The sequence below is a fragment of the Bidens hawaiensis genome, unplaced genomic scaffold (assembly GCF_021521415.1).
Source record: "Bidens hawaiensis isolate Kalapana, Puna unplaced genomic scaffold, B.hawaiensis_p1.1 tig00014412_1, whole genome shotgun sequence".
NCBI classification, from domain to species: domain Eukaryota; kingdom Viridiplantae; phylum Streptophyta; class Magnoliopsida; order Asterales; family Asteraceae; genus Bidens; species Bidens hawaiensis.
The window spans coordinates 543,618-615,706 of NW_027492252.1; the positions used below are offsets into that span (position 1 = coordinate 543,618).

At 37.2% G+C, this 72,089-nt stretch overlaps 1 protein-coding gene, 1 long non-coding RNA gene and 1 pseudogene across 2 annotated transcripts; 1 reads left to right on the forward strand and 2 right to left on the reverse strand.

Moving 5' to 3' along the window:
- The first annotated feature begins 7,365 nt into the window (after positions 1–7,365).
- Positions 7,366–11,338, forward strand: LOC143546687 (putative LRR receptor-like serine/threonine-protein kinase At4g37250; annotated as a pseudogene).
- A 2,647-nt stretch (positions 11,339–13,985) lies between these two features.
- On the reverse strand, positions 13,986–15,108 carry LOC143546683 (uncharacterized). Its single transcript, XR_013137634.1, has 3 exons — positions 14,983–15,108; positions 14,307–14,400; positions 13,986–14,208 (listed from the first exon to the last, which is right to left on the reverse strand). It is a non-coding gene; the product is annotated as an uncharacterized LOC143546683 (long non-coding RNA).
- Positions 15,109–25,557: 10,449 nt separating this feature from the next.
- On the reverse strand, positions 25,558–29,793 carry LOC143546690 (uncharacterized). The gene is made up of 4 exons (XM_077038301.1): positions 29,397–29,793; positions 29,085–29,231; positions 28,438–28,989; positions 25,558–25,571 (listed from the first exon to the last, which is right to left on the reverse strand). The coding sequence occupies exons 1-4, from the start codon at positions 29,791–29,793 to the stop codon at positions 25,558–25,560; spliced, it is 1,110 nt and encodes a 369-aa protein (XP_076894416.1).
- Between the last annotated feature and the right edge of the window lie 42,296 nt (positions 29,794–72,089).

A 72,089-nucleotide genomic window follows, 5' to 3' on the forward strand; every position in this document is an offset into this window, starting at 1 on the left:
TGACTCGCTAGTCAAGGGTGACGATGGAATCCTTAGACTTGGTAATAGGATTTGGGTACCAATCGTTGGAGGCTTGCGTGAGAAAATTTTGAATGAAGCTCACAAATCTAAATACATGATGCATCCCGGAGCGACAAAATGTACCATAATCTCAAGTCTAATTATTGGTGGAACAGTATGAAAAGGGATGTCGCTTCGCATGTGGCGAAATGTTTAACATGTTTGAAAGTCAAGGCTGAACACCAAAAGCCTTCGGGATTGCTTCAGCAACCCGAACTTCCCGTATGGAAGGGGGAGTTAATCACAAAGGATCTCATTACCAAACTCCCTAAAACGAATCGACAACACAATGCAATTTGGGTTATTGTGGATCGATTGACGAAATCCGCACACTTCATACCCATCAATGAGTCATACTCTATGGATAAATTAGCGCGAATTTATGTGAACAACATAGTTGATTTGCATGGAGTACCGCTATCTATAATCTCTGATCGAGACAGTCGTTTTACGTCTCACTTTTGGAAGAGCTTCCAACAAGCGTTAGGTACAAATCTTAACCTTAGCACCGCCTATCATCCGCAAACTGATGGGCAAAGCGAAAGGACAATAAAAACGTTGGAAGACATGCTTCGGGCTTGTGTAATTGACTTAGGTGGAAGTTGGGATGACCATTTACCCCTAATGGAATTCTCATATAATAATAGCTATCACACAAGTATTCAAGCCGCACCATTCGAGGCGTTATATGGTCGAAAGTGTAGGACGTCCGTGTGTTGGTCTGAAACCGGAGACAGTCAATTATCTGGACCCGAGATAGTCCAAGAAACCACCGACAAAATTCTTCAAATCCGAGAACTGACTTAAGACGGAACGTGATCTCCAAAAGAGTTATGCCGATATCCGTCGTAAGCCGTTAGAGTTTAATGTCGGTGACAAGGTTATCTTAAAAGTCTCGCCTTGGAGAGGCGTTCTTCGCTTCGGTAAGAAAGGAAAGTTAAGTCCTTGATTTGCTGGACCTTTCGAGGTACTTGAACGAATCGGTACTGTTGCATACCGATTGCGATTACCCGAGGAAATACAAGGGATATACGATGTATTTCACGTTTCGAATATGCGTAAATGTTTAACTGATGAATCTTTAGATATGCCATTAAAAGACGCCGAAATAAATGAAAAATTAAAATTCGTAGAACATCCAATTCAAATAGAAGATTTGAAAACAAAGAAATTAAAGAGAAGAACATTAAAAATTGTGAAAGTAAAATGGGACTCGCGTAGAGGGCCTAGATATACATGGGAACTCGAATCAGAAATGAGAAAGAAATACCCCAATTTGTTCTTGTAAAGCAATCTCGAGTACGAGATTTATTTCAAGGTGGGGAGGAAGTAACATCGAGAAAATTTGGAGTTCAAAATGTAAACTTTCCAAAGTCTAGGGACTAAAATTGCCAAATTCCAAACCTGAGGGTTAAAAATAAAAAATTTGATTTCATGACCCATCGCGCTACGCGATGGATCAGAAAAGAGACCCATCGCGTATCGCGATGGGGTGTCTGACAGCGAGACGCGTGGCCTGCCACGTGGCCACACGTGGCACGTCGTCCGACACGTGTCAACACGTGGCACACCGTCTGCCACGTGGCGACACTTGGCAGACCTACGTTGTGACTGCGCAAGGCTACGTCGCGCTACGCGACGGGTGCCCAGGACGCCGTCACGTACCGCGATGGGATCTCAGATTTTGCCTATAAATAGCAAGTCCGGGATCTCCATTTGACACACCAAATTCAGCTGATATACTCTCTCTCTAACATCTCTCTACAATCCTATAATCACACCCTCGATCCACCTCGATAGGCGTGCCCCGATTCCTCGATTTGCGTGCCAACGTTTCCTCGAAGTTCGTGCCACCCTCCACCCACATACCGAGAAGGCGTTTGTTATCATGGCAATAAGTCCCGAGAAGCGTGTCAACGAGTGTTGAAAATTGGCGTTCATTGATTTGCGTGTCGAGAAAAGAGTTGATCGAGAAGTAAAGCGGCGTTGGAGTGCTGCTCGAATCGTTAGGGTTTTCATAAGCCTTTATAGATAAGACTTAACGCCAATGAATATAATAATAAAATATTATTATAAAGGCTTAAACCTTAAGTCAAGGTTATACTCGATACCTCGATAAAAGAAAAGAAAACATAACAAAGAAAGAATAAAAATATGTTTTGATAGATAAATATATATATATATATATATATGTGTGTGTGTGTGTGCAAATATATATATTCTTTGTTATGGAAATATTATTTAAGTAATAATGAGTATTCTTAAATAATAAAAGAAAAGAATACGTTTCTTTGAGAAGAAGAAACGTCGGGTTTCTATAAATAAACTAAAGGTTTTTAAGTAAAAAGAGATCTATGAACTAAAGGTTTATCGAGGTAGAGTTATAAAATAAGACTAAAGGTCTTAAGCCGGATTGTATGTCCGACTAACAAATTGTTATACTCGTACTGTAGGTGCGAGATAGCAAGGGAAAGAACCTCGGACGGTGTTGAAGCCGATCCCAAAGCGATAAGGTGAATACGCCCCCAAACTTTTACAAACTCATTTTCAAACGAGTCAAGATTAGCACTTGGAGTGTCGAAGTGCTATATTTAAATCCGATGGCTCGGATCTTTTGTTTGAAACTTTAAAAATGTAAATGGTGGTTTTGTAATGATAAAACAAATAATCTTTGAACTTAAAACGGGAATCTTTTATAATTCCGTCTTTTATAATATTACAACTTTGATCCACAAGTTATAAAGTCTTCCGCTAACTAAACTTAACTCTGATTTATATACAAATGTGGTATAAACTGTTCGATTGCACTCCTAGGCCTAAAAAATTGGGTGTGACAGTTTTTAAGACTTATTTTCAATCTCCAGTATAGTTCTTTGAAATTGAAATGGTAGCATATGAATCAATTATTCGAGACCGAATATTTATCCCTGCTTATTTTATTTCAAAACATTTTAGAAATTAAAATATTAGTTTCAAAAAAGGTTCTTTGTATGAATTTTGAAACAGATTTATATACTTTAATATTTTTATTTATTTTTTTCATTTTCATAAAATGGCACAATAATCTTCAAATACATAAAATACTGAATTTAGTCGTTGATCACTTGATCCTTTCATATAAAAAGCGCGTTCATGACATAATATCGGTCCCTAAATTGAATAGATTTAGGAATATTAACAACTAATTTTCAGTCTCTAATATATTTTTCCGAATTAGAGACTGAAGATCAGTCGCTTTACATTTGCACCCTATTACTTATTTGAAACTGAATTTTAGTCGCTAATAAGTTTTCCTCATAAAATTTATATTCATCCTACATATTTGTAACTGAAATTCAGTCTCAAATAAGGAGCTAGAATATTAGCGACTGATTCCCAGTTGCTAACATCAATATCATAGAAATCAGTCCTCAATGTTATCGGGGACTGATTTATCAGTCCCCAATACTATGTATTCAAGACAGATATATCATTCCCTAATATTTTAGTCTCGAATGGTCATTTTTTGTAGTGTAAAAATGTTACAATGTGGATGCAGTTGCTAAGGAAATATCCCATGAAAACGTGGTAAAGCTAGTGCATATGCACATCATTCGTATAAGAATGTCTCTCGATCTGGCTTTTGATTATGCATGAGACAACCTCTATGTGAGTATACCTACCTACTTATCTTATAACTTTACCTGCTTATACTGCATACTTATACTGGATACTTTATACACAATATCAACAATACTTGGATTCACAATCACATTTAACATCTTTTGAAATCGTCCATTTCTACTTTCTTTCAGGTGAGAAGTGCTCAATACTGGCACAAAAAGCACCACACCTATACTGAATAAACCACATATGCAGGTTTTTTTAGAGAACATATTATTGGATTAGTATACCTTTTATTTCATTATGTAATCATTCAGTAAACTTTGTGATGTTGAACCTTCTGGAGCATATATGTAATGCAAAATCGGCCTGTTTCATGTTTTTAACGTGTCCCGCCGTAGCGTGCGGGTATGCACACATGTAATGCAAAATCGACCTATTTCATGTTTTTAACGTGTTCTGCAGCAACGCGCGGGTACGCATACTAGTTATTTATTATTTATGAAAAGGGTTTTAGTATGGCGGTATTGGCCCTTTTCTACCTTAAGGGGTGAGAGTTCGATCCCCACAATAAGTGTGGTGTTAGATGGATTTAATAGGTATAGAAGTGTAGTCTTGGAGTAGTTAAAAACAATTATTATTTATAATATAGGACATTAGCATGTGTCTCAACAGCTAACCAAAAACTTTTTGACTGACCAAAAAGGTTCTTAGACTTCAAGAATCTAACGAGCCCCGATTTGCCAAGCTCGTACCATTTCAACATAAAAAAATATATCATTAAATAAGGGAATAATCACATATATACTTAGTGTGTTATTGAATATTGCTTAAAAGTTAAGTAATTTATGTGTCACTTAAATGTAGCAGAAAAATAGTGATTACATTGAAACATAAGGTAATCGGGTAACAAGCTAGTTGCTACTAGGGATGATCAAAATCGGGACCGGTACCAAGAAATCGGTACCGATTTGGTACCGTCGGTACCAAATCGGTACCAAAGTTTTAAGTTTCGGGATCGGTACGGTACCGGTACCGGCACGGTACGGTACGGCACTGGTATTTCCCGATTTTTTACCTCCGGTACCGGTATAATCCCAGTACCGGTACCGAACCAAATATTTCGGTACCGGTACCGGTACCAAGAATTAGGGATTTTCGGGATCGGGACTGGTCGGTACCGGTCCGGTACCATGCTCATCCCTAGTTGCTACCCCTTTTTGAATTGTAAAACCTAGTCTTTTAAAAAACTATATTGGTTGATCTTGGAGACATAACACTACTACGCATGACCCGTTTAACTCCACTAAGTAACTCTGCGGTTTCATGCGCCAAGAACCCAAAAGTATGTGTCAAAAACAAAAAAGAATAAATACATGTTGATTGTCAAGATTTAGTTGAACAAATATGCTTAAAATTAAAACATATGATTGAGGATTCTATGCTAGTATGCTGATAAAAATTTAAAAAATTGGTTGAAGACGTTGCATTAAGAACTGAAAAAAATAAACTTGATAAAAATATACAACAGCGCGCTGCACCATTTAAAAAAAGGGCCATGATCAAAATATGTTTTCGGTGGTGAATATCGTGGAGATTGATGGTGAGAGGAAACATAGATTGCAAAAAGACCCTTGATTAGATTCTTCTATTAAAATAAAAAAAAAGAAAAGAAAAACGTGTGTTCATTTATTAGTAAAAAGGTTTTATAAAAACGGCAAATAATTGAACCCACTTTCATTTGCGTTAATGAATTAGAAATTGAATAAAATAAATGTGTTTGAATTTTTAAACTTTCTTTATATAAATTTCATACAATTTTCATATGTTTTGTTCAAATATTCATATTTTCATATAAATTTGATAGGTTTTGATACATATAACAAGTAGATTTGATAGGTTTTAACCAGATTTGTAAGAGAAATTTAATATATTATTTAAGATAAACTAAATACATGTCTTTTTATACCTTTTGATATAAACTTCATTGAAAATCTAGTTGTACCCAAAATAACATACTTGCTGATATAAAGGACCAAAATAACTTCGTTTCAATATATTGCGATCAAAACGAAGAAAAAAAGAAGCGCAGACTTTTCAAAAGTATAAGATGTTACACATTATTAAAAAGAAACTAAATTATATGTTAATCAAAATAAATAAAAATAATCCAAATAACCTAAACGGTCGCTTTTTTGTTAATTTGAAGCGCTATCATAGTGATTGGCTAACCCAAACATCAAAATTATTCATAAAAGGTAAACGCATTTGTCATTATAAGTATTTCTAAAAAACAATCAATTTAACAAAAACTCGACAACCAATCCTTTTAAACAGTAAAGAAATACATAAAATGTACATTTTCACATGAAACCACAATATGTTAAACTAAACTTTGGCCTACTTGAATCGGCCTAAATTAACATTTCACAAGAAGGCGATAAACCAAAATCACACACTTATCAATTATTATCCAAAAATGTGTTAAAATCCAAGTGATATGAAAGCAAGGTACAAGAGCATAGTAAACAAAAAGACCATGGCCCCCAAGGTAACTCCAAAGCTGTACCATTCAACCTGAAAAAAGATAAACGATATCAACCCAGTCTGGTACCCAACGATCCCAAAACTATTGATATGCATACACCAACTAAATATTAAAGCCGTGCAGATCACCATCTCAGTCCCCACCCCCTATCCCAATCATCTAAATTCATGGGGTCAATTTTGTCATTTCCTTCTTGTCTTTCAACAAAACTTCCAAACCTTCAACTTTCTCCACTTTCTTCTCGAGGAACATAATTTGTATTGTTCACATGCTAACGTCTAGTTTAGGATTTTAGTCCGTTTCTGGTTGAACCTATGAACACGTTTAGATTAAGAGGTTGGTCTCGAGCCAAAATTTGAAGGGTATTTGTTGCTAAAAGTTAAATGTTGGTTATTTGTATCAAATTTTGAATTAATAGAGAAATGAGTGTCAAGTTCTGTAATTTAAGCGTAATTGTTTCTTTTATAGACATTTGTATATTTGTGTTTGTTAATGTACATTTGTAATGTTAAAGAGTATTAATATGTAAAGAAAAATGTGTTTCTTTTGGGTAAAATGGACCATGATAGTTGTTAGTTACGGAAACATGAATAATGTTCGAGTTCATATGTTTGTCATAATTTACGAGTCCTCATCATGTTTGGATTTACCTAAAGTACTCGGTTATGTGTTATGTTTATTAACTAACTGATAACTAATTTCATTTTATTAAAAAAAATTACAGATGTTTAAAATAATTAACTTATTTTATAAAATGTAAAGTATAAACAGTATTGTTTTTCAATAATAATAATAATAATAATAATAAATGTTACATCATATTAAAAAAAGTCAAATGTGTGACAAAGGTCCTGACTCCTGAAATACATCTGATACTATCTTTAGTAGTGTCACTTAGTGAAGATGCCAATTCCCCTTTTCTCGCCATTATCAATTACTTGTGATGCTAAATTTAGCACAAATGTCTCCTTTTGAGCCTTTCTTTTTAAGGCATAAAATAAAAGATTAACATGGCTGATTGTGCAAAAAAATTATTTACATGATAAGCAAATACATCTTGATATTAACTATAAAAACATTCCGTTAACAGTTGTTTTATGTCGAGAAACAGAGCAGTGTCCTAATATTTATAATTTTTTAAACCCAAATTAATAATATAATAAAATCTTTTTTAATTAATAAACACAATAGATTTGTCGATAAACTGATGTCGACACCAGTCTCAAGATTCATGGATTGCATCTCGATAATGAACAACCTTGGTTTATTATATCAAAAGGTCTGAACAGAGAGCATATTGGTATTTATAATTTGGTCTTGACGTGAGCTGTGACTCTGTCACAATATTATTTATTGTTTTACTTTTAACTCCTACCCACATGGCTTCTGCTTGTCATAAATCTCACTTAATATTCTACCATCCCTCTCTCTAAAACCAAAAACACACATCATGCATTCATACTCACAAACACCATGAACACCATCATGATCAACCTACATTTCACCCTTCCCATTATTATTATTATTATTATTATTAATATTGTGTTTTTTCTCAATCAATCTTTCGGGTTAACCACGGATGGAGTGCTATTACTTTCCTTCAAATACTCGGTTTTAAACGACCCCTTAGGCGTTTTAAATAACTGGAATTACTCAGACGACTCGCCCTGCTCATGGAACGGCGTCGTCTGTGGTAATTCCCGTTATCAGTTGGACCGCGTCACTGCAGTCCAACTGCCTAACTCAAAACTCATAGCCTCGATTCCCGCAACTCTCGGCCTGATTCAACACCTTACGAAACTCGACTTGTCGAATAATTCGATCAACGGGTCGATCCCGTTATCATTATACAACGCTACCGGGTTGAAATTTATCGACTTTTCGAATAATCGAATCTCGGGAGAGCTTCGGGAGCTTGTTAGAAGATGGAGAGGGCTTCAAGTTCTTAACATTTCCGGTAACGCAATAACCGGAAAGCTGCCGGAGAATCTTGGTCGTCTTACTAACTTAACGGTGGTTTGTTTAAAGAATAATTATTTTCATGGGAATCTTCCTGCTGGGTTTGATTCCATCAAATTTTTAGATCTGTCAGCAAATTTGATCAACGGGTCATTACCTCGAGATTTTGGAAGCGATAAACTTGTTTATTTTAACGTATCACATAATAATATCTCCGGCGAGATTCCGCTGGAGTTCACTAACAAAATACCCACAAATGCGACTATTGATTTGTCGTATAATAACCTCACCGGTCCCATCCCGGAGTCCAGTGTTTTCTTTAATCAAGATGAGCAATCTTTTACCGGAAACTCAAAGCTTTGCGGCCAGCCGTTGGATAATTTGTGCTTAATCCCATCATCGGCTTCCATACCACCCAACGTCTCAGCACCGGCAACATCTCCTCCGGCGATAGCTGCAATACCCAAAACCGCTAACTCGTCTGGTTCAGGCAATTCGTCGAACACCTCGAGTGCATCCTCAAAAACCGGGTTTAAAACCACCACACTGGTTGGAATAGTGGTCGGAGACATCGCCGGGATTGCAATTCTGGCCACGATCTTCATCTACATACTGAAAAGACGACGAAAAGTTGCATCGGATAATAATAATAATAATAATAATAATAATAATAAAGAGTTTGACTGGGCGTCATCCTCGGAAGATCAAGAACATAAATGGCTACGTCTACGTCCATGTCCATGTTTGACTTCAAAAAAAGTCAACGAACAGGAAGACTCGTCAAACGAAAGTACAACCTCAGAAAGCGAGGTTGCACCTGCAGTGTCGGAAAATATTAAACCCGAGAGTTCAATTAAAGGGGAGTTGGTGACGGTTGATGGTGGCGGGAAAGAGTTGGAGCTAGAGACGCTGCTTAAAGCTTCGGCGTATATTTTGGGTGCAACCGGTTCGAGTATAATATACAAGGCGGTGTTGGAGGACGGGTCGGCGTTGGCGGTCAGGAGAATCGGGGAGAGCGGGTTGGAGCGGTTTAGGGATTTTGAAAACCAAGTTCGGGTCATTGCCAAACTGGTTCACCCGAACTTGGTTCGGATCCGGGGGTTTTATTGGGGTGCGGATGAGAAGCTTGTTATTTACGACTACTTTCCTCATGGCAGTCTAGCCAACGCACGTTATCGTAAGTTTACCTTTATTTTCTCCTGGCTTTTTATTATTTGGTTTGGTTTTAATCCGAAGTCTATTTGTTAATACTTTTTCCGGTTTCACAAACTTTAAATTCAATTCATCTCGAATAACTTGAATAAACCGGCTAACGTATAATGATTATTTTGATGTATATCGTTTAACTCAACTTAGTTTTAATTTTAATTATTACTTGGTCTCTTAACAAATAATGATAAAAATATATTTTAAGAATGATATTTTCTTTTAGTAAGAGTTATTTGGTCGAAATTGAAAACAAACTAAATTTAAATTTGGTTTTGCACTTCCAGGATATGGTTTGGTTTAAAGTTTTGATCTAAAATTCTCCGGACGGAATACATCGAAAACCAAACCTATGAAGAGCCCTAGTGTTCTCTTGAAATTTAGATATATATAAATAATAACAAGTTTTTATTGTAATTAGTTAAAAAAAAGTTAAATTAATAATGCTAGTAGCCTAGTATTGATACAAACTATAAATACATAAATCATTATAATTAGTAAAATAAATGAATAAATATCTTATTAGTATACGCGTTTAATCCATTATAATTAAAAATTTAGAACACGATTAATTGTTAACCTTATTCTTTTTAAAGTGTTCAAGTTAGCATTCTTAGGTGCACAATAGCATGCAATCTTTTAGTGATTTTATCTGCTAAAAAGGAAAGCAGAAAACTGGATCCAAGGGTGGATGTTTATCTTAATTTGATATTTCTTTTATTAAAAGCATTTGGGAGTTGGGACAATTATTCTATTAATAAATTACCCGATATAGTACTTTTAGATCAAGAAGCATATGCATCACATGCGCAGTGTAGCCATTTGATATTGTTACCGACTAAAGTGAGCTGACGGTGGGTTGGTTAACCTTTGTAGTATTAAAGCACCAAGTGGTACCCACAAGTCAACTCTTATGTACCATTTAATTTGTTACCTATATCGTATGGTAGCAATAGACATGTCCTAAAGATCTTAATGTCACAAAATTGCACTTCATGGTGGTCACTCTAATTGAGTGTGACACATCTCTCCCCTTGTCTTGTATTTATTTGCCTTTTAATCATTTAACACTTTCCACTTGTACATCATGCAGGAAAAAGTTGGATCTTCACCTTGTCCCTTACCTTGGAGGTAAGGCTCAAGATAGCCAAAGGCACGGCTCGCGGGCTAATGTACATACATGACAAAAAACAAGTACACGGGAACCTTAAGCCTAGTAACATCCTATTAGACTCCGATATGGAGCCTAAGATAGGAGATTTTGGGCTTGAAAGACTAGTGGTGGGTGAAAGTAGTTGTAAAGTTGGAGGTTCGTCTAGAAATTTCGGTAGCAAGAGATCAACCGCGTCTCGAGACAGCTTCCAGGATGTCACCGGTTCAAATCCTAGCCCAAGTCCTAGTGCAATGGGATGCATATCACCATATTATGCCCCTGAATCCCTTAGAAGCATAAAGCCTACTACAAAGTGGGACGTGTTTTCTTATGGTGTTGTTTTGCTAGAACTTTTGACGGGGAAGGTTATCGTGTCAGACGAGTTTGGGCCCGCTAGCATGACGTGGAGTTCCACATTGACGGAGGAAGAGAAAATTAAGGTGGCACGAATGGCTGACGTGGCAATTCGCGGTGACATGGAAGGGAAAGAGGAGGCTTTATTTACATTGTTGAAATTAGCTTATAATTGTATATCTCCTGTTCCTCAAAAGAGACCACACATGAAGGAGGTCCTTCACACACTCGACAAGTTCCCTTGTGCTTCTTCTTCGTGGTCACATATAAATTATTAGGTGGAATTAATAATTGGAATTTTCGAGGGAGACGTGTATTTATGATGAAAATGAAAGGTAGGTGATGTATGTTTATTTTAAGATAGTCTTGATTGCAATTTGTTTAGAAGTAGGGCTTCTTTGTCTCATGATTTGTTATTTTTTAACATTGAATTTCCCATAATTCTCTCACTTGGCCACTAATATTTCGTTTTTTCAACATATTTCACCTAATGTTTTTATTTATTTATGAGTGGAATTAAAAGGAAGTGTGTGTGTATGTATATGTATATGTGTGGATGTATATGTAATGTATGTGTGTGTGATAACAGAGCCTTCTACAACTTGTTGAAAAAAAATCATTGTGTATTGTATTTACACGTTGATATTGTTAGACTAAATCTTTTAGTGAATAAAGTATTTAAATATTATGTATCACAGCTCAATTAAAACAATGTTTTAAATACTTGTATCGGTTTAACAGGTTATACTATTTTTAACCAAATTCAATATAAATAAAATACCAGTTTTTAAAACATTGATTAAAATATAACGATTATTTGATACTGATTCATTTAACATTCTTCGAACATTAAACTAAAACAAGATTATATGTGCACCTAATTCGATAAGAAAAATAAATTGTACCATTATATTCTAATAAAATTTCAACATTAAATTCACAATCCAAATATCGTCGCCCCTCTCAAGTCCCACGATCATTTGTGGACCAGTTGAAATAAGACAAAATAAAAGGACAATATTCATCAATATAAACGTAACTCCCATCCCCAATCCATAAATAAGAAAGTAATTTGACGATGCTATATTTCAAACTCAAATGTTTTATGGCTTATTTTCTTCACCTCTCTCCCTTTTTCTAATCACTCGAGATAATTTATTTTATTCAAAGACAAAATGGCTAATGGTATAGAAACAAATCAACTTTTAAACTTTTGTTATGGGGATACCTAAACCTTTTATCAAAAACCTGATCAGGACCTTTACTCTTTTTGAAAGACAAATGAACCAGAGACACTATCTTCTAAACAATAAACGAGTCAGGTATGAATAATGGTTTCAAGAGTCAAGGCTAATCATGTATAGTTTAAGGGCACTGATCCACTATATGGCTACAAACCTCTCATTTTTAGCATCTGCTAGTTGTATATCTTATACATGAATTTAATATATAAATTTGAAAGGTTATCAACCATTTGAAATTATGTAAATAATATTCACATTCACAAATTACATATAGAAAATATCCAGTGGTTCCCATATATATGTATCGAATACGTAGCATGACACTTTATTAATTTTTTTCCTCAGCAATTATGAAATTTCAAATGAATTATATGTTGAATACAAATCTCACCTAAATTTCATATCAATCACGAATCTGATTTATATCTAAAAACTAGTAAAAGGGTCAAGGGTTTGAATAAAGGTCGGACCCTTGAAACATTTTTTACCCTTTAAAGTGAATTTCATGATCCTTAATTCAACCCATATTATATACCTTGTTTTAAATAAGGATTTTACAGATTAGATTACCGGGTTTCAAGGGTCAGACCCTTATGTTGCTCACCTCTATAAAAAGTATTATTTTCTTCTAGAAAAATGAAAATAAAATTTTATATTTTTTTATATTCTAAAAAAAGTAAACTTGTACACGTGTTTGTTTTTCTTGATATTGATATATAATATTTACGTGTGATGTCGCCTAAGATAGTCTACGGTGAATGCCATGTCACCCAGGTTGTTTATGTGGTATGGATTCTTTTTTAATAGCGTGTGAAGCTATCCCTAATACCTGAGTGAGTATTCATGATACGAGATATTAACCATTCATACTGATTTTGACTCATACTGATTTTAAAGCCCTAAGCCTGACTCACCCATGACTATCATCAAGGAGGAAACCCATAACTTTCGAAAACCACATTAAATCAAGTTTCTAACATGATATCTTAAGATTTCAAGCTTTAATCATTACCCCATACCATTAGATCATATTGCGAACTACATGTGGTAGAGCAGGTATACTATGTTTTCAACATTAATCCTATGAAGTCCATTTTCCCATTCATAAAATTAATTGTCAAATATAATATGAGAACATCGACTGATAGATTACAATAAAGTATTGTTTATAAATATATCATATCTATTTATTTAGCATGAACCTTTTAAATTACTCATAAATTTTCTTCGGGTTGAGTAATTGTTATTTGATTATTGTTACTAAATTTCTTTTAAACATCCCAAACAAATCTTACGTTTTTATCGGCAAATACTATACACATTAATTTTTCTTTGGTGGCGCGCCACTTGATATTGCTAGCTCAATAAAAGAAGACTAAGATTTTAATTTGTGATTTCTAGTTTGATCTTAATGGCGTCCGGGTTTCACCATCAATAGGTCTTTGGTCGAGTGGGTTCTCCTCGAAATTGGAGATAACTTTAAGGAATTTAAGGGCTTTATACGGCTGGGCTTGGTCAGCTAGTGGGAGCCTTTTGCCATTAGGCCACCAGTACGAAGTACCTAGGTAATTCTTCATTTGTTGGCCGTTAAAATAAAAAATTATGCAATTCATTCCTTAAAAAAAGCACTTCGGGGTAACTCTATGTTTTATACGTCTAACTTTTAAGTGCATGTTTGGCATGAGATATAAAAATCAAGGAGTGTTAATAATAGTTAACTAGTATTTATGCCCACGCGCGTTGCGGCGCAAAAAGAAACTGTCATGAATTTTAGTAAGATTTGGGCGATCATATAAAAGCTTATTATAAAAAGATATGGATACGAACAGTTGTCTGGGGTTGTGACGGATCAACCATAGTTAACAACAAAGATTTGCAGTTATTAGTTACAGAATTTACATAGTTACAAAAGAATAGCACTGCGCTATTTACCAAAAAAATAAAATACTGCCATGTATAAATAGTATTGCAAACAACATTTATGAATAATAATCTAAAGTAATCCAAAAACCTTATATCTTCCATCATATTTATATGGCATTGCCTCCATCCCACCACTTGCACCAGATCAGCCCTCACAACTACAAGATACGTAATCAATTTTAAAAATAAACTTAAAATCCATATTCACTACTATACATGAAAAAAGGTAAAAAAAACAGTATATGTCATGTTTTACCTTTAAATCTCTGCCCAACCGAGGTCAGATGCTTAGCATCACCAAGATCATCAGACTAATGTATTGCCAATGCCAACAGAATAATAAACCCAACCTACAGAGCAAAAGTATAAACACTTAGCATGAGTATACAACAGTTAATATAAGCATGTAACAAATGGTCAAAAATGATTAAACTATCCGTTATCTCATCTGTTAGAACAATACCTGAATATATAATGTACAAAATGTACTAATTAACATCTTCACTCTTATAATGTAAAACAGAATTTTGTATCTTATAAGGACTTTGAGATGCTATGTAACAAAGATATATGTATGGACAGCAAACCCAGTTAACAACGAATTTCTCCTTTGCAAGAGTCGGTGGGGCAGTTAAGAAAGCAAGAAACCCATTTTTGCTTCCATAGACGATAATTTTTTTATTGTAGTTTATTTAAATTTAACAAACCACAATGAATTTCTTGAAAATTACTTGGTACCGAGATAAATAACATTTAAAATGTCTTTTGATTCTTCAGCTACACCAATTGGTTTATTCATCTCCTGTATGAACATTTAAAGAAACACAAAGCATGAATTCATAATCACTTTAGAGATATTAAATATTGACATAATACAATTAATTGTAACTTTAATCAAATGACTGATATAAGAAATTAATTTATCCACTTACTATGCCCAATTATTCGAATTCCAATTGCAAACTGAAGTGCCCTAGCTTTCCCACCATCAGGGTTGTATTCGTAAGTCATGATCCCAATTGAAAACAGCAACACATCAGAAACTATATGAAATCAACAACCAATATTCTTGTATTCATATAACTCAAACCACCCTAATTTAACCAAATCCAATAAGAACTGAATATCTATCAAAGATATATGATTAAAGGTTTTACACTCATGATTGAACCCCTAATTTCCCAAATCATATAAGTAGTAATCGATAAGAATAGTATTCTGTGTGCTCAACACTTTATATTCCTTCAAACAAAAGATTAAATTAGATTCAAACATAGGAAAATCAATGACGAACATACCCATCCACCAATTTACTTTGTAAAGTAGAAAAAAAACATAGTAAAACATAGTAGTTAATATGAGGTAACCGCAATCTACCTTTTAATATATATATAAATAATGACGTAACCTCTTCTGGCTTCAAGTAAAACCATGATGCAAACCATTTTTGTTAGAAAACTACTAGTTATGCCATGATTAAGAGTTGATGCCTCGTAAGCAGCAATTTTTTATTGCATCATCGTCACATTCTTAGTAAAAAATATTTGCAATAGATAATGTTCGTTAATGTTTTTTCAATGATTACATTTCAAGACACATATGAGTTTTATTGTAATAATATCTATGCCCTTATAAATCTCCATAATGCCTCAGGGACATGGGCGGGGTAGGGGCTTTATCCGCTCATGTAATGCCACATTACATATGACCATGCGTAATGGTTAATGTCCCTTAAGGTGCATTTTCTGTCATATCATCTTATCATCACATTTTTAGTCAAAAACATGTGTTGGATAATGCCCCTCAATACCCTCTCAATCATTACACTTCAAGACACACATGAACTTTACAATAAAAACATCCAAGCTCTTATAACGTCTCATAATGCCTGGAAGATGATGTAAAAGCTTTCTCCGTTCTTATAATATCCCACTACACATGACTTTAGAAGACATAAGATTTTGACACATGATGACTCTTAAGCCAAATTACAACTATTACTTTTTAGGTCTACTTGATATTTTATGTCTTGTCATTGTCACCTCTAATTGAAAAAAACAATTTATTAACTTAATTAATGTTTACCAACCTTAAATTGACGTCTCAACGGAAGGATTGCATTAGAAAAGACCAGCTAGAAAAATACAAAATTACTTCAACTAAAAACAAGCCCATCTGTTGATTATATGCACACGTAAGGCCCAAATCCAAGAATGTAAAAATTAAGTAAATAACCCAATCGCATTTATCAATGATCCAATCCAAGTATTTCGGTTTGAGGTAGGGCTGTAAGCTAGAGGTGCACAAATCGGTTTTTTAAATACCCAGGTTCGGGTATAGAACCGGGTTTAGGTATGACCGGGTATTGGTAAGTATCGGGTCGGGTTCGGGTCGGGTATTGTCTCTAAAAACCATACCCTAGGCATCGGGTTCGGATATAGAACCAGGTATTCTAAAACCGGGTATTTGAATACCCTATTATCGGGTATTGAAAATACCCTTCTCGGGGTTTTTTTTCGGGTATTTTTCGGGTATAGATTGGATTTTTTAAAAGTTTGCACTTTTTAAGGGTAATTTTTGGGTATTTTTAAGGTATTCTTCGGCTATACATCGGGTATTTGAAATACTCGGTTTCGGGTATTGGAAAAACCCGATTCAGGTATGGAACCGGTTCGGGTTTTAGTGCCAAAATGCATACCCTATCCGTACCCTACGGGTATGGTCGGGTACGTGTTCGGGTATTAAAAAAACCGGTTCCGGGTTCGGGTTCGGGTCCGGTTCCGGGTTCAGGTTTCTTGTGCACCTCTACTGTAAGCTAACCACGACCGGCGAACACTGGTCCACCCGGCTGTCTGTTTGATGGAAAGTTCGTTTATGTTCGTCCGTTTAATAAACAACGCGAGCACGAACGGCAAAAATTTGTTCGGTAAGCGTAACGGACGAACACGAACAATGCCGTGTTTGTTCAATAGTATTCGTGAGCGTCTGTCCGGTAACGTCCGTCGGCTAAAGTTAGTTTAATAGTTTTGTGGATGTTGAAATTCCTTAAAGAATGAAGAATTTGAAGTTTATTTCTCGTGAAACAGTAGAAGTTTGTGGATTTTGAACTACAAAATTTTTTTATATGATTATGTTTTTGGTTAGTATGTTAAGTGTTAAGCATTTTTTTGATATCATGTGGTGTAATTATTAGTGTTTATGTTAAGTATTTTGTTGTGTTTATGTTTGTTTGCCCATTAACTTTCATTAGTGTCAATTGGTGTTTACTTCTCCATTAGTGCCTGTTAGCGTCCGTTTACAATACTAACGAAGGGACACGAACAAACTCAATTCATGACCAAACACATTCATGAGTTTTCGCTCGACAGGGTGTTCGTGAACCGTCCGTTTAACGGAGAAACACGGAGAAGGTTTCTTCCGGTTTGATTCGGTTCGCCTACAGCCCTTGTTTGTGGATTTTGAACTACAATTTTTTTTTTATGATTATGTTTTTGGTTAGTATGTTAAGTGTTAAGCATTTTTTTGATATCATGTGGTGTAATTATTAGTGTTTATGTTAAGTATTTTGTTGTGTTTATGTTTGTTTGCCCATTAACTTTCATTAGTGTCAATTGGTGTTTACTTGTCCATTAGTGCCTGTTAGCGTCCGTTTACAATACTAACGAAGGGACACGAACAAACTCAATTCATGACCAAACACAGTCATGAATTTTCGCTCGGCAGGTTGTTCGTGAACCGTTCGTTTAACGGAGAAACACGGAGAAGGTTTCTTTCGGTTTGATTCGGTTCACTTACAGCCCTTGTTTGAGGTTTCGATAAAAAAATCCTCATAATATATTTTTAATCATATAACTATCTTTAGTTTTTGCTTTTTATAACAAAACTAGAGTTTTACTCGGCGCGTTGCGCTGTGCTAGTCGGTAAAACTCGAGGATGGTAAGACCCCAACATTGTCAGTCCCGGGTGTTACGGCGGTAAGTCTAAACGAATTTGGTCGGTTTCAGTTTTTAGTTACAAGCGTTATGGTGATGGAACTGAAACCATAAATAAAACAAAAACAAGTGGCAAAATGAGTGGACCAATGAGGTAACATCCATCGGTAAAACTCTATCATTGGTAAAAAACGTTGTCAATCCCGACCATTGAGGCGGTGAATCTATGTAAATTCGGTTGGTTTGCGACACTTTCGTTATGATACCGGTACTAAAAGGAAAACAATCAAAAACAAAATTGACATTCAGTCGGTTTTTTCTCCTTTATTACGGTAACAAAACTAAAACCAAGGGAAAAAGTTTACGCGAACTAAAACAAAAAAATTACGGTTTCGTAACTAAAACAAAAAAATTGGCATCCATTCAGCTTTTATTACGTTCGTTACGCTACAAAGACTAAAAAACAAAAATAAATATAAAAGAAGCAAAATGCCGATAACCAACAGGGTGTCGCACAGTGGTCCAATGGCGGTTTTGCGGCACCAAAGTTCTCATTTGTTATTATTAGTAATTAGTAATAGTAAAAGTAATAGTAATTCAATCAAAATATAACAACTCAAAGCAAGGTTTTAGAAAATCAAATCGTCTTATAGCTAGGATCGCAAATCAATTTGTCAACGCAGAGCGGATCTAATTGTATAAGTATCATGAATTTCTTTTGTGTAATACTAATCGATAGACCTCATTAGTAAGTGCTACAATATCTCATGATTTGGAAGTCTTGATTATGACCCGAATCTATTAGTATCGAAAATTTCCTTTTCCAAGTAAACTCCCTGGTTTACAAAATAGCAAACAAGTGTTATTGTGGTGGAAATAAAAAGGGTGCTGCTAAACATACTCCCCTTATTCCATTTTTACTAAATATACTTCCCCATGAACTTATTACATAAATTATAATTAGCTCTTGACATTATTTATATACATATTAGTCCCACAATATTACTTTCATTTGATAACCTCCACTACATATATCAAATTAAAAACTATCAATTTTTTTAATATTAATATTACAAAAATTTATAATATCTTTTTTTAATTTTAATAGTATATATATATATTTATAATATCCTTATTTTACCACTTTATCTTTTACAAAATAAACCAAAACCCTAAAGCCTAAACCCGAAACCCTAAACCCAAAACCCTAAACCCGAAACCCGAAACCGAACCCTAAACCCTAAACCGAACCCTAAACGCTAAAACCGAAACCCTAAAACCAAAACCCTAAACCCGAAACCCAAAACCGAACCCTAAACCCTAAACCCCAAAATCGAAACCCTAAACCCTAAACCCGAAACCGAAACCCAAAACCCTAAACTCAAAATCATAAAAAGAAAACGCAACTTGTAAAAAAAATAATATTAAATCCTTACTTTTGTGCTAATTTGGTAATTATATGATTTCAAGGGTTAATATGAAAGTTGGTTTTTCCAAAGGGGGGGAGGAAGGGGTATGACAAGCAACCATGGGGGATACATTTAGCCTAACCCAAATAAAAAACGTTAATATGAAAATATCTAAAACAATGTGGTTGAATCTGAAAAACATATGTTATTTCTTTGTAACAGTATTATAATTTGAGATCACATAACGATTTTATCATAGTTCCAATTTTAAGTCCACGGAACTTTATTTTCACAATCGTTACTACATACGTGTTTCACTAATCATTTGTTTAGTCATACATTAATCATGTTCATTGTACATGAGTCCAGGGCCATCTTCAAGACTTGAGTGCACGAGTACAAAAAAAATTGACCATTACATAAAAACAAAATTCCAAAAGAATTGATGAAAATTGTATTATTTCATAAATAGGCCTAAACTTTATTAGATTGTTTAATTTTTAACAGATTTGTTCCGATTTTATGACACTTGTTGTTTTCTTTTCAGACATTTTAAGCTTAATTCACTAATTAAGGTTAATTTTTTATTCCTTATGTACATATACTTTTCTTTTAATAAATATTTCATGCCTTTAAATAAGAATGTGCACTAGACCCGGCTGAGCCTTTATGTAATCTAGGACGGCCTTACATGGATACTTTTTGAGATTAAATTTGTTAGAAGAAATATATGCATAGCAAGACATCTTAGAAACAAAAGTTATTATTGATGGGCACTTGTCTTGACGGAATAATTAATGTAACGTAGACAATATTATTAATCGCCATGAAGTCAATTAATTGAGCAACTCTAGTGAATAATTTTGTGGCATAATGTTGGAAGATACTTTTAATCGCTCATTTATTCAAAAATGTTTCAGTATGTTAGATAATAACTGGAATAAAATCAATAGTTGAACAACTGTAACTCTGTAAGAAACTTTACTGGACTGCTAGTGGATATCAAGTTGCTAGATTTTGTTTGAGTTAGTTTCTTTACGGGTTTGGAACTGGGCTTAGCGTAGGTTTGATTTAAATCTCGTATTGACCCAATCTGAGTATGATGGATGGAGTGATGGAGTGTGTTCCTGTGGAGTGTGGACATTGTTAAACCATATTAAGATTCTACATAACTAAGGTTATATTAAATAAACTAGTTTGAACGCTATGGGGTTTATTTATGTTTTTGTATTTAATCGTTTTGCTAGTTATATTTTATGATGAATTGTTTTATTTTTTAACGTAATTTTGTTTTGATTTAATACATATATATTTTAGTTTATTACGTTCATTGTATTTTTTAACGTTTGGCAGGGTCGGCTCAACGGTGTATGAGGCCTAAAGCTAACTATAATGTTGGGGCATATTTCAAAAACTATTTTATATAAACTATCATCCTTTACCCGAGCTTTAGACCAACAATAAAGAATTTTTTTGGCTTCTCTTTTTGTTTGTTTAATCTTTTAGAGCGACACAATTCTTACTTTCAAGTTCTAAAAAATTGGGAACAATAATCCAAATTCACAAAAAACGAGATCAAAACACGAAGAATTAGGGCTTATTAGTGTACCTTACAGCTTCAAAATAGGTTCAATAAAACCAGACGACAAGCCTTCAAATCAAACTAATTGAATTATGAATTAGGGTTCCAACAGAAACAAGAGGAATCAAATTAATCGACTATTGAACTCGGTATCAAGCCGCCTTTGAAGAATTGATGTTCCAGCTTCCTACCTTCAGTTAACCGTTTTGAAAGCTGATTGAAGAGATCTCGATTTCGATTTTCATATTCATAAATTCAGAACTTATGCCTTTCAAAATAAAAAATAATAAAAAAACACTGAATTTCCACCTGTATTGCCGCTTCAATTCCTTGCGTTTTCCATTATTGTTTTTGGTTAAGGCCTCTTCCTTGTTGCTTCTGGCCCATCAATAAATAATCAGTTACCAATTTAAAAAAGCCCACTTCTGAATATGAAAGCCCATACTACATAACCCTTGGTTTAGTTGGAGGCCTTCTAAGACTGGAGGCCCAAAGCCAATGCCTTACTTGATTGGCTCACGGGCCGGGCCTGACGTTTGGGTTATTTCAATTGAGATGTATAGATTTTTCAGTTTTTAACGAGCGAACACGAACATGTTGATTTTTTTTAAATGAAAAAACATGAACACAAATATTTGTTATGAAAAAGAGGCGGTTGATATAAGTGCCGATAATGGTTGATGCATGAGAGGGGAGGTTGATGTGCTAAAAATAGTCAAATAATAATACGCTAATCTAGACACTAAGTAATAAATTCTAGACTCTTAAACTTAACTAAAACTATTAACCGGCAAGTGTACCGGTCGTAACTAGTACAGTAGTAAGTTCAGATATCGAACCCACAGGCTCTCTAAATTACGTAAATTAACTAATTATACTCAACTAACTGACACGACTATTTATTTATTATTATTAAAGGGGGGTTTAAAATAATAAAATATTAAACTAATAAATTAACTAATTAAGAAAAGACAATTAATAAAACACAAGACAAGCAAGTTTGACTGATTTAGATGATGACATTTAGTTTCTCTTGTGATTTATGTTTGACATTTAGTTTCTTAACCGGCTCCCCGAATAACAAAACTTCAGACTCCTCAATATCTCTTTCGGGGTTAAAATCTCTCTCATCCACATCAGCTAAACTCACCAAATCTTCACCGAATTCATCCCTAAACTCATCCTCCCAAGAGGGAATACACTCCTCTATCTTATTCTGCTACCCGACATCCTCAAACTCGATCGTCGGCCCATTAAATTGTATTTGATTCATTAAGCCTAGTCGGAAAGCATCCATTTATATTTGAAAGTTGTGCATTTGCATTAATGTTATGGTTGACATGTAAGAAATCTATTAATATCTCTTCTGGATGTGGTATGTGATCCATCATTGCACCAGATGAGTCTTTACAACCGATAACATTCTCCATCTTATAAAACACCACGCAGAATTTGGACTCGTAGTAACACTCCGTTGTGATCACTGTAAAGATAAACTTAAACAGACTAGGATCACGAGCGCCAAATATTAGTAAAATAAAAAAATATAGACAGAATTACAAATTTTGTCATTTAAAAAAAGCCAATTTACGGTTCGTGTCCTTTTTTTAGTTTCTTTGCACGCGGTGTACTTTAAACATTTTTTTCCTACACATTATGTCCTTTACGCTAACTGGTTTAGAAAAACTCAGTTAAATACTCTCACGGGAGGCGCATGTGAGGGCATTTTTGTCTTTTCGTCTATACGAAATAAAAAATATAAAATTCTTTCTCTCTCTCGTATCAAACTCTACTCTCTCTCTCCCTGCTTCTCTTTCTTTCTTAATCACTCACCACCACCACCAACTCACCACCACCAGCCACCCCCACACCTGCCCCCATCCAACCTCCGGCAACCACTACCTTTCACCGCCATATCCACCTCCCCTTTCACCAAATCCGCTACCACCATCGTTCACCGCTAAATCAAACACAAGTCAGATGTTAATTTCATGATTTTCGCCATATCCACCTCCCCTTTAACCCATATCTTGTTTACCCAGATCCAATAACAATAAATTCTTTCTTCTTCAACTTTTACCCTCAAAAATCTCAAACCCAGATCCACAAACCCAGATCCAGTTAACCCCGCCGCCGCCGGAATCCAGTTTTCCGGCCAAACTCCGACACCCGAACCCGACCCATCCTCTTCCAAAGCACCGACACCCGAACCCGACCCAGTCAACTCTCCATTAAACCTCCCAGATGTAGCGAACAAGAAGGATAGTTGCTGTTAATTAGGGTTTCGTCTTCCTCGCCGGAGAAGATGACCGGAGATGGTGCCGGATTTAAGAAGAAAGGGAGTTTATAGTGGTGGGGGTCGGGTGGAGACTGTAACAGGCGATGGTGGTCAGTGGAGGCGGCCGTTCGGTCAGTTGGTGGGTTAGGTGAATTGGGTTTTCGGATACGGGTTTTGGAAAAGGATGGGCCGGGTTCGGATACGGGTTTGCGTTTATGAACGGAAAATGTGGCGGCGGTTTGTGAGATGGATAGGAGGTGGTGGTGGTGGTTGGAGATGGGTTATTGACGGCGGTGGTGGGGAGTGGGAGGTTGGATATTAGGGAGGAGAGTAGGTGGGGGTATGGAGAGGAGGTAGTGATGGTGGGTTGAATGGAATCTACAACGAGGTGGGTGGGGATATGGTGGCCGGAGTTTATGGTGATGGTGGTGGCGTATAGAGAAAGAAGAGAGAAAGGATGGGAATGTATTATATATATTTTCTTTTTTTTTAAATTTAAGGATACATTAGATTTACAATAAAGTACACCGCCTATAAAGAAACTACAAAATGACACGAACTGTAAATTGGCTTTTTTTAAAGGACAAAATTTGTAATTCTGTCAAAAATATAATAAAGAAAAACTAAACTAATTTAAAGCAATTAAAATAAACTATATTATCCTAACTCCAACGACTCAAACAGACTCGAAAAACAAAAATAAAAATAAAATATAAACTACTTAGACTCCTAAGACTCAAAAACAAAAACAAAACAAACAGAGCAAGTCTAATCAAAGCTAATGAACACAATTGCCAAGAGTCTCCGGCAGCGGCACCAAAACTTGATGTGCAAAAAGTAGTCAAATAAAAACATGCTAATCTAGACACTAAATAAATTCTAGACTCTTAAACTTAACTAAAACTACTAACCGGCAATTGTACCGGCCGACTTCGTACAGTTTAGTAAATCCGGACATCGAACCCACAGACTCTTTAAATTACGTAAATTAACTAATTAGACTCAACTAACTGACATGACTATTTATTTATTATTATTAAAGGGGGTTTTAAAATAAATAAATATTAAACTAATAAACTAACTAATTAAGAAAAGACAGTTAATAAAACACAAGACAAGCACGTTTGACTGATTTAGATGATAATGAAAAAACACCTAGGCGAGAATCCCTAAAGTTTCAGTTATCAAATAGTTGGGAAAATAATAGTTATAGAACCGGGATCATAAAATAGATACTTAAAAGAAAACCCAAACAGGACCCCTGACCCTTCTCAAGAAGACAGCTATGTGTTTCCAATAAGTTTTAAGTCACGTCAGTTTTATAAGTTAAACTCCCTTACGCTTATCTAGTTAATTATGATAGAGTACATCTATAGTGAAATCCTACCTAACAGCGCGGAAATCAAAGGTAATTTGACAAACTTAATTGACTCGATAGACAATATTAATTAATCAAACCTAGACGAACTCCTTACGAAAAACTAAATCTAGCAATCTTAATCAAAAAATATCTAGCAATAACCTATCACCTTACAACTTTCTAGGTTAGCAACACACTTTTATTTGTTTAACTAATAATATTATTTCTATGATCTTATTCGAATTCAATCATAAACTAGTCAAGAACACACAATAAATGACCTAACAAAATCCTATCATACGAAACAATCACCAAGGATTATGTGGAATAAATAAACTAGAACAACCAAAACCAAGTGCACATACGCATCAATCAAGTAAAATTAAATAGTTTACTGAATCATAAAACCATAACAAAAATAAACAATCCAACTAAAATCAAAACATCAACGATGGTTCATCATAAGCCTAGGCAGTCTACAATGTTTAGCCTAGCATCTTAAAATCAAATAAAACAATGATAAAAGAAATCATGGTGAAAAACAGTAGAAATGAAAGATTAAAGGCGACGAAACCCGTAGTCTTCGTTCTTGAACAAGTAGTGATTCACCGGGTAATTCCTTGCCTTCAAAACCGCAAAATATTGCAATCCTAAGCTCCAAGAAACCCCAAATTCGGCTCTGGTTTGTAGGGTATTTTTCAGGTTAAGGTTAAGGGTGTATTTATAGTGAAACATGACCCAATATTGAACAAAAATGAGTAAACTATCTGGAATATGATGGTGGTCGCGCCCCGAGATCATGAATGCCCTTTGGTCGCGCGGCGCGGTGATATCAATATTGGGGGCCGATCTGACCGGCCAGTTCTCCTTCCGGTTCATTTCCTGATGCGTTCCGGCTTCTCGTATTGACTATTTTGACTCGTTTTTCGCCCCTTTTTTACCACGATCAACTCTCGGAACCTACAAAACACAATAATGTTAGTAGTATAAAAATCTTAACTAAAACGAATAAAAACTAATTAAATATTAAACAAAATATACAAGGGAAACATATATATTTAACATTATATCAGAGGTTGACGATGGTAGGTGGTAATCAGTAGTTAACCGGTGATGAAGAGGAAAGACCGACGACGGAAAATATGTATAGGGGAAAAAATAAATTAGGATTTGGTGATAAAAGAGTTTCACAAAATGAGATGTTATAAACCGTTTAAGGGCTATCAAGGTTTGGTGAGACTCATTACCTGCGAAAGTTATCGTTTGATGATGAAAGGGCAACTAAGAGTAACAAATATGATATTTTGGTAGACATTCATATAGATAGATTAAAAAAATGATTACAAACTTAAACATGGTACAATTTAATTAATTTTTTAAAAGCTAATTTAAATCACTAAGACCATGTGTAGTCAAAATGTTCCACATGTGGATATTTTGCGTCATGTGACGTTCGGTCACTTTAATATTTTTTTTGGTTTATTCATTAAATAATTAAATATTAACTTAAAAAAACTACATTAAAATATAAAAATATACATTAAACTTAAAAAAACTATATTAAAATAAAAAATATACATTAAATTTTAAAATAAAAATTACAATAATAATAAGAAGAATAAATGTTGTATTTTTCAAAAATTTTATTTTGCCGAATTGCTTTTAGAGATTGGATTCTCGGATGGTCTTTGGATAACCCGTTTGTTAAAACCTCGATGTCGTTGTCCAATTCCTTCCTTTTAAAGACTTCGACGACGTCCAAATTACTTGAAGACGTTGAGCTCCAAGGTCTTGTATACCTTTGAGTTAAATGTTCATTTATTTGAAATGACTTTCTATTTCGGCATTCGAATCCGTTGATGCCGACGACGTGACCCCTTCCCTTGCTTCTTCTACCGACGGTCGATGGATCTCGGAAACATCCGCATAAGCATTCTCGTCTTTATTATCACTTAAGTTGAAGTTTCAAGCATCGAACCTTGGCGTTTCTGAAGCAACCGAAGACGATGTGTAAGGCCCCGTTACCGGTGCCCTACTTTGGACGTTGGATTTACTCATAAACACAGTTCCAAATATCAGAGTTAATTAAAACTTTACACGGAATATAAAACTTTCATAAAACATTACATATCAAATCATGAACACGTCTTAAAACATTCTTTGTCTTTTAATATTAAAACATTAAACATAAAACAACTTGCGTCTTCAGATGCCAGACTCTTATTTTTTTGCCATGTTTCCCTGCTCAAGCCAGCTGTCTCATCCTACTCACCTGCGTGCATACTAAAAGTCAGCTACGCTGAGTGAGTTCTAGTTAATCATACATCATACAATACATACACTTACCTTCAATCATGCATCCGAAGATACATAATAATTACTTTACTAATTTACTTTCATTTCATACTTTCACACATACGTACATACTTTATTACTTTCATACTTTATATTTACTGTCCATTCTATCTCAGATATTATTAGGGTCTGATCCCTTCCTTTTCTATCTCGGATATTATTAGGGTCTGATCCCTCTTTCCTTTGTCTATCTCAGATATTATTAGGGTCTGATCCCTTTTTTGTCTATCTCAGATATTAGTAGGGTCTGATCCCTCTATACTTCTCTATCTCAGATATTATTAGGGTCTGATTCCTTTCTTCTCTATCTCAGATATTATTAGGGTCTGATCTCTTACTTCTTCATCTTTGTACATTCTGTCTTTACATACTCATAACATACACATTCATATATTGTACATATAGCTATCATACACATTCATCCATTACATACATAACTCCCTTGTTAATACGTGCAATATCCGAAGATCGTTCACGTACCGACAAACTTTCGTTCACATTCAAGATATACATATTTAACATATAAGTCATACATGGCATACACTTACCATTTAAGGTAGGTGTATTAACTATCACATCGAGTATGCACACAGCCCCGAAAACATAACAAGGAAATGGGGCTAGAAACTCACCTGAATGCGGTTACGTTCACCGTTAATAGTTATTCCTTTCTTGAGCTGTGCACGGCTAATTGTATAATAATTACATGTATCAATTAACTATTATTACTCATATTGTATTTCTATCTTCATATAACCCACAACGAACGAGGGTCCGGGGGAAGCGCCCCTGGCAGCAGGGTTCTAGGGGCGGCAGCCCCTAGCGGGGTCCAAGGGGCAGAGCCCCTGGCAGGGGTTAAGCTGGGGTTAAACTTCTTCTAACTTCTGGCGTTTTTGGAATCTCCCGTTTAGTTATAGCTTCTATCTTTGTAGGATCTACTTGTATGCCCTTTGCATTGACCACATGTCCAAGAAATTGTACTTCGTGGAGCCAAAATTTACATTTGGAGAATTTAGCATACAATTTCTCATTTCTAAGTAGTTCAAGTAAAATCCTTAGGTGAACTTTGTGATCCTCTTTTGATTTAGAATAAATAAGTATATCGTCGATGAATACTATTACAAATTTATCTAAATAGGGTTTACAAATTCTATTCATCATATCCATGAATGCTGTTGGAGCATTAGTAAGTCCAAACGGCATAATCGTGAACTCATAATGTCCATACCTTGTTCTGAAAGCTGTTTTGGGTATATCTTCTTCTTGCACCTTTAGTTGATGATAGCTGAACGTAAATTAATCTTCGAAAAGAAACTCGCTCCTTGTGGTTGATCAAAGAGATCATCTATTCTTGGTAGCGGGTATCAATTTTTAATCGTGGCTTTGTTCAAGGCTCGGTAATCGATGCACATTCTCATTGATCCGTCTTTCTTCTTTACGAACAATATTGGAGCTCCCCATGGTGAAGAACTAGGTCGAATGAATCCCTTCTCTAAAAGTTCATCCAACTGTTTCTTTAACTCTTGCATTTCCGTTGGTGCCAATCTGTATGGCGATTTAGCAATTGGAGCTGTACCCGGTAACAGATCAATTCTAAACTCAACTTCTCTATCTGGAGGGATTCTTGGTAGTTCCTCTGGAAATACATCTACATACTCCTTAACTACCGGCACATCATCGATCTGATTCTTCTTTGGCTCTTTGATCACACATGCCATGAATCCTAAACATCCTTTTCTTAGGCATTTGTTAGCTTTAATCATAGAGATTATACTAACGTGACCAGCACTTTTGTCTCCTTCAATTTGAATCCTTTCTCCTATTGGTGTATGAATTTCTATAATCTTTTTGTGACAAATGATACGAGCTTGATTATCAACTAACCAATCCACACCGAGCACTACATCAAATCCTGCTAGTGCCATTGGCAGTATGCGTACATGAGTGATATGCCCTGCCAAGGTGATTTCACCATCTTCTAATGCTTCAGATATCTTGACTAGTTCTCCGTTTGTCGTTTCAACTACGTAGGTTTGGTCTAACTTTACTAAGGATTTATTTAGTAGACTACTGAATCAAATAAAACCCTAGCATACATATTATTTACATGAAACGTACCGGTAATAACGTCCGGTATCTCTGCTGCTTCACGAGTGTTAAGAACGAAAGCTCGTGCATTTCCTTTCCTTGCACCCCCGTCAGTCTTGGTGCCACTTCCACCGACTTGGTTCAACTTTGGACATACTGTTTTGACGTGCCCCTTCTCTTCACAACAAAAACATGTATTGTCTTTATTCTTGGTGTAGCATTCCTCGGTTGAATGACCAGAAATGTTGCAATATTTGCAAAATTTCTCAAATCAGCATTTTCCTAAATGCCTTCGTTTGCAAGTCTTGCATTCAGGGATTGAAGGTTGAAACACCTTCTTACCTGATTTCTTATCAGATTTCTTAGATTCACTCTTTGTTTTTAAACTCTCTTCCACTTTCTTAGTTATCTTCTTCTTTCCTTTTTCCTTCAGTGTTCTCATCATTTCTTCAATTAGGACTCCAGCTACCTCTGTCGCTATATCCATTGTGGTTGGCATTGCTGCCTTAACCACATCCCTGATCTTACTATTTAAACCCCAAATGTATTGATTGATTTTCTCTGACTCGGGTGTTACCAACCGAGGTACCAACCTTGAGTATGCAAAGAATTTGGAGTTGTAATCTTTTAGATCAGAACCTTCCATTTTCATATTTAGAAATCTTTCCTTCATCTGCTCTTGTTCATATTTAGGGCAAAATTTTCGGGTAATCATGCCACTAAATTCTTTCCATTCCATTGAGTAAGCATTCGTGCTTTCCTTAGCTTGAATGATAGTCCCACCATTCCGATGCTTCATCTTTAAATAAGTTGGAAGCATACAACACTTTATCCTCGTTAACGCATTTACTAATGGCTAACACTTTCTCAATCTTCTCTATCCAGCGCAGTGTCGCTACTGCACCTTCGTTACCACTAAATTCGGTCGGTTTACATCCTTGGAATGCACGGTATGTACATCCTTGATGTTTAGCCTTCTTTTTCTTCGGCTTTTCTTCTTCAGAGTCACTATCAGCATTAGAGCTGGCATACTCTTCTTCCTCTCTTTCTAACTTGTTGTACAATTCCTTGTTCGAAGATTCTTGTTCTTTTATAGCTTTGAGCATGATTGGTAAGGCTTAAGCAATTCCTTTAGTAATTAGATGTTGCATCTCCTCCTTTTCGAACAAATTGACCTTCGTTTAGAGGGGTAGCATCGGTTTCAAGATTAACAACTGTTTTCTTTAATCTCCCTCTCGTGTTCCTCGAGGGTCCACTGTTAACTTCGATATTCGAGTTCCCTTTCTTCGACATTCTATAGACGAGAAAAAGAGGTAGTTGTTATTTACTCTGCCTAAACATTTAACAAATACACCTATCTTATCCGTAATTATTTTGGTTAAAGCCTAGATACTTAACAAATATCTAATTCGCTAAAACTTGTGGCTATGATACCAACCTGTCACACCCGGCCATAGGGGCCTAGACGTATGACTTATAGTTGGTATCGGTTTGAAAATATATCAGAGTTTATTTTGTTGCAGCGGAAAATTCTTTTGACAAAATATATCTTTATATAAACAAGGATTTAAATACCCTTAATAATATAAAACATTTATTTTAACATAATCATGTTTTATAAGGAGTTTAACAAAATGAGCCCACATATACTTCTATATCTCCAATAAGCTGTCTCCTTGTTACTCTAATGTCTTTATCACTTACTACTGATTACCTGAAAATGTTTAAAATATTAAGTCAGCTAAAAGCTGGTGAATAACATTAACAGACACAAAGTATTTTATGTTGGCAAGAATTTAAAACCTGTTCAATCGTAATTTGTATTAGTATATCTGCATACTCAGCGGGGCTGTTACTCCTGAGTGTACAACCACGGAGCACACTAGTCTTTTTTTACTCAGATTGACCGTAGTTTTACGTATTCCTACAACTGAGTCTCTTTACTAGCCATGTTACGGCCTTTCATCCGTAACACGTGTATAAACTTGGATCCAACTATGCGTGCTCTTATGGCCTGAATGCTATGTCGTTAGACTACCTTTACGCATCAAACGTTTTGAAAACCATTCAAGCCATGTGTTTTGATTTTTAAATCATATGTAAAATGCTTAACGCCTTCGCGCTAGTTTTAGAATCAATGTACTCACCTTTATTATGATCAAAATGTCTTTACTGATTTATGTTGCGCGTGTTATCTCGAACCTGTAGTTACGAGAATATCTTTGTATGAATATCTAGATCAACTGATCTATCTTTAGACCTTTAGTCTAATTTGTAGCTTTAAACCTTGATAAGCATTTATTTTGATATAAAAGTCATTTTTTTCAAAATGCTATTTTAGTTCGCATAACGTTTAGTGTGGCATGTTTTGGCCTAATAGGTTCGAACACTCTCATCAAGCTCTCCAGGAAAGTAAACGGGTCCCACGGTTGATTGTGATTTATACGAATTACTTTCCTTAGACAAGAAACTCGACTACCGGTATCGTCACCCTTACAATTACTACATGCCCGTCACACTTTTCTTTTTAATTATTTTTAAATATCTTTTATATAAAAGTTAATGTTTCTTTGTTTATAAGAAAATAAATTAACAATAACCTTTACATGTAAAGCTTTATATTTCTTAATAATATAGAAACGTTTATTTATTTATTTTTTAAGCCTTTATATATTAAAAAAAGTTTAAATATATTTATAAACTTGCCAAGGTTTAGGCTATACCCTCGACTAAAATCTAAGCTATTAATTAAAATATCTTAAACATAACTCTTACCTTAAAATTGGTATAACGCTTAAGGATGAACGATGACTACTTCGACTATATGTAGGGTGTCGGGGGTATGAAACGTCGAAACTCTATAGTGGCGTCGGGACTCCAACTCGGTGGCACAAACTTCGAGAAAGTGAGAGTGGTTTGGTGTTCGGGATGTCACAAATGAGCAACATATGACCACTATTTATAGTTGAAACTCACACCCTCGGTCGGACCGTCTCTTGCCACCTTTCATTCTTATGATGACACGTGTCCTTCATGTTGACATGTGGTGACACATGTCATTCCATATGATTAATCATTGGACACGTGTCGATTTTATGCAATTAGTCATCGGATATGTGTCGCTTCTTGAGAGTTTTATATATTTATTTTAGCTAAATGACTAAATGGTCTCTCAACTTCCTAAATTGAAAAAATTGGTATGAAAACTTTAGGGATGTTACATCTTGTTAGGCCTAAAACTTCCGGTGTTGGCGGGCTTCACGGGGCACCACTTAGGATGAAAACTCAATCGTTTCCAACAGTTCATGTAATGGAAGTTCCCCGACTTTTGCTGAAACTCTATCAACGCCCTTTCAATGATATCTGCGTCAGAGACATCGCTACCCCACGTGTCAACATCCGAGAGTGAATCGAATGGTAACCCATGCATTTGGAGTTTATATCGGTCCATTTTGACATTACAGAATCTTTTTTACGACGCGAGTCCCCACCAAGTTCATGGAACAAATCTTTAATTTTGTTCCAAAGTACGTCTATTTCTTGATAGTTCGCTAAAAAAATAAAAATATTACAAGTTTAATGTTTATTCTAAAAAATTTTAAGAAAAACACATATTTTTTAAAAACTTACAAAATTCGGATCTTCCGATACCGCGCACCACGCCCGAGCAAGTAAGTCACACTCGTCGGTTTCCACGGTATAGTTATCTTTTTAGTCCGTGGTTCGGTTGTGGAGTATTTGGGCCGGGATTGTTTATGTTGCCTTGTCGCGCGTATTGACCAAAACCGAGTATTTGATTATTGAACGGAAACATATTGGTTGGTAATTGAAAATATATATTTTGAATAAAGAGATTGTTGTAGAGATTAAGTGGAGAAAGCGTTTAAAAATAAGTTGGATTGTATTATCTGTAGGATGTATTGTTGGAATTTGTTTGAAAAAAAAAGTAAATAAATTTTTTTGTCAAACGGTCACAACAAATAACGGTCAAAAAAGTTTGAAAATGTGTGCCATTTCAGCGTTTTGTAGAAAACGCCAAGCCAAACCGCCAAGGGAGGGGGTGCCCCCGACGTTTTCACCCCCAAAACACAACAAATTGAGTGACTACGGATGGTTTAACATGCCACTAATCCATCTGATCATCTCTAATTACTTAATTAATTAAAGCAAGAAAATTCTGATAAGTATCCAATTGCAACTTTGACTCATTTCCTCAAAGCATCCTATATGTTAGAGTTCAAGTGTGAACTAATTATGTGAGGTTTAAGAACTTAAAAGTCTTGATGTAACAATACTTTTTAGTTTTTTTTCCATATGTATTATAATAAAAGCTAGCAGTAGTTAACATGCTCATATTGGTCAAAAAGGGAATCAATTCTGTAAATGATCGGATATAATGTATGTTACATGACTAGATTTAATTTTTAGCGGGTTGTTTCTTGGGGCATTCGAAGCTAAGATGCCCCATTTCCTTGCAGTTACAGTAAGCCATCAATTTCTTCCAACAATCGGTCGTCGCATGTCCTAGTTTGTGTAAGGCCCCGGTCTCGTTGCCCTATTTGGAAGTTGTATTTACTCATAAACGCAGTTCTAAATATTAGGGTTAGTTAAAAACTTTTCGCAGAATATAAAAACATCAAACATTCATTATAAAATATTAAAATTATAACTTTTAACTTTCAAATTATCTTAACATAAAACATCATAACTATTCTTCACTAGATGCCAGTCAGCTTAGTCCATGCCATGTGCCCCATTAAGCCAGCTCCTTCATCCTATTTGCATGCGTGCATACTAAAAGTCAGCTACGCCGAGTGAGTTATAGTTAATCAGGCACCATACATTACCTTCACATACATACTTATACATATTCGAAGACACATATTAATTTCTTAACTTGCTTATATTTCATACATACATACATACGTACATACGTACATACATACATACATACATACATACATACATACATACATACATACATACACACACACACACACACACACACACATACATACATACATACACACATACATACATACATACATACTTACATACATACATACATACATACATACATACATACACACACACACACACATACATACATACATACATACATACATACATACATACATACATACATACATACATACATACATACATACATACATACATACATACATACATACATACATACATACATACATACATACATACATACATACATACACGTACATTCATACTTTAAACTTTCATACTTTCATTCTTTCATACTTTCATACTTTCTTTCTTTCATACATTCATACTTTTCATACTTTCATATTTTATCTTACTTTACATACTTCTACATTTTAAAGAGCATTACGCCCTACTTCATCGAGTATTATTAGGGCCCGGTTCCCTCTTGTCTCGGATATTATTAGGGTCCGGTTCCCTCTTACCTCGAATATTATTAGGGTACGGTTCCCTCTTGCCTCAAATATTATTAGGGTCTGGTTCCCTCTTGCCTCAAATATTATTAGGTTCCGGTTCCCTTTTCTACCATACAACCATACCTCACCTTTCTTTATCTTTATAATTATAACTTTCATACATACTTTCAATCTTTGCATTTTCATACGTACATCATTCATACTTCATATATCATACTAATACATATCATACACTTACCACTTATGGTAAGTGTATTAACTAATCACATTGAGTATGCACACAGCCTCGAAAACATAACAAGAAATGGGGCTAGAAACTCACCTAGGTCTTTTTTCTTTATGAATTTATAGTAATTCCTTTCTTTAACTGGGCTCGGCTAACTATATAACAATTACACATATCAATCAACTAACCCTACCCGTATCATTAAGGTTTTATCAGAAACTTTTAAGTCTGGGCTATTCTAATAAAATCCTCGGTTCTATTCGAATGGCAAATCCCATTCTAATAACAGATTCTATTCGAATGGGTTTTCTATTCGAATGCTAGATTCTATTCGAATGCTAGATTCTATTCGAATGGACTTTCTATTCGAATGGTAGATTCTATTCCAATGGACTTTCTAATCGAATGGACTTTCTATTCGAATGGACTTTCTATTCGAATCGACTTTCTATTGGAATCGAATCACACATTCTATTCGATCACTTCCCCATTCGATTTGATTTTGTTCCTTTGATTCAGGTCTCCTAAGGACCTGATTCGAATATGGTTATAGTTTCATCACTTTCCAGCCTTTCCTTTCGACTAGGCTTGCCCATTTTGCATAAGGAACATGCCTTGGTCTATAACTACCTTGTTTCCTTGCGTTAACATGGTCCAAACGTCTCACGTTTTTCCCGTCTCATTCCAAACAACTTTTTATGTTCAAGTTTACATTTTTCTCTATAGTAAGGTCCAATTTACTATCCTACTAAGTTTCATGCAAAACCGACTTCGTTTACCCGTTCTTTTCACAAACCAAACACCACTCGTTTTACACGAAACGAACCAACTAACCCATTTATTCACAAGTTCATTACTTTATCAATAATTGTGACCCGTTCTATCATCCTACCAATTTTCATGCAAATCCGTACATGAAAAGTAAACCTTTTTAACAAAAACGTACCTGTGAGGTTTATGTTTAAAGTCACTCGAATAGACCAAAACCACATCAAACGAGCTCCGAATTGAGTGATTCAAGTGGCCATGGAACCATCTCGCCCCGATCTACAAAATCATATGCTCCTCGTTGCCGGAAAACACTGCAAAAGTGGTCGGAGGAGCTGAACAGTCGGTGGAAATATTCATTTTTGAGCTTCTATGGTTTTGCTGATAAAAACCAAACTTCCCGATCTATGATCGAAGATCTAATCAGTGGGAATCTTAAATTATATGCCATGACCACTCAGTTAACATTTAAGACCGATCCGATGGTTAGATCTTCAAGAATCGTTGTGTCTTTGTGGGCTATTTTCTCAAAAACGGGAATTGGAGAAGTGTGTGTTTTTTAAGGTGTAAGCTATGGTGTAGAGATGGATGGAAATGGAAAGAATTAGGGTTTAAGGGGTAATTATACTCCCTTAAGCCCATGAACCTTAGGCCCATATATTCTTTTTAGTCCATATTTAATTTGATCTTTAAAGCCTACTTAACCTTCCATCTTTATTATTTTATTATTTCTTCAACTAACTCAAGTAAACTTTTCTATTATAATTAATTAATATATTAAATATCATTTCTAGAAATTTCGAGATGTTACCGTTTGTGACATGAGTCACAAACGGTCGATGCAGAGGTAGCGAAGTGGCAACGACCTTTATGGTATTTCTAGCAAATCTTGCATTGGGTGTAGTTGGAGTTGGATTCACCTTTTCGTTGCTCAACACTTTTTCCCTTGAATCGGGTGCTCCCTATCTTCTTGTTTTCATTTGTTGACACCACATTCTTATCTTCCTTTTTGTTCCGGATGACGCCGTTCGTCAGATATCCAACCAATTCCATGGCAGAATCGGCAGTTTGTCACTTTGCTGGATTCTGGCGTTACCAGCAGAGGCACAAGCCTACAATATTCTTGAAATTTGGTATTGTATTTACGAAGATTGGTTCTAGTCACCTTGTGATTAAGGAATTTTGATTGGAACATATCGGTCTCGTGCATTGGGCAAAATTTCTGCTACTAATTCTATGAACACTTCCCATTGTAGTTGGTACAATGGTTCCCTTCCCTTGCTCATGATCAGGGAGTTCTAGCACTCCAATGTTCTCCCTTGAACATTTGCACAACATTTTTGATCTTTTCTCGTTTGGCGTATCTGCTGATTATTACAATGGACTCCATATCTTATAGCCACCTAAGCGTAGCAATGGCACCCTTGTCGCCATAGAATTCTTTGGGGCTAATGTTCTTGAATCACGGTCATTTTTCTCATGGTGAGATGGTTCATGGTGAGTTTTAGATTTGATATATTTTTGGGTTTGAACAGTGTGTTGGGATTTTCTTGATTCACTTTTTTGATCGGATTCATCCATCACGGCTTGCGTGATCATATCTTGGATTCTATTGATTAGTTTCTCGGGAATTTGTTGAGCAAGTTCAGTATGTGCACGGTTGATTCTATTGATATTTTTCTTTGTTTATATTTTCGAAGTATCGAGTATACCCTAGACTAGGTTCTAAGCCCATATTAATATCATAATAATATAATAATATTTTACTCGGGCAGAATCCCTACCTTGATTAGCTTAATAATCACCTAGACTCTCGGCAGCACTTTCGCACTTTCACGTTTATTGAGGTATTCTTGATTAACTCTTCTTAGAACGCAAAACTAGGTGACATATGGTGGTCGCCGGGTTATGCACATACTTCGAGGCATAATTCCGGTTGTTAAAAACTTCGAGGAATCGTCGGTTGAGGGCACGAAAATCGAGGTAACAATTTTTGGGCGGGGCACCGATTTTGAGGTAAAGAGTTAGTATTTTAGAGAGAGAGAGATGAATAGATGATTTTGGTGTGCTGAAATGAGAGGGATGGCTGCCCTATTTATAGAGGATGTCCAGCTGACCCATCGCGGTACGCGATGGGTCGTGCAATGGATCCATCGCGTATCACGATGGAACTGTGGACATTTTATTATTATTATACTCCATCGCGGTACGCGATGGAGTTTTGGACGTCCATCGTATATTGTGGTGCCGCCCAGTAGCCGTGCGTCATCATCATATAGCTTGGCCACGTGGTGCCACGTGGCTTGACAAACGTCGCAGCTTGTCAGACTACGTCATCGCGGTACGCGATGACGTATTGGTAATGGGTGATTGTGTATCGCGACACCGCCCAACCTGGGATTTTGTGACATACCCATCGCGGTACGCGATGGGTTGTTTTTTGATCCATCGCGTATCGCGATGGGTCAAGAAAATAGAGTTTTCAATTTTGGTCCCTTAACTTTGATATCTTGTCACTTCTTGGTCTTGCTTCCACTTTTTCTATCTTACTTATACCCATGTGAATGAGTTCCACTTCCTTCCTACTTTCCATGTGGGATGGACTTTATCTATCTTACTTATACCCATGTGAATGAGTTCCACTTCCTTCCTTCTTTCAATGTGGGATGGATTCCTTCCCCCCATTTCCTTAAATGGATCTTTCAACTTAATATAATATATATCTATTATTTCTTTACCGTATTTATTAAAATATTTTTCGGTACTTCTATTTTTTAAAAATTGACATTTTTAACCCAAATAAATATGGTATTTTTTTGAGATGTTACAACACGTCCACAGTCGCGGAAGCGACCATGGGATTGACTGTCAGACGTCCAACAAATTATTATATCTCACATGCTCGTATATACATAGAATACTTATTCAAGCTAAGTCTTCACCCCTTTGCTCTACAACATTTACATACACACTTCAAGGTTAATCTCTTGAAGTACTCATGTCGAATCAAGCTTCAATTATCAAGAGAAATGTAACTCCCAAAATTCTCAATTCAAATTTGACAACATAGGAAAGATGAGGGACTCAAAATATTCGCAAAAAAATATGTGATGAAGAAATGAAATAAGGAAGTGGGTTTATCCCACATTGGTGAAATAAGAAATTAAAGTTGTCCCACATTCGAGAAAGAAAAAGTGGAATTGTACCACATGGGTATGAAAAGAAAAAGAATTTGTCCCACATTGATAAAAGAAGAAACTTGTGAGCTTCTTATAGGGAGATTGGATCCAATATATTATTTTTATATGACAAGACACACTTAGTGGTCTTAGCGAGGGTGAAAGCACCAAATGCGCTCTCGCACGGGCACAGGCACGGGCGATGGACGCAATGTAGCACACTTTACACTTCGCACACTCGCATCACCGCGAGCCGCCTTAGTATCTTTGAAAGTAAAATGACCAAAAATGGACATTTGAATTTTTGAACCCATCGTGCTTGATGACGGGCAAGAAACAAGCCCATCGCAATTGGCAATGAAACTTCTCAAAACTAGAGATTGGGATGTGTCGCACTACGCGATTGACCAACCCAGAAGTCAGCCGTGATACGACGTAACCTCCACGTCGAGATAACACGTGTTCCACCACGTGGCACACATGGAAGGCCATGTGTCAACACGATGTCCCTCATCACGCTACGCGATGACCCTTTAAAATGGTTATCGTGATATGCGATGAAACATAAAATTCGCCTATAAAAGGGGGATCACGGCACATCCCTTATCACACAAAAAACACACTTCTCACACACATAGTTAGCCTCAGGAATCGTGCTAAACCTCATAATGTGTGCCAAGCTCCAAATATCCGATGGTTTAAGCCTCAGTACGCGACATAGAGTAGAAGTGCTGCTCGTTCAAGCTTAGGCATTTAACTGCAAGTACCCGTGTAAGGAAGGGGTTCCGTTTAAATTATTATATTATTATATATGGGTTAGACTTTAGTCGAGGGTATAGCCCAAACCTTGGTTAATTATAAGTTAAATATAGCTTTGCATAAAGCAATGTATAGACAAAATAATGTTTCTTTATAATTAAGAAACATAAAGTTTTATATATAAAAGGTATAGTTAAAATAATGTTTCTTCATGATTAGGAAACATAATTACATACAATAGATTATAGTCGGAATAGCATTTCTCCATGATTAAGAAACATAAAGTTTTACATACAAGGAATATAGCCAAAGATATATTTCCTTGTGGCTAAGAAACGTAAAACTTTATATGCAAAGGTTATGGTCAAATTAATCTATCTTCTGGACGAAAAAGCATAAACAAAAGAAGTTTCTTTGTGAAAAAGAATCATAGCATGCAAGTGACAAATAAACAAAGGGTCTAAAGGTCCAAATATTTTATAAAAGCAAAAGCTATATCAATGTTGAAGCTATTCAAAATAGACTACAGGTCTGAAACTAGATCGTTGATCTAGTACTTACAAAAGGTTATTCTCGTATTATATGTCCGAGGTAACGCTCAAGCATAAATTAGTGAACTGGACTGATCATAACAAAGGTGAATACGCTTATAGTTTTCAAACTTTTTAAATGAGTCATTAATACAAAATTTTAGGTGGGATTATATATACCTAAAACTCTAGTATCTGTTCGCGTCAGGATAGATATACTTATTTTTGGTTCATTACATATGTGGGCAGAGGGTAGGCATAATCCACTAGCATGGTACAAGTTCCTTCTCATTGAACCAATCTACAGGGCTATGATGGCTTGATTAATGTGATATAATTGGTACACCGGTCTAGAGGGTTATTTATTATTTCGAGTCTGAACTGAAGATTTACATAAATGACTTAACTTGGTTATTTCCTATGCCATGATTGGCCGGATCATAAGGGAATAACTAGGTTCATATAAAAATATTTTTGAGTCAACATGTTTGTTTTAGTCAAAAATCGGCTAAGGATATTGTAACCAAATTAGTTATGTGAGGTTTAGTGTTAAGGTGACAATAATGAATATATTAACAAAATGAAGATGAACACCGTGATTTGTTGCGAGGAAAAACCCTTTAATCTTAATCAGATCAAAGAAAAAACCCCCGGGTGATGACAACTCGTCTATCACCAATTTATTAATATTAAAATCGGGTTACAATGGGTGGAGTTTATGATCAATGATTACAAGAATATCTAAGTGTGTGAACAAGCTGCTAGAGAGAGTTCTCGTCCAAGTGTTTGTGAGTATCAGCTTTATGTGAATGAACGTGTAAAAGGTGACCTAACTTTGATCATATCTCGGTATATAACAAACAAAAATAACAACTAACTACTAGGTCTTATTAATTCGCCATCTCTCCACTCACTTCCATCGTGCCATTGACCACGTGCTTTAGAAGTCCAGTAGCCAAATAGGTGGTGGACTAAGTCTTGGAGCCGTTGCATTTGATAAATATCAACCTACATACAAGAAAAACCGTTAATAATACCAAGTACCGAGTATCCTTGATCCTGACAGAACCCTGGAGCTCTTCAGAAGGATAACTGATCCAGACTGGTCACCAAGAATAACATATCCTCAATACTTAATTATTTGTGGTTCAACAATTTCCCCCAATTTGGCGGTTGATGATAATTTCACAGCTGTCAAATTTCGTTCAAAATTCAAAAAAGGCTGTCAAATTGATAAGATGAAAGGACATAAGTAGGGGTTAGATAAAAAATAATTAACCAACATAGGGACTAAAGATAAATAATTTACTCCCTTTTAATTTGCCTCATTCCGGAAGCTTCTCATCTTCTATATTTCTTAGCCCAGGTAATCCTTTATCCCCATCTCTCTTTTATATTCCATTGTATTTGATGCCTATCGATAGTTGTTTTTCGAACTAGTCCGGAGATATGAAAAGTCAAGGGTTACTGCAAAATCCTTCGTCGAAAATTTGCAAATTCACAGATCCCGAGATTGACCAAATAGCATCCTCTTTCCCTTCCAATACCGTACTTAGACCCTATGATTCATCAACCCCAAGTGACATATCCTCAAAGGTATGGGTCTGTTTTCCGGCCTGTCTTTCCTGCTCGGTTACTCGTACCCATTCTAGGAGTTTACCCAGAGGTTCTTCGCCATTACCGGCATTAGCTACATTTAGGTTATGCCGATGATATGGCGAGCATTGTTGACCCTTGAAGAAATCATAGCCGATCATGACCTCGAGTTTGGACTCTTTGAATTGTCATACATATACTCTTTGTACACCCATGGTTCTACTCGTTTCCTGCTTAAATCCAAACATCACCAACCTATTCCGCTCGACAAAGTTACACAAAACGATTCACTAGAAGAATCAGTTTTTCTTTGTCAAGCGAGATTCCATTCCAAATGGAAATACCCTTCCTACCAAGTGGATTAGGCGGGGTAGGGTTTCTGTTTTTATTATTGCTTTCTGCTCAAGGTTGAAGTATTGATTTGTTTCTTTCTTTTGTATAGTTGAAAACTTCGCACATTTGGCAAATCTTCCAGGAACCAAAGAGAGAGTAGACACCTTCCTCGCATTTAGCCCAACAATCCGGACTTTCAAGATCAGGATCCCTGATTCTGACTCAGAAGCTGAACAGTTAGACATCTCACCTCAAAGCAATATGTCAAGTAAGTATAAATCATAAAGATAAGTATTCTAATTTTACAAAATAAAAAAGGAAAACTTATCTGTTTTGTTGTATTTTGAAGATATGACCAAGTCTGCCAACAAGCCTGTTGCCCAATTCTCTTTGGATGACCTAGACCACTTGATCTCCGCGAAGACGGTCAAGAAAGAATCCTCCAAATCCATCCATGCTCCTAGCCCTCACACAGTGACTACCAAAGCTAAGGCTCAGTCAGGGAAGAAGAGGAAACTACCCGAGCCGCAAGCTGAAGTCCAGGATGTTGAAAAGAATCTTCAAGAAGACGTTACTCAGGCTGTTGTTCAGGTAAGGATCCTTTATTCTTCTTGCCAGTCTTGTCATATACTTTTTGTTGATCCCAAACTTGTGACTTATAGGGCATCCAAGGTTTCCATTCCTACTACGATTTAGTCATCAAGGATATTGAGGATACCTGACGAGAATGAGGACTCTTGCTACTGCCAAGGATAAGCAGGTTGCTAAGCTCACCAAGGAGAAAAAACAGGCTGACTCCCAAGTCCATGCTATGGAGACGAAGATGAAGGAGGGGATCAAGGCAACAACTGACGAAGCCAAGCTGTCTGCGTCAAAGCTTATCTTGCAAGAAAGGATCCAGGTCATGTCTGAGGCGAATGATCCTTCATTAGACAGAGCTAACTGGGAGGTGGACGAATGGAAGAAATCACTGGCTATACTGGGAGCAGGAGAGGATGAGGAAGATGCCGGTGAAGGAAGCAAGGCTGCAGATGAGGGTGAAGTCGGAACGAGCGGTGTGAAGGATGCAGGTGCCCATGCCTTTTATTTCATGTAGTTGGTTGAATTGTTAGTAACAACTTACTTTAACCCGGATGGATGGTCCATGTTTAAATGGTGAAGTTCGGGTTAGCTTTTGGTAATCTTAAACAATATCTTTTGGCTAGCTATTTGCTATTATTTATTATTCTAAAAGTAAGTTTAATATAGTCTTAGCTTTATTGAAAGTTTTAGGAAATATCTTTGAGTAATAAGTTTTAGGATCGAATATCTTTGCAAAAATTAACCACGATCTTAAATCCTTAATTAATAGAGTTTACAAAGATCTTCAGCAAAGTAAATGTAAATTGATAAACCGAAATCATACCATAAAGTCTAATTAGACCTGAGTTACCATGAGTATTGATTATTCATCGATCCTTGTAAGAAAAGTTAAGGATCCTTAATCCATAAACGTCGATCCATCTGCGATCTTTATAATTGAAATCAAGATACCTATTGAAAATAACTTATGAAATTAATTGGGATTAAACCCAACAGGCTGGGGACGAGCCCATAAAACAAACTGGGGATAAACCCTTGCAACTGGGGACAAGCACGTATAACTGGGGACAAGCCCGTGAACTGGGGACAAGCCTGAAAACTAGGACAAGCATGAACTGTTGTTAAACTGGGGACAAGCCCAAATTGTTGTTAAACTGGGGACAAGCCCAAACTGGGGACTGGCCCAAGGATACAGATGTTAACGGGGATTTTCCCAAGCGTAAGTGATGTGAAAATGCCAAAACCTTAGCTAACATGAAAGTGTTAGAAACCTTTGTCTTGAGATAAATTGAAAATGTTATAAACCGGTGGTATGGTACGTCTACCATAAATCGTAGGATCTTCCATATAGCCGAACACAACGAAATTGTCAGCCACATATAGTAAATTGTTCCCGCTGACCCGGACTATACGTTGGATAACGTGCGCTCCAGGCGAGAATGTAGAAACTATAATTTATAAGAAAGGTGAAAGCCTTTAAACCTTAGAATATATGACCATCGGGGGTCACATCTTAATCGTGGGCTAAGCCAAAGGAAACAATAGTGTACCTTAAGCTTGAGGAAGAGGTGGCCAACCTCTTGGACCTTGAACCTCTTATTGAAGTCTGCATTGTTACTTAAAACCTGGAAAAAATAAACGTGAAGAATATATTATTATTAGGTTAAAAATAAGAATAAGAAATGAGCAAGTGATTAGATAGATATTACCAATTTAAGGATACTTTATCCTTTAAGGATACTCTATCCTCGGAGGATATTTGATCAAGTGATGATGATCTTCTTCAAGTTGTTGATGATGATCTTGTTACTTAATTCTGCTTGGCCATTAGCTTGAGGATGAACCGGTATGGAGGTAATGATCTTAATGCCCCAACTATCACAAAAGTTAGTGGTTCTTTTCCCGATAAACTGGGAACCGTTATCACAAACAATTTCAGATGGGATACCAACAATATCCATTCCCCATTTAGAGAAGGATATAACTTCCCTTTCTCGGACTTGTACGAATGCTTTTGATTCAATCCATTTAGAGAAGTATTCTGTCATAGCAAGCATAAAGACCTTTCCACCTGGTGCCTTTTGTAACTTGCCAACAATATCCATTCCCCATTTCATGAAAGGCCATGAATAGGATATATACATTGGTTCTACTGGCTGATGAAGGATGTTTGCATGCCTTTTACAAGCATCACACTTCTTTGAGTACTCCATTGCATCCTTCTTCATTGTTGGCTAGAAGTACCCAGTCCTAAGTATCCTGGAGAACAATGCTCTTCCTCATGTGTGGTTGCCGCAATCGCCTTCGTGGAAGTCTTGATGTACCTCTCGTATTTCAGGATCCTCAATGAATCTTAAATAGGGACCTGCAAGAGATTTTCTATATACAATATCTTGTAAAATAATGAATTGTGATACCTTCAATCTGAAAGCTTTAGGATTTTTCCCTGTAGGAATTTCTCCATCTTGAAGGAAATTCTTATTTGGAAGGATCCAAGATCATGCTACTTGAGAGGATGAAGGATCCTTAAGTTTTCCTGTGCAATCCACTGTTTCCCCCATAGCTTCCGGTTTTCCAATTGCCCGAGACAATATATGAATGATAGGTATCTTTACATTATCCGGGATCTTCAATGAAGATGCTAAATTTGCTAAGGCATCTGCCGCAACATTTTCTTTTCTTGGTACTTGTAAGATACTAAACAACTAGAATGATTTTGCTAATTCCTTCACAATTTCTAAATACTTGATCATATTCTCACCTTTCACGGTATAAGAGCCGTTAAAGTGGTTAGTTATAAGTAATGAATCTATATAAACTTGAAGATACCTGATCCTCATCTGTTTGGCTAAAAGTAAACTTGCGATAAGTGCTTCGTATTTTGCCTCATTATTGGTGGCTTGAAATGCACATGCAATGCACTGGGGTATTATGTCCCCCTGTGGCGATTTCAGTAGGATACCCAATCCTGTTCATCTTACGTTGGATGCTCCATCTGCAAAGAGGATCCAAGGATCCTTGGTTTCTTCTAGTTTCTGAACCTCTAGTTCAGCTTCCTTCCGCATGTCACTACTGAAATCAGCCACAAAGTCTGCAAGAACTTGTGATTTAATGGTTGTTTTGGGCTCATACTGAATGTCATATACACTCAGCTTCACAACCTACTTGGCCATCCTTCCTGACAATTATGGTTTTCTAAGCATATTCTTAACAGGGTAATTAGTTCTCAAAATAACAGTATGTGTTTCAAAGTAATGTATCAATTTAGTGGAAGCCATAATAAGTGCAATAATTAATTTTTCTAGGTGAGAATACCTGGATTACGCATCTAAAAGACTTTTACTTACATAATAAACTGGATGCTGTTCACATTCGTGATCCTTTACTAGGACGACACTTACTGCATTTCCTGAAACAACTAGGTACAAATATAAGGATTCTCCATCCACAGGCTTCATCAAAGCTGGGGTTGAGGATAGGTAATCCTTTAAGGCTTTAAGTGCAGCCTCATGCTTCTCCGTCCACTCGAACTTCTTATTTTTCCTAAGAATGTCGTAGAAATCTTTGCATTTCTCGGAGGATCTGGAAATGAATATGTTGAGAGCAGCTATTCTTCCCGTCAGCATTCACAGAAGACTTCAAATTGATGATGGCTTCTATCTGTTCGGGGCTCGCTTCTATTCCTCATTTGGTCACCATGTATCCGAGGAACTTCCCAGCTTTGACACTAAAATGACATTTTGATGGATTCAGTTTCATATTGTACTATCCAAGATGTTGAAAGCTTCTTCAAGAACTTTGAGGTGATCCACTGCCCTTTTTGATTTCACCACCATGTCATCTATGTAGACCTCCATACTCTTACCTAACTGATCCTTGAACATCATGTTGACTAATCTTTGATATGTTGCCCCTGCATTTCTTAATCCGAATGGCATAGCAATATAACAGAATATACCAGTAGGAGTCATGAATGTTGTATCCTCTTGATCAGATAGTTACATCTAAATTTATTGAAATCCAGAGGAAGCATCCATTAAGGTAAGCATCTCATGTCCTGCCGTTTCATCCACCATGGAGTCTATATGTGGTAACGGGAATGAATCCTTGGAGCATGCCTTGTTTAAATCAGTAAAATCGACACAAACCCTCCACTTTCCATTATTTTTAGAAACAACAACCACATTAGCTAACCATCGAGGATACTTAACCTCTCTGATCATACCGGCCTTAAGAAGTTTTTCAACTTCTTCTTGTATGATTGTGTTCCTCTCAGGGGCAAATTTCCTTCGCTTCTGATGGACGGGTTTAATAGATAAATCAAGGCCTAACTTATGAGTAATTACCTCCTTAGAAATACCTGTCACGTTTGAATGTCTGAAGGCAAACATGGACTTTCTTCGCTTTAGGAAGGATACTATATCCTCCTCTATCTCACTGGGGATACTAGATTCTAGGAACATTTTCACATCTGGATCCTCGGGATCCAAGGATACTTCCTTTACGTCTCGCTCCCGAGCTTCCAGCACGTCCCTAGGATGCTGATGTGGTTGCTATGCTATCGTCTGTTTGGCTGTCGGATTCATAGATGAAGAATAATAATTCTTGGCTTCCACCTAATCACCATCTATCCTTACTACTCCCCAAGGAGTCGGTAGTTTGATGCACTGATGGTAAGTAGAGGCTACTGCCTTCATCCCATGTAGCCAAGTCCTGCCTAAAATAACATTGCAACAAGATAAGTTATCAATAACATAGAATTTCTAGTAAGAATTTAACCATTCGATGTATATTGGTAGTTTGATGTCCCCTAATGTTTTCTTGGTTTCGCCACTGAAACCAACTAGCACCGATGTCCTTGGGATGATCTCCGAGTCCGGTATGTTCATTTTCTAGAGGACATCGTGTTGAATGATATTGACTGAGCTTCCACCACCGACTAGGATCCTGCGTACATAACGGTTAGCGATAAAAAAAGTTACAATCAAACCGTCATGATGTGGATCATGTATGCTTGATTTATCTTCTTCATCAAAGAAGATCCTTTTGTCAGTCATCAAAGTGGTGGATATGACTGGTCGTTCCCCGTTCTCTATCTTGGTTTCTTTGGCGTGCCTTTTTGCTGAAGAGAAAGAAGTGTCACATATATCTGAGCCACCGGAGATGAAGTTGATCACTTGAGCATCTGGTGGGGGCGGAGTTGCTTTTTGAGGAACCTCTTCAGGATCCTGGATCCTGGACTTTTTTCTTCCCAAGAGCTCCTTAAAGTGGCCCTTGCTCAGGAGGTACCCAATTTCCCTTCTTAAGCCAATACAATCATTAGTCAAATGGCCGAAGTCCTCATGGAATGCACACCATTTGAACTTGTCTTTGAAAGATGTTGTTTTCTCGTTCTTTTGGAGGCCACCTTGCCTTCTCACCTAGATCATTCATGGCACAAATTAAACCATGTGTATCTACTGAGAAGCAATATTCTGAGATGCTCGGGTAGTCTTCATTGTCATCATCTCCTTCTTCTACAACTCAGACATTCTGATTGTTGAATTTGGAGTACGGATTCGAGTTGTTGTTTCTGAACGTGGATCCGTTATTCTTGTCAAGGGATTCTTGCTTCGTTTGAGCCCTAATCATTCTTGGATCCTTTTATCATCTTCCAGCCGTATGAACCTCAGTTCTCTGTTCCTTACTTCATCTAAAGACCTGCAAGGAGTTATCACAAGATCATCATAAAAGGGGGAGCCCCTCTGAAGTCCCATATTGAATGCTTCAACAGCAGTAGCCATATCAAGATTAGGGATTTCCAGAGCTTCCTTGCCAAACCTTTTAACAAAATCCCTAAGGGATTCATCATAAGGATGGATATCTCGGTATAAATCACTAGTTAACTTTTCAAATTTCCTACTATAAGAAAACTGATTGTTAAACAAGTTAACTAAATAAGAAAATGAAGTAACAGAGTAAGGAGGAAGACTTAGCAACCATTTGAGTGCAGATCCTGTTAGTGTGGATCCAAAACCCTTGCATTAACAAGCCTCCTTAAGTTTTTTAAGGATTGGATTGATCTCCATTCTCTCCCTGTATTGAGCTACGTGTTCTTCGGGATCAGTTGTTCCATCATACGTCTTCATGTTGGGAGTCTGAAATCTTTTTGGTATTTCAGCATCACAAATAGGTGGAGCGAATCTGGACATCTTGTGGCTCCCCTCTGGAATCTCAGGGATCGGTCGGACCACCCCTGGCACGTTGGATATCATATCCCTCAGCTTATGCAATTCCTTGGCCATAGCTTGGTTGATACCTGCACCATGCATAGGACCAAGATTAGCATATAAGGATATAGGATTAGATGCGTTACCTCTTTGTTGCATGAATGTTGGCATCCCAGAATAATAGATTTGGTATGAAGCGTCTGATATAGGAGTTGGTCCACCGAAAGCTATGGTGTGCAGGGGATTATATCTCCTTCATGGACCTCGAAGGACCGTTGATGTTGAACCCCTAAGGATCCTTGATCCTGGAAGAATGATCCTTGAGACTGAGAATTGTAGGATCCTTGGTGATACACCCCAGAGGACCCTGGTTGAAGGATCGATGATCCTCCCTGGATCATGGAGGATCCTTGAACCTGCTGACCCATCAATCCTAGATTAAGAATTGAAGATCCTTGCTGAAAGATCGATGATCCTTGAATCTGCTGACCCATGGACCTCTGATCTAGGATGGACGATCCTGAGTGAAAGATCGAGGATCCTTGAGTTTGTTGACTCATGGATCCCTGCTGAAGGATAGATGACCTTGCGTGAGCTGAGACAAGGATCCCGGAGTGGTGAAATCCAGCATCCTAGGCACCAAAGGAGTCTGATCCTCCGCTGGCCTCGTAGTCCTCTTGAGGTCTTCTATCTCCCGAAAGATCCTCTGGTTAGTCTTGTTTCGTTGCTCCATGTATGCTTTAACCTGTGAAAACATATCAAAAACATCATTGTTAATATTAACCACCGAAGTGGCAGCAGCGGTTTTCGAGCCCTGGAAGACTGGTAGTTGCGTCTTGTTTACAGCAGCAGCAGCCCTTGGTGCTCCGGTGATTGGAGGAGGCATCGGTGGAAAAGTTCTTGATGAGAGAGGAACCAGAGATGGCATGGTTGATGAAGCAAATGTTGATTGAGAGGCCATTGGTGGTGATATGGGTATGCAAGGTTGAATATCGATAGGAATAATATGGATTATAGCACTAATTGCCCCACGGTGGGCGTCAAATTGTTTTGATAAAAAATCGACTAAGGATATTGTAACCAAATTAGTTTTGTGAGGTTTAGTGCTAAGGTGACAATAATGAATATATGAATAAAATGGAGATGAACACCGTGATTTTTTGCGAGGAAAAACCCTTTAATCTTAATCAGATCAAAGGAAAAAAAACCCCGGGTGATGACTGTTAAGCCATAATATTTATGCTGAGGATCCTCCATCCTTGAATAATTTATGGATCAATTATCCTGGGCATATGCTCCAGGTTATAAGGATCAAGTATCCTTGGTATTATTTGTTTACTAATAATTGTATTTGAGTGGTGAAGTGTTTGATAGATATAACGGCTGGACAACTTGGTCATCCTATTTTTGTGCTACGAGACGACTCCCGCACGTGATCAAAAGATGTGGAACGGCTAGTGGGAAGAGTGGCGTGATTACAAGAGATATAGTTATTTGTGATTTTTGTATATAAACGAGTTATGATCAACTAGGTTTACACACTCACTTACTAGCTTACATTCGTGTACACTAGCTCAGAATTCTCTGTAACCACACACACTTAGATTTATTGTATTCTTTGATCATAAACTCCACCCATTGTAACCCGATTTGGATATTAATAAAGTGATGATAGACGATTTGTCATCACCCGGGGTTTTTTTTCCTTTGATCTAATCAATATCAAGGGTTTTTTCCTCACAACAAATCACGATGTTCATCCATATTTCGTTTACACAATCAGCATTATTATCATAGCACTATACCTCACAATTACGGATTTGGTTATATAATCCTTAGTTGATTTTTGACCAAAATAATTTGGCGCCCACCGTGGGGCAATTGGTGCTATAATCCAGAAAATACCCAATCAATTTTCAACCTTTTCTATCAATACCACTCTCAATGGCCTCTCAACAATCTTCTGCTTCATCAACCATGCCATCATCCGTTTCTCACTCATCAAGGACCTTGCCACCGATGCCTCCCCCACTAGCAGCAGCTCCAAGGACAATCGCGGCTGGAAACAAGACCCAACTACCAGTCTTCCAGGGCTCGAAAACCTCTGCTGTCACTTCGGTGGTCAATACTAACAATGATGTCCCTGCTATGTTCTCACAGTTTAAAACATACATGGAGCAGCAGAACAAGACTAACCAAAGGATCCTTCGGGAAATAGGAGACCTGAAGAAGACTAAGAGGCCGGCGGAGGATCAAACTCCTCTGATACCCAGGATGATGGATTTTACCACTCCAGTATCCTTGGCTCAACCTACTCAAGGATCATCTATCCTTAACACGGGGTCCATGGGTCAACAGGTTCAAGGATCCTCCACTTTTCAACAAGGATCATCTATCCTTCAGTCAAGATCAATGGGTCAGCAAACTCAAGGATCCTCGATCTTTCATCAAGGATCATCAATATTTCAACAAGGATCCACCGAAATTCAGCATCAGAGATTTGTGAAAGTCCACGAAGGAGATATTATCACCATGCAGACTATCGCTTCTGGTGGACCAACTCCTATAGCAGACACTTCTTACCTCAGCTACTCTTTTGGAATGCCAACCTTCACACAACAAGGAGGTAACACGCATGATCCTATATTCTTAAATGCCAACCGTGGTTCCATGAAGGATGAAGGTATCAACCAAGCTATGGCTAAGGAACTGCAGAAACTCAAGGATATGATATCCAGCGTACCAGGGGTAATTCGTCCAATCCCCGAGATACCGGAAGGAAGCCACAAATTGTCCAGATTTGCTCCACCGATCTGAGACGTGGAAATCCCGAACCGCTTTCAAACCCCCAACATGAAAGTGTATGTTGGGACCACTGATCCTGAGGAGAAATTAGCTCAATACAGGGAAAAGATGGAGATCAATCCAATTCCTGAGAGGCTCAAGGAAGCCTGTCTGTGCAAGGGTTTTGGATCCACACTATTAGGATCTGCTTTAAAATGGCTGCTAAGTCTTCCACCCTTTTCTGTTACTTCTTTTTCACATTTAGTTAACTCGTTCAACAGCCAATTTTCTTGCAGTAGGAAATTTGAGAAGTTAACTAGTGACTTATATAGAGTAGTTCAACCTAATGATGAATCCATTAGGGATTTTGTCACGAGGTTTGGCAGGGAGGCCCTAGAAATCCCAAATCTTGACATGGCTATGGTTGTAGAAGCCTTCAAGATGGGGCTAAATAGGGGCTCCCCCTTTTATGATGATCTTGTGATGACTCCTCGCATGTCTTTAGATGAAGTAAGGAACATAGCATTAAGGTTCATACGGCTGGAGGATCACAAAAGGATCCAAGAACGATTGAGGGCTCAGACGAAACAAGAATCCCCTGACAAGAATAAAGGATCCTCGTTCAGAAACAATAACTCAAAGCCATACTTCAAATTCAATAATCAAAATGTCTGGCCGGTTGAAGAAGGAGATGATGATGAAGATTACCCCAACATCTCAGAATACTGCTTCTCTATGGATAATCATGGCTTGATTTGTGTCATGAAAGACCTATGAGAGAAGGCAAGGTGGCCCCGAAAGAACGAGAAGTCAACGACCTTCAGAGACAAATCCAAATGGTGCTCCTTCCATGAGGATTTCGGCCACATGACGGTCGATTGCATCGGTTTGTGTAAGTCCCGAATCTGGATCACTACAATTATGATATCAATAAACAAGTATTGGTGTGGAAATCCAACACTTGGTGACTCAAGAACACACGCAAACACAAACACGTAACACGGGGATTGCTTCAAAACACATGTATGTCTATTATACGTCGGGTGCTTAAGCACAATTACAACCTCGTCTAGTGAATCACGTAGACCGCCAAAGCTAACAACTGAATGAAGGAACAACCCTAATCTCTATACAATGTGTTTTTAATATAGAGAACCAAAACATATAATCCCAATAAACTACCAAAAGCCCACCGAGATCCCTTAGGATCTCAGTTCACATACGCGGCCCAATGCTAACACTTAGACTAAGTACAAACCATACAAAATTAGGCCCAACAATCTCCCCCTTGGTTTGTAGCTTGGTCTTCAATCATGCTCCATATAATCAATATCAGCATCTTTCAACGCACCAGTCCAAAACTTGCATCTGATGATAGACGCAACTCGTGTACTCCTTAGCAGCCACCTCGAAAAGTGGATCAGCGATTATCTGAAACGTGCTGAGAGTCTTGATATCCTTTTTTCCAAACTTCAAAAGATCTCTTGGATCAACAAATCTATACTGTCCTTTTCCCTTCTCTAGTTTGGCAATACCAGTGGCAATTTCACTATCATACATCCAGAACCTCATGTTGTCCAATGCGCCATCTGGAATCGCTTCAGGTACAGGAATGTGAGTGGCCTTGTTCGTAGCAGGCCACATGACGTTGACCATTGTTTTTCCAGTCTTTGGATCCTTGACTCCATTTGCTTTCTTCAGAAAGGATTCTGCGGTTGTCATATTTGGAAAGCCTCTATCAACTTGACTTCTCAGAAAATTCTAAAAATCTATACCACGTTTATCATTAGTTGGGTTAGTGAAGGGAGAATTTATCAGGTCACTAAGATCTACTTTAGTCAACGATCCAAAATCTTTCATCTTCTTATAGTACTCAGTGGTCCCCGACTTCTTCTTAATCCACCACATGTTCTTTTCAGCATCGAAACCCCATGACACAACTCCCGAACAATCACCATAATTATCTGAGAAGCCTTTAGGAAAAGTGACAATGAATCTTTCTGGATGATCTGATGATTGGACATTTTGAATTGAGTTTTTCATCACCAACAACCTTTTCTGAATTCTATCGGACTTTTCTTTGGAGATTGGTGGTGCGTCCATATATTGTTTCAATGTCTCAGACATCTTTAACAATAGAATCTTGTTTGAGCTCAAAGACTCGACGTTGGAGAGCTTGTACGTCAACCGGAGCATCTTCTAATACAACGCCTTGCCTTTGTTCTGCATAAATTGTTCTTTCATGGCAAGAATTTGGGCAACTTTGTCGGAAACATTTGAACTTGACTGACCTTGATTTTCTGGGCCTGATGAGCTGGAGGGAGCAGCATAGAACGATGCATCAGCCTCACCCGTGTGAGGAATATCTGACTCAAAATCAAAATCACGAACAAAGTCATCAAACACCTGATCTTGAATCAGTGGCTCAGCAGTGGGTGCACTTGGTTCAAAATGAGTCTCTGGAGCATGTGACTCAGGTTGGTGAATTTGTTGTTGTGGGCTAGTGGTTGCAATTGATGTTGGTGTTGTAGTTGTTTCATGTTCACTAACCAGCACGCCAGGCCTCAGATCTTTCTTCCTTCGTTTGCGTGGAGTGAGGTCGGCGGCTGGATCTTCAGTCACATCTTCTTCAATGTTTTCAATAGCTGTCTGAGGAGGCTTCAGAGCAGTTGACTGAAGATGTTCTTTAAATCGTTCAAAATCTTCTAAATCTTGGGCACTCGAAGCGGTCTCCAAGTTACGATGTTCTGTCTCTTCATTTTCATCATTAGAAATCCCAAAGGTCGCAACACGTGGTTGAACTGGTGCCACATGTTCATCAGCAACCTGAGCTATAATTGGTTCAACTTCTGTTTCAGCAAATCGTCCAAATTTTACCAGAGTCTTGAGGCCTTGATATACGATCTTGGATCCTTTTCTGGACTGTTTCATTAAATCAAAGGTTTTGGGTCCCATTGACTTCATATCCAAGGTATTAACAGACTTGGCGAGATCGATGTAATGAGAATCGAAGATCATCTGCAAGAATCTTGGATACATAAGGAACATCTATTTCTTCTTCCCTTTCAGATTGCTCATCATTTCATTAAAAAAAAATTTGGAATAATTGTAATTCCAATCCATGATCAGAGCAGTGACAACAGACATCTGGATATGGCTTATTTCGCCAGAACCCCCTTTTCTACCCGACACGCATGTGAAAAACGTGTGAATTAAAAACCTCAGTAAGGGTGAAATAGCTTCTTTATTGCCGGAGGATAAGTACCCTAATAACCCATTCTGGTGAGGATCTCAGTAACATCAGCAGTAGAGTATTCTGTCGGATAATCTGGTTGATCACCAAACAACAACACCTCTGATGATATCCTCTGTAATACTAACTGGCTTCTTTTGAACTTTGGAGTCTATTGACACGACTCCATATTGCCCTTGTTGGTTGATTGAGGCATTATTCCAAAACTCCGTGATCATCTTCTTGCATATAACAGGATTCTCTCGTAGTGCATGAGAAATTCTGTAGGTATTGAGGCAGACGATCATAGATTTGAATTTCTTGTGAGCCAGTGGTGGATCCAATAAGTGTCCAACAATATTATAAGTATCCACAAATTTTAAAGGAGTCTGATAAGCCATTCCTGCACCAAACGAACCAAGTTAGTGGAGATAAACTCATTTGTTGATTTGAAAGAGCCCAAGATTTATTAGTTGTTTAGGCTAAAGATTGAAAACAGGCCCAAATACTCATTAGATGGCCCATACTGAAACAGTAATAATATTGATTAAGTCCACAAGGGAGATCTCGGTCAAAAATGAGTTCTCTGTCAATATTGAACCAAGAACATGAGTTCTCGGTCAAATCTTGTGATTTCGGTCAACGAAGATCAACCGAGAACAAGAGTTCTCGGTAAATGTTTAACCGAGAACGGCTGTTCTCGGTCAAGTCTAGGTGATCTCATTCAACCAAAGTCAACCAAGAACACCTTGACAGTTGTGGACAGAGAACCCTTTGGGTTCCGTCTTGGAAAGTGTGTCATCCTCTCTAAACCTCCGTAAACTGCAACTCATCCAAGAGTTTTTACATATTTTCAACCGAAAAAAAAATCCAGTAAACCCTAAAATCATCAACCGAGATCCCCAAATCCCAGTAACTCATTATTCAAACTAATCCATAAAATCCGGCTGTTCATGTGTCAGTTTCTTCAAAAACACCAGTTTTAGAGAGATCAAATGTAAGCCTATGCTCATTTACCTGTAAGATAACAAACACAGATTAATAGCACTTATTGAATGTGTTCAGATTAAGCAAGAGAGGGTTCTCGACAGAAAGATGATTGAAGAGATAAAAAAGGTTTTGAATGAATTAGAACCAGTAATTGAGGCTGGAGGGTATTTATGCCTTAGCACTCATGGGCCGAAAACCCTAAATGGGCTCCAACCAGTCAAGCAGCCCAAGTCATGTCAACCCAAGGATGACAAGCAGCCCCAATCATAATAAGCCCATATTGGATATAACCCAACTTCAGTTAAATCAAACGTTTCGAGGAGAGTAGTTTCGAGATAAAACAAACAAGACAGGTAAAATAAAATAGAATGAAATAAATTAAATAAAAAGGAAAATAAGCATTAACGTACAAAAGAACTCCCTTGAATATTATAATATCGAGATCAAATTTCAGTTTTTGAAAAAACGCCGCCATTTTATGAGAAGATCCGAACATGGAATCATATCGTTTAAGAGGCTGTCACTAGGATTCATGTTCAGTGTTATTATGACATAAAGAAACAGGGAGATAGCAGGTATAACAAACTTAGCATGATTTTCATTGCATCAGTGATATGAGTTAGGTTCAGTTCGGCATAAAGCTTAGATGGACATCACTCATGGACCTGTGATGCCTCCTATCTCTTCTCAAAGCGTATTTGTCTTTCCCCAGATCACCCCAATTTGACTCCAACCCCCTAGTGCTTGATTAAAAGATTGTTATACATAAACAAAAATTTAAGCTTTAAGGTTGAACGTTGGACTTACAAGCCAGTGAACTGACAAGACTTTCATTCGAGACATGACATGACTTACTTGTGAGCCCCTATCTCTGTAGTTCTAGTTTGACCCTCTAAGCTTTAAAATATGAACTTTAATAAGATAACGAAAACTCTTTTGTTGATTTCTTTTTAAATAACAATAGCATAATAACAAAATATTTTGGTGATCAAAACACTAATGGGCTCATATATGACTGGGTAATTGATTTTCTGCCTATCCTTCAGAGAGATGTATATGAAGACATGCACATTTCTTCAAAATGACTCTCCACAGTAAGTTTAGCAAATTTAGTTTATATCACTTCAACTTTTACGCATCATGGAAAGCTACCATACAAATCAATGACTATTCTAGAGCCTTTTAAGCTTAATAACTTTACCCGTTAGGCACACAAAAACAATTGATATATCATTTTTAAAAGGTTGGATCAATTTTCATTTGAAAATATTTGAAGCTTCTAAAAAGCTGTTAACTGAATAGTAACATCACTTCCCAGGGAAATACATAAAACACACGTGTTAAGAATTCAGTCACCCCGGTCACTTTAAGCTTTCAGGTAAATGGCTATCCAGTATGACCACAAGTGGTTAACCGGACCAAACATGTATGAAAACACATGTCCTTCCAGCTCAGAGTTACCGACATAATTTTAAGTGAAAGAATACGATACATAAAACACATCATAATCTCCCCGGGTGCTTTCAGCCTTTAGGTGAATGGCATCCTGTGACTATACGAGTAGAACACCGGACCAACCATATACAAGTATATGTCCTTCCAACTTGAGCAACCGACATAATTTTAAGCGAGAATGAATCGTGAAACGAAAAGTTTTAATAATAAAAACGACGCACACACACTATTTTTGAATTTTTGATTACGCACAACACACTATTTTTGATTTTTTAATAATAAAAACAACGCACACATACTATTTTTGACTTTTGGATTTTTATCTCCCTAAATTTGTGAAAAATTAAACAAATATGTACAAATTTATACCCAAAAAGACTCAATCCTCGAAACAAAGCATTTTAAGAAAGCTCACAAGCACATTAAATTTGGCTGTTTCGACCGGTTTTGTAAATAAGTCCGCCAAATTATTGTCAGTGTGAACTTGTTCAAGGTGAATCAATTTACGATCGAAACAGTCACGAATAAAATCAATTTTAATATCGATGTGCTTGGTTTTAGAGTGCTGAACAGGATTTTTCATAATAGCAATGGCAGCATCATTATCACAAAAAATGGAATTCCAAACCGTAATCCAGCAGTTAGTTTTGCATCCAGATAACCTAAGAACGGCAAGCTGATGTGGCAACATACTCCGCTTCGGCGGTTGAGGTGGACACCGTCTGTTATTTTTTACAGTGCCATGAAATTAGACGATCTCCTAAGATCTGGCATCCAGCGGATGTGGATTTCCTGTTAATGTCATCTCCACCATAATTGCTATCAGCAAAAGCATAAAGATCAAATTCTGATTGTTTGGGATACCAAAGACCTAACTTCGGTTGTCCCTTCAGATATCTAAAAATACGTTTAACAGCAATTAAATGAGAGAGTGTAGGATTAGCCTGGAAACAAGCACATTGGCAGACTGGAAACATGATGTCAGGACGACTGGCTGTGAGGTACATCAGAGACCCGATCATCGATTGATAATATGTTTTATCTACGGGACTCCCTTCAGGATCAGATGACAGTAGTGGCCTTTCTGCCATGGGAGTGTTGGCACTCTATGCAATATGATATCAACCCAAACACGATGTTAGTGCGGAATCCTAACACCGTTGTGATTCAAGAACGAGAATAAAAGAACAATATGAATATAATGAACACGAAGTAATATGGTTTCAATGCATACAATTCTATTATCAAATAAATCTTCTAATACATAAACTGATTCTTCTAAGCACTCTGATAGTTTGATGGTGGCTACTATTGATTCAATAATGATTAACCCTATCTAATGACTATATATTAACTATATACAGGGTTTCCATATACAAAGCCCAAAGGCCAAGCCCAACTAAGCCTATTGATGTTACTAGACAAACCGAAATCCCTATGGATTTCGGTATTACACCATCACAACCATAGAGCAATTCTTCAACTCGTCTCCGCTTATTTCACTTTAGTCTTGATCATGTCGTGGCCTTTTGATATGCGTCAGTCTAACAAATTTATGACCCAAAAATCTCCCCCTTAGACTGATGCTTTCAAAACATTCAAAATATTTACTTGAACATGATCAGCTTCTTCAGCATCTGCATCCTCAAAACCTTCAGAATATTTACTTGAACATGATCAGCAACTTCAGCATCTGCATCCAATACTCTACCATCTCCCCCTTTTTGACAGCATCATCCAATTTGAATCTCAGATACTTCATATGCTTCCGTTGCAAGAAATCAGTCTTGAAAGAACAATCAACTTTGATAGAAAGATCAACCAAAATATTTTAAAAACATTTAAATAAAACAAAATAAGACAGTCATAATTTTTGTAATTTTTATTTTTCTGATTTTTATGATTTTCTTGAAATGACTTGAGATGAGATCATACCAGTTATACCAACTATAACACAATAACCGACATCAAATTTTGTAAGCTGAGGACACATTTTTAAAATGATTTGTTAAAACATTTGTTTCGACAAGAGTTATCAAGAAGAAAATAAAATAAATGAATAAAATAAAACCAAAAACAACAAATAAAACAAATTTAATCACCCCGTCTTCTTGTAATTTGGAATCAAATTTCAATTTTTGATAAAACTGCCGCCTTTATGAAAAGATCCGAACATGGAATCTTATTGATTAAGGTACTTTCACAAAGATTCATGTTCAACGTTATTATGACATAAAAAAACAGGTTAATAGTAGGTATAACAAACTTAGCATGATTTTCATTGCGTCAGTGATATGGATTAGGTTCAGTTAGGCATAAATCTCATATGGACATCACTCATGGACCTGTGATGCCTCCTATCTCTTCTCAAAGCGTATTTGGCTTTCCCAGATCACCCCAACTTGACTTCAACCCCCTATTGCTTGATAAAAAACTTATAGGAAGCAATAAAACTTTGAGCTTTAAGCTTATTGAAATACAACATCCCAAATTACATATATACTCAACTACTCAACATCATTCATCATTTTTTTTAATTTCATTTTTTTAATAATAACAACCAAGCACCTTTAACTCCCGAATCTGGATCACTACAGTAAAACATCACAATATATTTGGTGATCAAGACACTAACGGGCTCGTGTATGACTGGGTAATTGCTTTTCTGCCTATCATTCGGAGAGATGTATATGGAGACATGCACATTTCTTCAAAATGACACTCCACAGTAAGTTCAGCATAGTTAGTTTATATCACTTCAACTTTTACGCATCATGGAAAGCTACCATACAAATCAATGACTGTTCCAGAGCCTTTTAAGCTTAATAACTTCACCCGTTAGGCACACAAAAACAATTTATCTATCATTTTCCAAAGGTTGGATCAATTTTCATTTGAAAATATTTTGGAACTTCTAAAAAGTTGTTAACTATATATCATTTCCCAGAGGTTTATAGAAGATACACATGTTAAGAACTCAGTCACCCCGGTCACTTTTCAATTTTCAGGTAAATGGCTATCCCGTATGACCACTGGTAATTAACAGGACCAAAACACATATGAGAATGCGTGTCCGTCCAACTTGGAATTACCGGCATAGTTTTAAGTGAAAGAATTCAAAACACAAAAAACACATCACAATCGCCCCGGATGCTTTCAGTCTTTAGATAATGGATATCCTGTGGATCTACAAGTAGATCACCGGACCAAACATATACAAGTATATGTTCTTCAAACTTGAGCAGCCGACATAATTTTAAGCGAAAGTGAATCTTGAAAAACACAAAAAATTAAATATATATATATATATATATATATATTTTAATAAAGGATACACACACACCATTTTGAATTTTTTTAAATTTCTCCCCCTAAATTTGTGAAAAATTTTGACCGAAAGGAAAACTTTCATGTACAAATTTAACCTCAAAAAGACTCAATCATTGAAACGTAGCATTTAATAAACAATGAATTTGTGGTTGTTCCTACACGCATAGCGGGATCAGTTGGACATAGGAACCCAAGTCATAAATGTCTTGGGGTTCCCTTGAGCATCAACATATGTGACCCCTGCCAACTCATATCTTTCCCATCTTTAACAGAATCATTTGTTAATACAGATTCTGTTTTCTGAGTTTTAAGTTTCCAAGTCTGTCTTGGTTTAGTGAAATCTGATGGAACAGACTTTGGAGTGGAGCAATTCGAATTCGAATTCTTAGAACTCTCAACACTCTTTGACTTCTGAAAATTTATTTTTCTTTTAACAGTTTCTAAATCATTTGAGTGCAAACCTGTCATATTGACTTTGAATCCTTGAGAATATGTGACCCGTTGTACTTATACTCGTGGTTTTGTAAAATAAGCATTTTGTTTAACCACTGGATTTGGTTGAAACCTGTTACCTTTTACTTTAGAAGCTTGTCTACTAACAACACAGTAGTGACACTCCTTTGCCAAATGCCCGTTGTTCCCGAGATGAAACACGCCTTCATCCTTCTTCTAATGTCAACGGAAGCACTTGCCTCATGTTGGAATTCCTTCTTAGGAAAGGTTTTTCCATTCTTCTTACCCCTTGGTGAAGCCTTCTGATTTTGCTTGTAATAGGGAACATATAGACGATGAACACAATTTCTGGCTATATGTCCTGGTGTGCCACAGTGGTAACATGTTTGCCTCTTAATGTAAATAGCACCCAATGATTTATCAACACATGGAGATCCGAAGGATCTATGAGAACGAGACTGTCCTTGTTGTGCTGATTTCTTGTGCGTCTTCCCTTTGTTGCCACAACTCTGTGTATTATTATTAGTACATTTTTGTGTTGTGGTGTCATCTGAGTTTGATAACACGTTAGAATAAGATTCATTTTCACTAGCCTGAACCCCTTTACTATCAGAAGCAACATCATTTACTATATCTGCACATGGAGTAGAAGCATCAAAATTATTCACACATTTAAAAGCAGGATTAATTACCTCTCCTGATCCAACAATTTCGGATTGAACCTGTTTTCCATACTTCATGTCTTTTACCTTTTCTTCCTGCTCTTTGGTAAGAGGAAGACTAGTATAGTTGTCATTGTATGGTGGGGGTACCTGACTATATCCTATACCCTCACCCTCATTCTCTTTCCACCATAATTGATTTTCAATCATTGAATTGACTACTTTACTGGAACCCTTGAATTTTTTGAAATCAAGTTCAGCCCTTTCAAATTTACTAGTTAGATTCAGAATTTCTAACTTGGAGGCTTCCAGTTTAGCAGTTAGTTCAACGATTTCCTGTTTGGCATCTAGGTGGTGACAACTTTTTATACTGAAATCAGACTTAAGCTTAGAGATGGCCTTTTTCTGTGCTTCTATTTTGTCTAGGAAAGCTTTTTCATTTTTCTTAAGTTTAAAATTTTCAGATTTTATTCTTTCCTTGTCTCTAATTAAGTTATCATTAAGGAGCTTATATAACTCTATCTTATCAACACAATCTAGAGAACAAGGTTGAAAACTTACCTCTATAGACAAACTCTGAATTCTACTTGTGAGGAAGCAGACTAATTAAGAGTATTTTCAAACATTGAGATGGGTTGTGGAGAATCCATTGAATTAAAGGAATTAATCTGATTTTCCCGCCAAAATGTTTTTGAAAAAATATGATCGTCAAAATTCTCAAGAAAGATGTCCATTCAAAAGAAGCGTCACTAGGAAAAATTTTGTTCAAGACAAATTTTTTCGAATTTCCCGCCAAAAATTCATTGAAAATACCCGGAAAAAAAAATTAGCCAAAATTTTCAAGAATGAAGTCTCGCTTATAAGGAGTATTCAGGTTAATTTTCGTTCAAGAAAAATTTTCCCGCCAAACTACTAATTTTTTTTTTGGTTTAAAGAACTATTACTTCTAACCGAGAACTCTTTGACCAAGAACACAAGTGTTGACCGAAAACACCCTCTGACCGAGAACAAAGAATAGTTAGCGTTGATCGAAAACTATCGTTGACCGAGAACACGCGTTGACCGAGAACACTAAATGCTGACCAAAAACTCTTAATATTGGCCGAGAACACAAATCTTGGCCGAAATCGATGAATCTAGGCCAAAAACTCTTAATACTGACCGAAAACTAATGTCCACCGAGAACCCTGACTTACTATTCCTTCACCGAGAACCCAAAGACCGAAAACACTATGATGACCGAGAACCCACCAAAACAGAGGATTCTGACCAAGACCTTTCATCAAAATCCCTGATTTCTTCACCGAGATCTCTAATTGACCTTTTCCAAAGATAGAAAAAGATTCAAATCCCGAAATTTCAGGGATTTGAATTTAAGTTTCAATCAGTGAGAAAACCTATCCCAAAGATAACCAGATCTTCGAAGAACACGAAGAACACAGATTCAAAAGTTTCAGAATACGACCTACTAACAAACCGATTTCTTGAATCCCTTGATATCACAATAACGAGCCTGAATATGCCTAAGGCTCTGATACCAATTGTAAGTCCCGAATCTTGATCACTACAATTATGATATCAATAAACAAGTATTGGAGCGGAAATCCAACACTTGGTGACTCAAGAACACACGTAACACGAGGATTGCTTCAAAACACACGTATGTTTATTATACGTCGGGTGCTTAAGCACAATTACAACCTCGTCTAGTGAATCACGTAGAAGGCCAAAGCTAACAACAGAATGAATGAACAACCCTAATCTCTATACAATGTGTCCTTTATATAGAGAACCAAAACATATAAGCCCAATAAACAACATAAAGCCCACCGAGATCCCTTAGGATCTCGGTTCACATACGCGGCCCAATGCTAACACTTAGACTAAGTACAAATCATATAAAACTAGGTCCAACAGTTTGAGGAGGGAAATTGGATACCTCTTAAGCAAGGGCCATTTTAAGGAACTGTTGGGAAGAAAAAAGTCAAGGATCCAGGATCCTGAAGAGGTTCCTCAAAAAGCAACTCCGCCCCCACCAGATTCTCAAGTGATCAACTTCATCTCCGGTGGCTCAGATATATGCGGCACTGCTTTCTCTTCAGCAAAGAGACACGCCAAAAAAACCAAGATGGAGAATGGAGAACGACCAGTCATATCCACCACTTCGACGAATGACAAAAGGATCTTCTTCGACGAAGAAGACAAATCAAGCATCCAGGATCCACATCATGACGGTTTGATTGTAACTTTGTTTATTGCCAACCATTATGTACGCAAGATCCTAGTCGATGGTGGAAGCTCTGTCAATATCATTCAACACGATGTCCTCCAGAAAATGAATATACCAGACTCGGAGATCATCCCAATGACATCGGTGCTAGTTGGTTTCAGTAGCGAAACCAAGAAAACATTGGGGGACATCAAACTTCCTATATACATTGAAGGGTTAAATTTTTACCAAAAATTATGTGTTATTGATAACCTATCTTGTTGCAATGTTATTTTGGGCAGGCCTTGGCTCTATGGAATGAAGGTTGTAGCCTCTACTTACCATCAATGCATCAAACTATCAACTCCTTGGGGAGTAGTAAGGATAGATGGTGACCAAGTTGAATCCAAAAATTACTATTCTTCATCCATGAAGCCAGCAACTAAACAGACGATAGCATAGCATCCACATCAGCATCCTAGGGACGTACTGGAAGCTCGGGAGCGAGACATAAAGTAAGTATCCTTGGATCCCGAGGATCCAGATGTGAAAGTGTTCCTAGGATCCAGTATCCCTAGTGAGATCGAGGAGGATATAATATCCTTCCTAAAGCGAAGAAAGTCCACGTTTGCCTTCAGACATTCAAACATGACAGGTATTTCTAAGGAGGTAATTACTCACAAGTTAGGCCTTGATTTATCTGTTAAACCCGTCCATCAGAATCGAAATAAATTTGCTCCTGAGAGGAACACGATCATACAAGAAGAAGTTGAAAAACTTCTTAAGGCCGATATGATCAGAGAGGTTAAGTATCCTCGATGGTTAGCTAATGTGGTTGTTGTTTCTAAAAAGAATGGAAAGTGGAGGGTGTGTGTCAATTTTACTGATTTAAACAAGGCATGCCCCAAGGATCCTTTCCCGTTACCACATATAGACTCCATGATGGATGCGACGGTAGGATATGCGATGCTCACCTTTATGGATGATTCCTCTAGATTTCAACAAATTCAGATGGAACCATCAGATCAAGAGGATACATCATTCAAGACTCCTACCGGCATATACTGTTATATTGCTATGCCGTTCGAACTAAGAAATGCAGGGGCAACATATAAAAAATTGGTCAACATGATGTTTAAGGATCAGTTAGGTAAGACCATGGAAGTATACATAGATGACATGGTGGTAAAGTCGAAGAAAGCTGAAGATCACCTCAGAGATCTTGAAGAAGCTTTCAACATCCTGGACCAGTACAATATGAAGTTGAATCCATCAAAATGCCATTTTGGTGTCAAAGCTGGGAAGTTCCTATGATATATGGTGACCAAAAGAGGAATTGAAGCGAGCCCCGAACAGATAAAAGCAATCATCAATTTGAAGTCTCCTGTGAATGCTAAGGATGTCCAGAGACTAACGGAAAGAATAGCTGTGCTCAATAGATTCATTTCCAGATCCTCCGAGAAGTGCAAGGATGTCTACGACATTCTTAGGAAAAATAAGAAGTTAAAGTGAATGGAGAAGCATGAAGTTGCACTTAAAGCCTTAAAGGATTACTTATCCTAAGCACCAGCTTTGACGAAGCCTGTGGATGGAGAATCATTATATCTGTACCTAGTTGTTTCGGGAAATGCAGTAAGTGCCGTCCTAGTGAAAGATCACGAAGTTAAACAGCATCCCGTTTATTATGTAAGTAAAAGTCTTTTAGAAGCGGAAGCCAGGTACTCTCTGTTTTGGATAAAAATCGACTAAGGATAACGTATCCAAATCTGTCAAGTGAGGTATAGTGCTAACACGATAATAGTGGTTGTATAAATGAAATCTTGATAAAAACAAGGATTTGATCACGAGGGAAAAAACCCTTAATTACGATAATCTTTACTTCGGTCAAAAACTAACAATGTAATCTTTGGTCGAATTGCTTTGGTCAAGGATTAACAAGGTAATCTTTGGTCGGATAGCACGCGATTATAGTAATCTCCAGCACAAAAAACCCCCAGACGGTGAAAACTATCACCGTCAAGTTTATTAATGGTCAAAGGTTATTACAATTGTTGCGGAGTTGATGATCAACTAATGCTATGTGAGTACAAAATATCTTAACCACTAGAGTACGTGAGATCGTGTGTGTTCTACTGTCGATCTCAATTCCGTATATAAAGAAAAATGAATACAACAAACTAACAACTATTCCTATAATCTCGCTAGTCTTCCACCTTCTTCCAACGTGCTAATTGACCACGTGCCACAGAAATCTGATAGCGAGATAAACGAGAGAATAAGTCCAAGAGCCGTTGTTGATATTTAAACATCCGTCTTCACACGAAATCTTCCATTAATAGCTATGTTGAATAAGGATCCTAGATCAATACTCCAGCTAGATGAGACTCCATGAGGATAATTGATGAAAGTACGTCTTAGAATTGTTATACCTGTCTAACACATCACCATACTAAATGCAATCATTAGTAAACAAATAACACCGAGGATCATTGATCCTTTATAGCCTGTTACATATCTCAAGGATAATCTATCCATAAGATAGTTAAGGATTAAGGATCCTCAGCAAAAATTTCATGCCCTAACAATTGCTCCCAAAATGGCGGGTGACAGTGGAATACAGCTGTCATTTTGGAATTCAAAATTACTGTGAAAACAGATAGATGGGACGGTTCTGCCAGAAGTATTTACCATTTAGCCCCCAGGTTAATAATAACCGTCTATATATGCCGCCCTATATCTTTGATTATAAACACAACTTCATCCGACGCATCAGGTATCCTTCTTACTTTTCTCTTATTTTCTTTTACCATGTCTGCTGCTTCGTCTTCTTCTTCTCCGTCTCCCTCTAAAATTTCTGAACAAACCTCCTACGGTTCTGGGTTAACGGAAATGGAACCCCAATGTCTGCTGGCCAACCCGTCTACCGAAATCTGCAAACTCATGGATCCAGAGGTTGATGATTTTCGAACACTGTTTCCTCCGAAAACCCTATTCCGACTCTATGAATCCAGTGTCAGATGTGATGTATATTCCAAGGTCTGGGTCTGCTCTACAGCGACTCCATTTCTGATCGGCTACAAATATCCCTTTCCGTCTTTTACTCAAAGCTTCTTCGATTCCATGGCATATCCTATATACAGGCTATGCCTATGGTTTGGAGGGTTCTCAGCACTATCGAGAGAATCATAGAAGAGCAAGAGATGGACATCGGCTTTCCAGAGTTATCACATTTGTACACCCTCACTACCCACGGTCCTGCCAGATTTATCTTCAAATCCACGCCCCGACAACCTCACCCGATATCAAAAGTCACTTTAAATGATACCTTGTGGAGGAACCAGTTTTTCTTTGTAAAACGTGACTCAATACCAGGGGGGATTGACCTTCCTTCAAAGTGGGTTAGAAAGGGTAGGATCCTGGATCCTTAAGAAATAGCAGGATCCTTGATGCTTTAAGTTGAACTCTGATCTTTCCTCTTTATTTGCAGTTGACAACTTTGCTTCTTTGGGCAAGTTACCTGGCACAGAAGAAAAGACAAAACGGTTCCTAGCACTGGATACCGAGATTAGGACCTTTCAAGCTCGTTTCATTAAAGGTTTTTGTGATATCTCCTCAGGTTCAAGCATATCAAGTAAGTTAATAATTTTATTATAAATAAGATTAGAATAAGAAAACTTATCTGTTAACCTTTTCCCTTTTCAGGCGCCAAGAAATCCCAGAAGTCAGCCGGCAAGTTCTCCCTAAAAGACATTGACTGTATGGTCACCTCCCCTGTTGTCAAGAAGGAGGCCTCGAAGGCAGGCACTAGTTCCGAGCCCAAGACTGCAACAACCAGGGCCAAATCCGCGGCTTCCAAGAGGAAGAGGTCTTCTGATCCTGAGACCCATTATGACATTGTCCTCTTTGTAAGTATCCTGTATCCTGACACTTTGATTTGCAGGATCCAATATCCTTTTGACTTTGACTACTTTGTTGTGTGTAGGCCATGAGTGCTTTCAAAGAGCATTATGAAAAGGTCATCGGCCAAATGAGCGACAAGTTGTCGGGATTAGGGAAAGCTGTGGTTGCAAAGGATAAGGCTATGATCCAGCTTTCCAAGGAGAAAAAACAGTTGGAGGATCAGCTATCCTTAGCCAAAGTCCAACGTCAAGAGGCAATGGATCAGGCTACAGACGAGGCCAAGGTGTGGGCTGCCAGGTCGGTATTCCAGGAAAGGATCAAGATGGCGAAGGAGGCCGGTGATCCTGCTTTTGACAAGTCGACCTGGGACGTGGCGAAGTGGAAGGCTGCCCTTGATGATCTTGATGGTGAGGACGACGAGGAAATGGCTGAGGACACCGAGGCTGGGACTAGTGGCGTCAAGGAGGCGGTTGAAGCCGGTAAAGAGGATGGTGTTGCTGAGGGTGAAGATGCAGCTTAGGTGGGCGATGAAGGATATAGAAGACAAGGCCCAAGCCCACCTTTTTATTTTGTGTTTATGTTTTCCTGAACAATTACTTTGGTCTGTAATAAAAAATAGTAAATAGGATAAAGGATCCATGATCCTTAAGACAATTTGCGGGGGTGGAAAAGGTGGAGGGATCCTCTGTTTGTGGGGATGAAGCCTTTGTTGTCCCTGTCTTTTAATTTTCCTGCACTTATGAACTGTTAGTAGTACTTACTTAACCCGGATGGATGGTCCATCTTTTGCATGGTGAAGTCCGGGTTAAGAATTTTGGATAAGTCCATGTGGCTTATTTTAATTAATATAAATCTTTTAACTATTTGCCTGTTGTTTATTTCTAAAAGTTTATTAGATATAACTTTAGCATTATTGATAGTTTTGAAAAATATTCTTAGGTAAAAGATTTCAGGATAAAAGATCCTTATGAAAATAACTTAGGATAGAAGATCCTTAAAGAACAAACAGTAGGATAAGGTATCCTTAAAAGATGATAAACGTTATACAAAAGAATATCCTCAAAGGACAAATTTTAGGATAAAGTATCCTTAAAAACAGGTAAAATATTTTAGTAATAAAATATCTTCAAAGGAGTAATTTACTAACTTAAAATATCCAAAATTATTGCAACTAAGATAATACATAAATTCATTAATAGAAACCATACCAGAAGGTCCAGGTAGACCTATGTTACCATAAGTACTGAACTCTCAGTGATCCTTGAAAGAATAACTTTAGGATTCTGGATCCTTAGAATTTTGATCCTCATAATGAACTTAGAAAATCTGTTGCAAACAACTCATAGTGTTAGTGGGATTAAACCCATTAAGCTGGGGACAAGCCCAAATAATAAACTGGGGACAAGCCCGTGTCTGGGGACAAGCCCAAAACTGGGGACAAACCCAAAAAAGGATGTTAACTAGGGACTCGCCCAACCCGGGATTTAGCCCAAACGAAGATAACGTGAAAGCGTTATAAATCTTAGCTAACATGAAAATGTTAGAAACCTTTGTCTTGAGATAACGTGAAAACGTTATAAACCGGTGGTATGGTACGTTTACCATAATTCGTAGGATCCTCCATATAGCTTAAAACAACGAAATTGTCAGCCACTAAGCATGTACTGGTCCCGCTACCCCGAACTATACGTTGGATAGCGTGCGCTCCAGGCGAGAGTGTATAAACTCTATTTATAAGAAAGGTGAAAACCTTTAAACCTTAGAGGATATGACCATCGGGGGTCATACCCAAACGTGGGCTAAGCCAAGGGAAACAAGATAGTACCTTGAATGTAAAGGAGAGGTGGCCAACCTCTTGACTATTACACATCTCAATAATACCCTGCATTGATATTTAAGACTTGGAAAAGATCAAAATGTTAAAAATATATTATCCTTAAATTAAGAATAATAAAATGAAAAGGATAAGTGATCGGATAGATATTACCAATTTCGGGGATCCTTAATCCTTTAAGGATAATATATCCTCTCAGGATACATGATCCTGATTAGAAAAAATACTTCTTGAGTTGGATAGCATTCCATGCCCTTGGTAATCTATTACCTTCCATTGTGAGCAAATGATATGCCCCTTTCCTGCTTCCGACTCGATATTATATAAGGTCCTTCCCATTTGGGTGCTAACTTTCGATCAACCGGATTGGTAATATTTTGGAAGGCTTTCCTCAAGACTAGAACTCCTTCTTGAAATCTTCTGATTCTTATATTCTTGTTGTATGCCCCAGCTACCCTTTGTTGATAAGCTGCCATTCTAATCTTGGCCAGGTCTCTGAGTTCTTCAACAGTATCCAAGTCTTCAAGAAGGATTTCTTCGTTGGCTTCAGGATCACAGATGCTCGTTCTCGCTGTAGAAACCACCATCTCTGTTGGGATTACCGCTTCTGACCCAAATACCAATGAAAAGGGTGTTTGGCCTGTTGCATTCTTGGGTGTTGTCCTGTCGGCCCAAAGAACATATGGTAGTTCCTCGACCCACTTTCCCTTCTTGGATCCTAGCTTCTTCTTTAAGTTGTTGATGATGATCTTGTTGCTAGACTCCACTTGACCATTAGCTTGAGGATGCACTGGTGTTGAAGTAATCATCTTTATGCCCCAGCTGTCACAAAAGTTAGTTGTTCTTTTCCCAATAAATTGGGAACCATTATCACATATAATCTCATAAGGAATACCAAATCTAGTTATAATATTCCTTTTGATAAAAGATATAACTTCCCTTTCTCGAACTTGTACGAATGCTTCTGCTTCGATCCATTTAGAGAAGTAGTCCGTCATGGCGAGCATAAAGACATTTCCACCTGGTGCCTTTGGCAGCTTCCCAACAATGTCCATCCCCCATTTCATGAAAGGCCATGAAGAGGATATAGGATACATTGGTTTTGCTAGTTGATGAAGGATGTTTGCATGCCTTTGGCAGGCATCACACTTCTTCGAATACTCTACTGCATCCTTCTTCATTGTTGGCCAGAAGTACCCCGTTCTAAGTATCCTGGAGAATAATGCCCTTCCTCCTGTGTGGTTTCCGTAATCTCCTTCATGAAAGTCTTTAAGTACTTCTTGGATTTCAGGATCCTCGATACACCTCAAGTATGGACCTGCAAAAGATTTCCTGTATAGCATATCATCTAATAAAATATATTGTGATACCTTGAGTTTGAAGGATTTCGGATTCTCCGTAGCTGGGATTTCTCCAGTTTGAATGTACTTTTTGATTGGAAGAATCCAGGATCCTTGATTTTCTGAGGATAATGGATCCCAAAGTACAATCTGCTTATCACTTGTTATTTCCCCAACTTCTTGCTCTCCTATTGCTGGCGAGAGTATGTGGATAATTGGGATCTTCATATCTTCTGGAATTTTCAAGGATGAAGCTAAATTTGCTAAGGCGTCTGCCCCGGCATTTTCTTCTCTTGGTACCTGTACTATACTAACACTTTGAAGGATTTTGCTAATTGCTTCACAATTTCTAAATATTTGATCATATTTTCACCTTTTTACGGTATAAGAACCGTTAAAGTGGTTAGTAATGAGTAAAGAATCCATATAAACTTGAAGATACCTGATCCTCATACTTTTGGCTAAAAGTAAACCTGCTATGAGTGCTTCGTATTCTGCCTCATTGTTGGTAGCTTGAAATGCACATGCATTGGACTGGGGTATTATGTCCCCCTGTGGCGATTTCAGTAGTATGCCCAATCCCGTTCCTCTTACGTTGGATGCTCCATCTGTGAAGAGGATCCAAGGATCCTTGGTTATATCTAGTTGCTGAACCTCTAGGTCGGCTTCTTTCTGCATGTCACTGCTGAAATCAGCCACAAAGTCTGCAAGTGCCTGCAATTTAATAGCTGTTCTAGGCTCATACTGAATGTCATAAGCACTCATCTTCAAAGCCCACTTAGCCATTCTACCTGACAATTCTGGCTTTCTGAGAACATTCTTAACAGGATAATTAGTTTTCAAAATAATAGTATGGGTCTCAAAATAATGTCTTAATTTAGTAGAAGCCATAATTAAAGCAAGAATTAATTTTTCAAGGTGAGAGTACATGGCTTCTACATCTAACAGACTCTTACTTACATAATATACAGGGTGTTTTTCACCTTCATGATCCTTGATGAGAACAACACTCACTGCATTTCCTGAGACAGCTAAATACAGATATAAGGATTCTCCATCCACAGGCTTCATTAGAGCTGGAGCCGAGGATAAGTAATCCTTCAAGGCTTTAAGCGCCGCCTCATGCTTTCCATCCACTCAAACTTCTTATTCTTCCTAAGGATATCATAGAAGTCCTTACACTTTTCGGAGGATCTTGAGATGAACCTGTTGAGAGCGGCTATTCTTCC

Excerpts from the sequence above, each read along its gene's own strand:
- LOC143546690 (XM_077038301.1), bottom strand. The coding sequence starts at position 29,793 with ATGGAATGGAAAGAATTTAGTGGCATGATTACCCGAAAATTTTGCCCT. Across the intron at positions 29,232-29,396 it reads GAAATCTGATAAGAAATCAG|AGAAGGGGCACGTCAAAACA; the intron begins GTAAGAAGGTGT and ends TTTGTTGTGAAG. Across the intron at positions 28,990-29,084 it reads GATACCGGACGTTATTACCG|TTGAAACGACAAACGGAGAA; the intron begins GTACGTTTCATG and ends AAACCTACGTAG.